Source organism: Rutidosis leptorrhynchoides, chromosome 3 (assembly GCF_046630445.1).
Source record: "Rutidosis leptorrhynchoides isolate AG116_Rl617_1_P2 chromosome 3, CSIRO_AGI_Rlap_v1, whole genome shotgun sequence".
Lineage (NCBI taxonomy): Eukaryota > Viridiplantae > Streptophyta > Magnoliopsida > Asterales > Asteraceae > Rutidosis > Rutidosis leptorrhynchoides.
Genome location: NC_092335.1, coordinates 224,449,740 through 224,521,828, shown reverse-complemented (window position 1 = coordinate 224,521,828; position 72,089 = coordinate 224,449,740).

Below are 72,089 nucleotides of genomic sequence, written 5' to 3'. Positions count from 1 at the left end.
TGATCTTCATGCTCCCAGGTAAACTCGGGTCCTCTACGAGCATTCCATCGAACCTTAACAATTGGTATCTTGTTTTGCTTAAGTCTTTTAACCTCACGATCCATTATTTCGACGGGTTCTTCGATGAATTGAAGTTTTTCGTTGATTTGGATTTCATCTAACGGAATAGTGAGATCTTCTTTAGCAAAACATTTCTTCAAATTCGAGATGTGGAAAGTGTTATGTACAGCCGCGAGTTGTTGAGGTAACTCAAGTTGGTAAGCTACTGGTCCGACACGATCAATAATCTTGAATGGTCCAATATACCTTGGATTTAATTTCTCTCGTTTACCAAATCAAACAACGCCTTTCCAAGGTGCAACTTTAAGCATGACCTTCTCTCCAATTTCAAATTCTATATCTTTTCTTTTAATGTCAGCGTAGCTCTTTTGTCGACTTTGGGCGGTTTTCAACCGTTGTTAAATTTGGATGATCTTCTCGGTAGTTTCTTGTAAAATCTCCGGACCCGTAATCTGTCTATCCCCCACTTCACTCCAACAAATCGGAGACCTGCACTTTCTACCATAAAGTGCTTCAAACGGCGCCATCTCAATGCTTGAATGGTAGCTGTTGTTGTAGGAAAATTCTGCTAACGGTAGATGTCGATCCCAACTGTTTCCGAAATCAATAACACATGCTCATAGCATATCTTCAAGCGTTTGTATCGTCCTTTCGCTCTGCCCATCAGTTTGTGGATGATAGGCAGTACTCATGTCTAGACGAGTTCCTAATGCTTGCTGTAATGTCTGCCAGAATCTTGAAATAAATCTGCCATCCCTATCAGAGATAATAGAGATTGGTATTCCATGTCTGGAGACGACTTCCTTCAAATACAGTCGTGCTAACTTCTCCATCTTGTCATCTTCTCTTATTGGCAGGAAGTGTGCTGATTTGGTGAGACGATCAACTATTACCCAAATAGTATCAAAACCACTTGCAGTCCTTGGAAATTTAGTGATAAAATCCATGGTAATGTTTTCCCATTTCCATTCTGGGATTTCGGGTTGTTGAAGTAGACGTGATGGTTTCTGATGCTCAGCTTTGACCTTAGAACACGTCAAACATTCTCCTACGTATTTAGCAACATCGGATTTCATACCCGGCCACCAAAAATGTTTCTTGAGATCCTTGTACATCTTCCCCGTTCCAGGATGTATTGAGTATCTGGTTTTATGAGCTTCTCTAAGTACCATTTCTCTCATATCTCCAAATTTTGGTACCCAAATCCTTTCAGCCCTATACCGGGTTCCGTCTTCCCGAATATTAAGATGCTTCTCCGATCCTTTGGGTATTTCATCCTTTAAATTTCCCTCTTTTAAAACTCCTTGTTGCGCCTCCTTTATTTGAGTAGTAAGGTTATTATGAATCATTATATTCATAGATTTTACTCGAATGGGTTCTCTGTCCTTCCTGCTCAAGGCATCGGCTACCACATTTGCCTTCCCCGGGTGGTAACGAATCTCAAAGTCGTAATCATTCAACAATTCAATCCACCTACGTTGCCTCATATTCAGTTGTTTCTGATTAAATATGTGTTGAAGACTTTTGTGGTCGGTATATATAATACTTTTGACCCCATATAAGTAGTGCCTCCAAGTCTTTAATGCAAAAACAACCGCGCCTAATTCCAAATCATGCGTCGTATAATTTTGCTCGTGAATCTTCAATTGTCTAGAGGCATAAGCAATCACCTTCGTTCGTTGCATTAATACACAACCGAGACCTTGCTTTGATGCGTCACAATAAATCACAAAATCATCATTCCCTTCAGGCAATGACAATATAGGTGCCGTAGTTAGCTTTTTCTTCAATAACTGAAACGCTTTCTCTTGTTCATCCTTCCATTCAAATTTCTTCCCTTTATGCGTTAATGCAGTCAAGGATTTTGCTATTCTGGAAAAGTCTTGGATGAACCTTCTGTAGTAACCAGCTAGTCCTAAAAACTGGCGTATGTGTTTCGGAGTTTTCGGGGTTTCCCGCTTTTCAACAGTTTCTATCTTTGCCGGATCCACCTTAATACCTTCTTTGTTCACTATGTGACCGAGGAATTGAACTTCTTCCAACCAAAATGCACACTTTGAAAACTTAGCGTACAATTCTTCCTTCCTTAATACTTCTAACACCTTTCTCAAATGTTCACCGTGTTCTTGGTCATTCTTTGAGTAAATAAGTATGTCATCAATGAAAACAATGACAAACTTGTCAAGGTATGGTCCACACACTCGGTTCTTAAGGTCCATGAACACAGCTGGTGCATTAGTTAAACCAAACGGCATGACCATAAACTCGTAATGACCGTAACGTGTTCTGAAAGCAGTCTTTGGAATATCATCTTCTTTCACCCGCATTTGATGATACCCGGAACGTAAGTCAATCTTTGAATAAACAGACGAGCCTTGTAGTTGATCAAATAAGTCATCGATTCTCGGTAGTGGGTAGCGGTTCTTGATGGTAAGTTTGTTCAACTCTCGGTAGTCGATACACAACCTGAATGTACCATCTTTCTTCTTGACAAACAAAACAGGAGCTCCCCACGGTGATGTGCTTGGTCGAATGAAACCACGCTCTAAAAGTTCTTGTAATTGGCTTTGCAGTTCTTTCATCTCGCTGGGTGAGAGTCTGTAAGGAGCACGAGCTATTGGTGCAGCTCCTGGTACAAGATCTATTTGAAATTCAACGGATCGATGTGGGGGTAATCCCGGTAATTCTTTCGGAAATACATCGGGAAATTCTTTTGCAATGGGAACATCATTGATGCTCTTTTCTTCAGTTTGTACTTTCTTGACGTGTGCTAGAACAGCATAGCAACCTTTTCTTATTAGTTTTTGTGCCTTCAAATTACTAATAAGATGTAGCTTCGTGTTGCCCTTTTCTCGGTACACCATTAAGGGTTTTCCTTTTTCTCGTATAATGCGAATTGCATTTTTGTAACAGACGATCTCTGCTTTCACTTCTTTCAACCAGTCCATACCGATTATCACATCAAAACTCCCTAACTCTACTGGTATCAAATCAATCTTAAATGTTTCGCTAACCAGTTTAATTTCTCGATTCTGACATATATTATCTGCTGAAATTAGTTTACCATTTGCTAATTCGAGTAAAAATTTACTATCCAAAGGCGTCAATGGACAACTTAATTTAGCAAAAAAATATCTACTCATATAGCTTCTATCCGCACCCGAATCAAATAAAACGTAAGCAGATTTATTGTCAATAAGAAACGTACCCATAACAAGCTCCGGGTCTTCCTGTGCCTCTGCCGCATTAATATTGAAAACTCTTCCGCGGCCTTGTCCATTCGTGTTCTCCTGGTTCGGGCAATTTCTAATAATGTGGCCCAGTTTTCCACATTTATAACAAACTACATTGGCATAACTTGCTCCGACACTACTTGCTCCGCCATTACTCGTTCCAACACCATTTGTTCCTTTCGTTCTATTAACCCCTGGTCCGTAGACCTCACACTTCGCCGCGCTATGACCATTTCTTTTACCCTTGTTGCAAAATTTGGTGCAGAATCCCGAGTGATACTTTTCACACCTTTGGCATAGCTGCTTCTGATTGTTGTTGTTGTTGCGGTTATTATTGTTGTTGGGATGATTGTTGTAGTTGTTGTTGTTGTTGTTGTTGTTGTTGTTGTTGTTGTTGTTGTTGTTGTTGTTGTTGTTGTTGTTGTTGTTGTTGTTGTTGTTGGGCCGTTTGTTGTAGTTGCGATTGATGTTGCGATTGTTGGGATAATTGTTGCGATTATTGTTGTAATTGCTGTTGTTGTTGTATTGGTGATTCTTATCACCGTTTTCCTCCCACTTTCTTTTGACTTGCTTCACATTGGCCTCTTCAGTAGTCTGTTCTTTAATTCTTTCTTCAATCTGGTTCACTAGTTTGTGAGCCATTCTACATGCCTGTTGTATAGAGGCGGGCTCGTGTGAACTTATATCTTCTTGGATTCTTTCCGGTAATCCTTTCACAAATGCGTCGATCTTCTCTTCCTCATCTTCGAATGCTCCCGGACACAATAGGCACAATTCTGTGAATCGTCTTTCGTACGTGGTAATATCAAATCCTTGGGTTCGTAACCATCTAAGTTCTGTCTTGAGCTTATTGACCTCAGTTCTGGGACGGTACTTCTCGTTCATCAAGTGCTTGAATGCTGACCACGGTAGTGCGTACGCATCGTCTTGTCCCACTTGCTCTAGATAGGTATTCCACCATGTTAACGCAGAACCTGTGAAGGTATGTGTAGCGTACTTCACTTTGTCCTCTTCAGTACACTTACTTATGGCAAACACCGATTCAACCTTCTCGGTCCACCATTTCAATCCGATCGGTCCTTCGGTTCCATCAAATTCCAAAGGTTTGCAGGCAGTGAATTCTTTGTAGGTGCATCCTACACGATTTCCTGTACTGCTAGATCCAAGGTTATTGTTGGTATGTAGCGCAGCCTGTACTGCGGCTATGTTTGAAGCTAGAAAAGTACGGAATTCCTCTTCATTCATATTTACGGTGTGTCGAGTAGTCGGTGCCATTTCCTTCAAAATAGTCAAATGGAACAAGTTAATCATACAGAATATTAAGAGTAGTTAATAGTATTTCGTAGCATAATATGAACTCATTTATAAAAGCTTTTTCTTCATATTAGCGTTTTATAAGTTTAAATTCGGGTAGTACCTACCCGTTAAGTTCATACTTAGTAGCTAATATACAATTCAACTACTACAATTCTATATGAAAAACTGATTATAATAATATTTCGCGTTCAAACTTTTATACAATATTTTACAAACTTACAATACCGCTTATTTTACATAAAGCATAAAATATAGCACACAATAACTTTGATACAAGATAGTTGTGAAGATAATTCTAGCTAGTACACAAGTCGTTCAGCAAAGGCAATAAAGACACGTAATTCATACGTCCAGAAACAAGTCATGCATTCTGGTTTTACTAGGACTACTTCCCATCCTTGGTCTTGTGGAACATAACCGTTATGGCCGTTGATAGGACAACGTGTTGTAACGTCGTCAAAGGGACGAGGGTTACGTAATGTCCAACAGTCCCGTAATAATCTAAAAACCTCATTTCTTACCCCAATTACCGACTCCGTCACTTGTGGAAACGTTTTGTTTAATAGTTGTAGCCCGATGTTCTTGTTCTCACTTTGGTGAGAAGCGAACATTACTAATCCGTAAGCATAACATGCTTCTTTATGTTGCATGTTAGCCGCTTTTTCTAAATCACGAAGTCCAATATTCGGATATTTTGAGTCAAAATAATTTCTTAACCCATTGCGTAAAATAGCATTTGGGTTCCCCGCAATATATGCGTCAAAGTAAACACATCGTAACTTATGGATTTCCCAATGTGATATCCCCCATCTTTCAAACGAAAGCCTTTTATAAACCAAGGCATTCTTGGAACGTTCTTCGAATGTCTTACAAACTGATCTCGCCTAAAATAGTTGTGCCGAGGAATTCTGACCGACTCTAGACAAGATTTCATCAATCATGTCTCCGGGTAGGTCTCTTAAAATATTGGGTTGTCTATCCATTTTGTGTTTTTATACTGTAAAATAGACAAGAGTTAGATTCATAAAAAAAATACTTATTAATACAAGCAATTTTAACATATATCATAAAGCATAACCACACTATATTACATATATTACACCACACGAATACAACTATCTTATTCCGACTCGCTCGTTTCTTCTTGTTCGGTTTTGGTTCATTTTTCCAAGTTTCTAGGGATATATGATGTTCCCCTAATACGAGTCGTCGTTGTCCACATTGGTTTAGAAAAACCTGGTGGTTTAGAGGTTCCCGGGTCATTGTTACAACTTAAGGACTTCGGGGGTTGACGATACATATAAAGTTCATCGGGGTTGGAATTAGATTTCTCTATTTTTATCCCCTTTCCCTTATTATTTTCTTTTGCCTTTTTAAATTCAGTTGGGGTAATTTCTATAACATCATCGGAATTCTCGTCGGAATCCGATTCATAGGAGAATTGGTAATCCTCCCAATATTTTGCTTCCTTGGCGGAAACACCATTGACCATAATTAACCTTGGTCGGTTGGTTGAGGATTTTCTTTTACTTAACCGTTTTATTATTTCCCCCACCGGTTCTATTTCTTCATCCAGTTCCGATTCTTCTTCCGGTTCCGATTCTTCTTCCGGTTCCTACTCTTCTTCCGGTTCCTCTTCGGGAACTTGTGAATCAGTCCACGAATCATTCCAATTTACATTTGACTCTTCATTATTATTAGGTGAGTCAATGGGACTTGTTCTAGAGGTAGACATCTATCACATCATATCAAACGCGTTAAGAGATTAATATATCACATAATATTCACATGTTAAAAATATATAGTTTCCAACAAAATTTGTTAAGCAATCATTTTTTTTCAAGTAAACACGGTCGAAGTCCAGACTCACTAATGCATCCTAACAAACTCGATAAGACACACTAATGCAAAATTCTAGTTCTCTAAGACCAACGCTCGGATACCAACTGAAATGTCCCGTTCTTATTGATTAAAAACGTTCCATATTAATTGATTTCGTTGCGAGGTTTTGACCTCTATATGAGACGTTTTTCAAAGACTGCATTCATTTTTAAAACAACCCATAACCTTTATTTCATAAATAAAGGTTTAAAAAGCTTTATGTAGATTATCAAATAATGATAATCTAAAATATCCTGTTTACACACGACCATTACATAATGGTTTACAATACAAATATGTTACATCGAAATCAGTTTCTGGAATGCAGTTTTTACACAATATCATACAAACATGGACTCCAAATCTTGTCCTTATTTTAGTATGCAACAGCGGAAGCTCTTATTATTCACCTGAGAATAAACATGCTTTAAACGTCAACAAAAATGTTGGTGAGTTATAGGTTTAACCTATATATATCAAATCGTAACAATAGACCACAAGATTTCATATTTCAATACACATCCCATACATAGAGATAAAAATCATTCATATGGTGAACACCTGGTAACCGACATTAACAAGATGCATATATATAAGAATATCCCCATCATTCCGGGACACCCTTCGGATATGATATAAATTTCGAAGTACTAAAGCATCCGGTACTTTGGATGGGGTTTGTTAGGCCCAATAGATCTATCTTTAGGATTCGCGTCAATTAGGGTGTCTGTTCCCTAATTCTTAGATTACCAGACTTAATAAAAAGGGGCATATTCGATTTTGATAATTCAACCATAGAATGTTGTTTCACGTACTTGTGTCTATTTTGTAAATCATTTATAAAACCTGCATGTATTCTCATCCCAAAAATATTAGATTTTAAAAGTGGGACTATAACTCACTTTCACAGATTTTTACTTCGTCGGGAAGTAAGACTTGGCCACTAGTTGATTCACGAACCTATAACAATATATACATATATATCAAAGTATGTTCAAAATATATTTACAACACTTTTAATATATTTTGATGTTTTAAGTTTATTAAGTCAGCTGTCCTCGTTAGTAACCTACAACTAGTTGTCCACAGTTAGATGTACAGAAATAAATCGATAAATATTATCTTGAATCAATCCACGACCCAGTGTATACGTATCTCAGTATTGATCACAACTCAAACTATATATATTTTGGAATCAACCTCAACCCTGTATAGCTAACTCCAACATTCACATATAGAGTGTCTATGGTTGTTCCGAAATATATATAGATGTGTCGACATGATAGGTCGAAACATTGTATACGTGTCTATGGTATCTCAAGATTACATAATATACAATACAAGTTGATTAAGTTATGGTTGGAATAGATTTGTTACCAATTTTCACGTAGCTAAAATGAGAAAAATTATCCAATCTTGTTTTACCCATAACTTCTTCATTTTAAATCCGTTTTGAGTGAATCAAATTGCTATGGTTTCATATTGAACTCTATTTTATGAATCTAAACAGAAAAGTATAGGTTTATAGTTGGAAAAATAAGTTACAAGTCGTTTTTGTAAAGGTAGTCATTTCAGTCGAAAGAACGACGTCTAGATGATCATTTTAGAAAACATACTTCCACTTTGAGTTTAACCATAATTTTTGGATATAGTTTCATGTTCATAATAAAAATCATTTTCTCAGAATAACAACTTTTAAATCAAATTTTATCATAGTTTTTAATTAACTAACCCAAAACAGCCCGCGGTGTTACTACGGCGGCGTAAATCCGGTTTTACGGTGTTTTTCGTGTTTCCAGGTTTTAAATCATTAAGTTAGCATATCATATAGATATAGAACATGTGTTTAGTTGATTTTAAAATTCAAGTTAGAAGGATTAACTTTTGTTTGCGAACAAGTTTAGAATTAACTAAACTATGTTCTAGTGATTACAAGTTTAAACCTTCGAATAAGATAGCTTTATATGTATGAATCGAATGATGTTATGAACATCATTACTACCTTAAGTTCCTTGGATAAACCTACTGGAAAAGCGAAAAATGGATCTAGCTTCAACGGATCCTTGGATGGCTCGAAGTTCTTGAAGCAGAATCATGACACGAAAACAAGTTCAAGTAAGATCATCACTTGAAATAAGATTGTTATAGTTATAGAAATTGAACCAAAGTTTGAATATGATTATTACCTTGTATTAGAATGATAATCTACTGTAAGAAACAAAGATTTCTTGAGGTTGGATGATCACCTTACAAGATTGGAAGTGAGCTAGCAAACTTGAAAGTATTCTTGATTTTATGTAACTAGAACTTGTAAAATATATGAAGAACACTTAGAACTTGAAGATAGAACTTGAGAGAGATCAATTAGATGAAGAAAATTGAAGAATGAAAGTGTTTGTAGGTGTTTTTGGTCGTTGGTGTATGGATTAGATATAAAGGATATGTAATTTTGTTTTCATGTAAATAAGTCATGAATGATTACTCATATTTTTGTAATTTTATGAGATATTTCATGCTAGTTGCCAAATGATGGTTCCCACATGTGTTAGGTGACTCACATGGGCTGCTAAGAGCTTATCATTGGAGTGTATATACCAATAGTACATACATCTAAAAGCTGTGTATTGTACGAGTACGAATACAGGTGCATACGAGTAGAATTGTTGATGAAACTGAACGAGGATGTAATTGTAAGCATTTTTGTTAAGTAGAAGTATTTTGATAAGTGTCTTGAAGTCTTTCAAAAGTGTATGAATACATATTAAAACACTACATGTATATACATTTTAACTGAGTCGTTAAGTCATCGTTAGTCGTTACATGTAAATGTTGTTTTGAAACCTTTAGGTTAACGATCTTGTTAAATGTTGTTAACCCATTGTTTATTATAACAAATGAGATATTAAATTGTTATATTATCATGATATTATGATATATAATATATCTCAGTATGATGTATATACAGTTAAATGTCGTTACAACGATAATCGTTACATATATGTCTCGTTTCGAAATCATTAAGTTAGTAGTCTTATTTTTACATATGTATTTCATTGTTAATACACTTAATAATATATTTAATTATCATTTAACCTAATTAACCAAGTGTATCAATATCTTAATATGATTCATATGTACCTAGTAAGACGTTGTTATAACGATAATCGTTATATATATCGTTTTCGAGTTTCTTAAATTAATAGTCTCATTTTTATGTATATAACTCATTGTTAAAATACCTAATGAGATACATACTTATAATAAAAACATGTTAACTATATATATAACCATATATATGTCATCGTATAGTTTTTACAAGTTTTAACGTTCGTGAATCACCGGTCAACTTGGGTGGTCAATTGTCTATATGAAACATATTTCAATTAATCAAGTCTTAACAAGTTTGATTGCTTAACATGTTGGAAACATTTAATCATGTAAATATCAATCTCAATTAATATATATAAACATGGAAAAGTTCGGGTCACTACATCGAAGGATGGTGAAGAAAATTTGTCCGCAAAAGTTTGGAGTCAGAAGCAAGGTATTCGCTAAAGATTTCAGCAGGCATTGAATCATTTGGATTCTTTGAAGTCAAACTTATTCTTTGTGATTTGTCCACGGCTTCCTTCATAATTTCGCATAATCCGCTTTTCGGTACTAAATTTTCTATTGAGTGTTTCCAATACTCCATTCTTTATCATTAAACTTTCGACGGTTAAGGTCGATTACGATTATCTATAGTTTCTGCTGCTTCATTCAGTTTTTTTTTTCAAAGTTCAATGTATTAATTCGTAGGCTGGGTGCTTTTCAAAATTTCAGAATGGAAGATCATTATTTTAAGAGATAAATGTTATACATATAACTGTTGATGTAGATATGCTGTGAGTTTTCAAAGTACTGATTGCCGATTCCTCTACATTTACTGCTACCATATCTGGATCATTGGTTATCGATCCGAGGTGATTTCAAGAGAATTTTGTTTTTAGATGATTAAACACTGATGGTAAAATGGTGGAATATAAAAGGTTCCCCGTTAATAATAAAAGAGCATACATATAAATCAAGGTGATAATAAGGTTGTTTCGAACGAAAAGTCGAAGTTGAGTTGCTGAAGCTGTGACAAAATCTACTACTTTGAAAAGGGATCGCAAAGTTATTTTTGCTAATAAATGCCAAAGGATCTGACGCGGCTACGTGTTAAACTTTTACTCAGTTGCCGAGAGTTTCTCAGGTGCATAACTATATGCATAAATCTTTCCTTCCGTAGATGAAGTGCGGTTGATTCATCCTATCGATTGGGGTGTTTTCAAGAATCATGAAAGGTTTGAACGCAGATTGTAATTATCAAGATACAATTGTGGTTTAAGATGAAATCAAGTGGCAAACTTGAAGAAATATTTAGTTTCATATGTTATAATCAATATTTTAATTCATTTTAATTGTCCAATGTTATTAGTCCTCAGTCGATAGTCCACAGTTGACAGTCCAATAATTCATAAATAGTTTAATATATAATATTCGAATTAATTAATATGTATCGTGACCCGTGTACATGTCTCAGACTCGATCACAACTCAAAGTATATATATTATTTGAGAATCAACCTCAACCCTGTATAGAGAACTCGATCATTACTGCATATCGAGTGTCTATGGTGATTCCAAATAATATATATAGATGTGTCGATATGATATGTCAAAACCTTGTATACATGTCCCGATATTTAAAGTGCGTGAAATAAATACAGAAATTAAATGACAATAAATAAAATTGCGAGAATGTAAATTATGATAATTAAATTGCGATAAATAAAATATAATCAGTTAGCTAGGAACAATTAGCTAGGAACAGTTAGCGTGAATTCTTAACACAATTTCTCATAGTTAATTAGTCTGTTTCTAATAAATTTTAATTTGTCATATGTTTTCTTCATTATGCCACTTGTTGGATTCTGATAAATCAAAATCTAAATATGAAATTGGATGAATATGGATATTCTGTGGTGAACGGATACGTATATCGATAGTTGTAAATAGATTAGTAAATGACCGTTGAATCAGATTCGAAGAATGTACAGTATAACTTATTAATGTGAAATCTAAATATTCCTCGGGTATTACCTACCCGTTAAAATATTTTCACCATTAATAGTTTGTACAAAAGAAATTTTTTATTTTTTTTATTACAATCTTTATGAAAATATATATACATATATATTTTCTTCAGATGTAATCATGGATTTGATGAGTAGATAAAATATTAAGCTCATTTGATTTACCGTTAGATCTAGAATATATAATCTCTAGAACATTAGAGATTACATAATCACCATGTCAAACGAAGATAAATGATGTAGAACATCATGTAAAACGATGATTATACTCGAGGTACAGAATGAGATGTTGAGGTGTGTGATGTTGAACTTGGGTTGTTGGTGGTACTGGTATTGATGTTGGTGCTGGTGATGTTGCTGAAGCTGGTAAATTTTGCACCATACTCTCCAAATTGATTATTCGAGCGCGAAGTTCGTTGACTTCTTATATTATTCCGGGATGATTGTCAGTCGAAACGAGCAGATGAATAAGGTTTAGAATCTGAGTTGTGATATAGTCGTTGAGAGAGAAAATGGTGTTTTAAACAGGTTCACCGGTAAGTGCTTCAGGTTCTTCATCAAGAGGGCAATTTGGTTGGTGGAAAGGATCGGCTTCTTCGCGTCTCCATTGATTAAGTCGACTACGAACAGATCAGATGAATTAGGGATGGCTGATTGATTGATTCATTCTGGTGACGCTGCTTACGGAGCTTAGGTGAATATCCGTATCGGAATAACTGTCGGAATCCGAGGAATTCGAACTGGTTGAGGGATTTATCTCGTACAATCAGATGAAGGATTTTCGATAAGAAATATATTATAGGATGTAGATTAGTACCCTGCAATACATTGTTTACATATGCATATATAATACTACAATCCCATAAGTTACAGAGGAATCTACGGAAGCTGTCAGGCAAAGGTAACAATAACAGATATGATAAGATATGAATTTATCTATACATTGTCTATGCAATAGAGGCAGTAAGACGTGTCTAGACTTTAAGGATGATAAGCAAATAATTTTATTTTTTTGACACTAAATGATAAGCAAAACTTTTGACATGCAGAGACAGTCGAAGTCCAGACCCACTAATGCATCCTAACGACTATCAGATAGACACACTAATGCATGACCTGGTTCACTAAGACCACCGCTTTGATACCAACTTTCATGACCCGTCCTAATCCATCCGGACGAAGTCCATATCGATTACAAACGATTTACAATAGGTGATTACATCGTGAGGTACTTGACCTCTATGTGGTACATTTTACAAACATTGCATTCGTTTTTAAAAAGACAATCTTTCATTTCATCGAAAGTTGACGGCAGACATATGTTCAACTATAATTGACTTAATAATAATCTTGATGAACTCAACGACTCGAATGCAACGTCTTTTGAAACATGCCATGAATGACTTCAAGTAATATTTCTAAAATGAGCAAATGCACAGCGGAAGATTTCTTTCGTACCTGAGAATAAACATGCTTTAAAGTGTCAACCAAAAGGTTGGTGAGTTCATTAGTTTATCATAACAATCATTTCAATATTTTAATAGACCACAAGATTTCATATTTCAATACACATCCCATACATAGAGATAAAAATCATTCATATGGTGAACACCTGGTAACCGACATTAACAAGATGCATATATAAGAATATCCCCATCATTCCAGGATCCTCCATCGGACATGATATAAATTTCGATGTACTAAAGCATCCGGTACTTTGGATGGGTTTTGTTAGGTCCAATAGATCTATCTTTAGGATTCGCATCAATTAGGGTGTCTGTTCCCTAATTCTTAGATTACCAGACTTAATAAAAAGGGGCATTTTCGATTTCGATAATTCAACCATATAATGTAGTTTCGTTTACTTGTGTCTATTTCGTAAAACATTTATAAAAGCAGCGCATGTATTCTCAGTCCCAAAAATATATATTGCAAAAGCATTTAAAAAGGGAGCAAATGAAACTCACGCATATAAATATTGCAAAAATAGTTATTTAAACATTGCATGTATTCTCAGCCCAAAAACTTAAAGGGTAAAAAGGGAGCATATGAAACTCACTCATATAAATATTGTAAAAATAGTTAACAAAGCATTTGCATGTATTCTCAGCCCAAAAATGTAATGAGTAAAAAGGGAGCAAATGAAACTCACAGTACTGTATTTTGTAGTAAAAATACATATGACGACATTGAACAACTGAACAATGCAGGGTTGGCCTCGGATTCACGAACCTATATCATTCATATATATATTAATACATATACCTATTTTTGAACTATTATATATATTATTTATTATTGATATAATGTTTTATATTATTAATTTATATATTTTATTGTTACTATATAAAGATATAACTTTAGTTATGTTATATGTATCAAATATTTTATATGTATATAATACATCTGTTTGTTAAATAGTAATTATAATAATACTAAAATAACATTAGTAGTGATTAAATTAGTGATGATGATAATACTAATATTAATAATAATGATAATAGTATTAATGATTTTATTAATAATAATATTAATGATAGTTTTAATAATAAATCTTATGATAATAACAGTAGTTTTTAGTAAAATGAAAAGTTTAATAATAATCATAGTGAAAATAATAGTTGTATTTGATAGTAATGATAATATAACAAAAATAACATTACATATAGTTATTATAATAAGAATCATAGTAATAATAATAATAGAGATATTAGCAGTAAAAATGATAATAATAATAATAATAATAATAATAATAATTATTATTTGGTTGTAGTGAGAGCAAAATAATAATTTTGTAAAAGTGATAATAAGTTTTTAATAATAACAATACTAATAATGATAATAATATATATATACTTGCATTTTATAGTTTTACTAACAATTAACTTAACCATAATAATTATAATAACCCTATTGATATTGCTAATCATTTTAGAAATAATAATTATAATATTAATAATAACATTATATTAATAACAATGATAGTAATGAAAAATATAATGACAATACTAATTGTTAATAATAATAATACTCATTTTAACAATAATAATAATAATATTTGGTTGTGTAATTAAAAATCATAACAATAATAATATTTTCTATTTGTTTAGTAATAATAATAACAATAACACTAAGGTAATGATAATGTTATTAGTAATAATAACAATTATACATTAATAATTATAATAGCAATAATAATAGCAATATCAATAATAACAATAAAAATAATAATGATAATAATAATGAAGATAATAAAGTCACTACCTCATTAATATAGACTTCTAAAAAAAAGTAGCTGTCATCAGCCGGGTTTGAACTCGTGACCTCTCAAATATTGCAAACGCCCTTAACCACTCGACTAACCAATCTTTTCTAGAATAACACCCAATTCGAATTTACTTAACCCAAAACTTCTGTTATTTTCTTCTACACACAATTCCCATCGATCCAGGGTTCAACCCTTCCAATAACAAATTTCACTTATTGTTGGATTAATTATTCAACATAGAAAACAAGTACCAGTGATTTATTGTATATAAAAAAAAATACAAAAAGAAGAACAGATTATAAAACCTACTTCTACTCGTCGTCGAAATAATAAAAAAATAAAATCGATTTTTGATTTTGAGAAAGTTTTAGACAATTGTTACAACACGAATTAAGTTTAAAATCGTTCCTAGAATCTATCTCAATACCTAATTTCACTTAAAACATAACAAAGATTTCAAATTTTATCATGAACACGAACTTTGACTTTTGTTTCTAAAACCTTGACTTTGAAAATTTACAATGAATATGATGATTTAAAACTTATAAATTTGCAAGTAGTTTGAGTGGAGGGTTCCTTACAACACCACAATAACAGATTTTTGAAATTCAACTCGAAAATAAGAACTTGATTTAAGCAGGTACAAGCAGGGTGTCGATTGAAAAGAAAAACAAAAAAAAATACTCTGATAAAACAAATAGATAATCGATATCTGCGAATAAGAAGGATAATATAAAGATAAAATTGGTGATGGTAATTGATATGATTTATTGTAGTGGATATGATGCTGTCCATGGAAAGTCACAAGCATAACAGAAAAAAAAATAAAGTGAGGAAGACAGATATGTCTGATATGTGTGTATATATCAAGTAGTACAATAAGAATTATAAATAATAATTAACAATTAAGAATTTGGATAATATTAATATTAATAATAATATTATTAATATTAGTAATACTTATAATATATTAATAAAAATAATAATACAGCTAATATTAATAATAATTATCATAAATACTATTAATAATAATGATATTAATAATTGTTAATAATAATGTTAATAACAATATTATTAATGATAATATTTATAAGTTACATATTATTATGATAATGATAATCTATATTACTAATAATGATTCTAAATGATAATGCCTAATAATAATACCAGTAATATCAAGTTACATGTTTCAATTATATATATATATATATATATATATATATATATATATATATATATATATATATATATATATATGTATATATATATATATATATATATATATATATGTATATCAATATATATATTATATAGTATTGATAATACAGATGATAATATTAATATCAATAATAAAAGTAATACTAAACAAATTGATATAACAAATTGTGCTTATCAAATCTTTCATATATATATATATATATACATATATATATATATATATATATATATATATATATATATATATATATATTAAATTAATAATACTAGTATCAATATTAATAATAAAAGTAATATAATAACTATATTTTAACTTGTAATTAAGTTTAATATAAAATTTTACATTTTATTGATTATGTAATACTTATACTATATAATATCATATGTGAATATTTAATTTTTTTATGTACTATATTTATTTTACTATATTCATATAATATTAATTATGTACCTAATTCATATATATTTATTTATTTATTTATTTACAGATAGTGGTTCGTGAATCGTCGGGATTAGTCAAAGGTCAAATGTACACATGAACACAGTTCAATGTTTTTGAGATTCAGTTTAACAGACTTTGCTTATCGTATTGAAATCAAATAAGATTCAAGTTTAAATTTGGTCGGAAATTCCTGGGTCATCACAGTACCTACCCGTTAAAGAAATTTCGTCCCGAAATTTGAGTGAGGTCGTCATGACTAACAATAAATATGTTTTCCTGACAAATATGTGATGATAAATAGAATTTTATCATTATTGACTAATACAGATAAAATAATTCGATTATTCGAAGAGCACGAATGAAGTTATCATAAAAGAGTGAAATGAATATATATATTATATAGTATTGATAATGCAGATGATATATATATATATATATATATATATATATATATGTGTGTGTGTATATATATATATATGTATTGATAATACAGTTGATAATGTTAATTAATATTAATATTAATATCAATAATAAAAGTAATACTAAACAAATTGATATAACAAATTGTGCTTATCAAATCTTTCATATATATATATATATATATATATATATATATATATATATATATATATATATATATATATATATATATATATATATATATATATATATATTAAATTAATAATACTAGTATCAATATTAATAATAAAAGAAATATAATAACTATATTTTAACTTGTAATTAAGTTTAATATAAAATTTTACATTTTATTAATTATGTAATACTTATACTATATAATATCATATGTGAATATTTAATTTTTTATGTACTATATTTATTTTACTATATTCATATAATATTAATTATGTACCTAATTCATATATATATATATATATATATATATATATATATAAATATATATATATATATATATATATATATATATATATATATATATATATATATATATATATATATATATATATATATATTTATTTATTTATTTACAGATAGTGGTTCGTGAATCGTCGGGATTAGTCAAAGGTCAAATGTACACATGAACACAGTTCAATGTTTTTGAGATTCAGTTTAACAGACTTTGTTTATCGTATTGAAATCAAATAAGATTCAAGTTTAAATTTGGTCGGATATTTCCGGGTCATCACAAGGTGGAGCTGCGCGCCGCGCACCCCATCTGGTCAGCTTTGTTTAAATTTTTTTTTTATACTGCGTTTTTGGTTGGTTAACGGGTTGGGTTGTTACAAGTGATATCAGAGCATGGTCTAAGGGATTTAGGTGACTTGAGATAGGTGCCTAGACTTAGACTTTTATGCGTGCTTAATTTTGTGCGGGACTTGTAGGAGTACGGGTCGGAATGGGTTATAGTTAGTGCCTTGTTTGTAGGTGGACTAACGTTTATATTAATATGCGGATATTATTAATAAGTGATTGCGTTGTATTTGGTTTATGTTTGCTGTTGCATATATCATCTAGCGAAGTGGTCATTGTACTAACGAGTTGATATGGCATGTGTGTGTAATAAGGACTTGCAAACCTTATTACGGGTGCAAATCGTGTCTAGCAAGTGATGTACGACGAGTGTTTAGCAAGATGGGGCGGTATTGTGTGTGTGCTTTATACGTCTGTGATCTAATCGCTTTGCATTCCTTAGAATGGCGACGAGAAATAGGAGCGAGACAAATGACGTGGAGTTTAACGATAGAGTTGCGGCCGCCGTTGCAGAGCAAATGAGTGTGTTTCGAGAATAAATGGATAGGAAGTATTCCGAACTTCAAAGTCGTGGCGAAATGGAGCGTTGTCTTAAGAGCTTCATGAGGACTAAACCCCCGATGTATGACGGGAAACCGGATCTGTTGGTGAGCACAACTTGGATCTCGGATGTCGAAGGGTGTTTTTGTACTATTGAATGCCCTCCCGAGAAAAAGACGAGACTCGCTACTAGTTTGTTGCGGAGTAGGGCGAAGGATTGGTTGGATGGTAAGATTGATCTTGTCGGTGGTGAAACGTTTATGGCATTATCGTGGGACGATTTTAAGAAATAATTCTTTGAGGAGTTCCGAACTTCAGCCGATTTTTCGGAAATGCGTAATGAGTTGCGAAATTTGCAACAGGGTTCTATGGATTTGAATACTCTCAAGACAACCTTTATGGTGAAGGCTCGTTTAGTATTTGGAGAATGACCATTTGTTGATGCAAGATTTCTATCGAACTTTGAATGATGACTTGAAGAATAAGATTAGCCGGGGTTACGCGAAATCGTTTTCGGAATTATTCACCGTCGCTAGAGGTTTCGAGTCGTATTCGCGATCAAAGATGGGTGAACCTTCAAGTGAGAGAAGGGTTGTTTCTTATGGTGCTCCAAGTAAGAGGACTAAGAGTCCGAGTGTGAGCACGGGTGGTACGCGGACGAGTATATCGGATTATAGGGCTTCTAGATGTTACAATTGTGGCGTGAGGGGTCACAAGTCTTGGGAATGTTCGGTGCCAAAGGGTGATGGCATGGTGTGCTTCATTTACCAAGAAGAAGGACATCGTAAGTTGGAATGTCCCAAGTTAGCGGGGACGGGTGTGGCAAGGAGACGTTAAGGTACGTTTCATTTTAATAAATATGTCCTTTGATTATTTATTATGCGCCATTGAGTTTGAGTTTATTAGATGCATTATTTGTGCATGTTATTGATATGGGTGACGTTCCTAATAGAAGTACCCTATGGTGGCATTTGATTGTCGGGCGAAGGGCGTAAGACTTGGTGCAACCAAGCATTCCTTAGTATTTGGGAAATGTTTCTACCAAGCCATGGAAATGGATTTTGGTATTCAGTTGTTAAGCGCGTGTTCGCTTTTGTGTTGGAGTTGATGAACCATGAGGTTCGACGGGTGGGATGAAACCCGAGAAATCTAGTGTTGATCTCGATGTATGTTGGTAAAAGAGTCTGCATGACGCGACATTAGGTGCCTCTTTCATACCTACTAGTTTGTTGTTCGACTCCGATTGTGTTGTGGTTACATTGTACTTAGGGTGCCGGAGAGAAACCCTTCGGTACATGAGTGACTAGGTGAAATTTGACAAGCTAAAGCAATTGGATGATTGCGAGAGTATAGTTTGTGTAATTTGTGGTACACTTTTCGTTCGAAGTGTTTAAGGATAGGTTAAGATCCTTAGTATGCTCAAGGATTGGAGCAAGATATGGTGATGGGTCGTGTGAACCCAATAGTTGGTAAAGTCTACCTTTGGTAGCATTGTACGGTTGTACAAGATACGGTTATGGAACGTAGTTCCAAGTGGGGGAGTTACACTCCCGCACGAGGAAGTTCTAGTGTGAGATTTCGAATGATGTTTTAGTAGATCCGAAATTTTTGTCGGGACCTAGATTTGGTCGATTGTGGTAGTATACAATTTCGGTTAAATTGTACCTATGATTTTGGATTTGAATTATCACCGAGGTGGTAATGTGGTAAATCTCGTTGAGAGATAATGGACGTGTTTGACGAGCAAGGTGAAATCCCTCGATTAAGGGATGTGAGTATCGGATTATCTTCTAGAGAATTATTGTTTTGTGCCTATGTTTGATATAGGTGGTTCTTGCTTGATTGTGTGAATGGTTAGTGGTATCCGTTAGGATTCACTATGGTGTAGCAGAGCGCGATGTTACATTACTCGTTGTATGAGGCCAAAAGAGCGTCGATTGGTGAAGCATGACCGTTGATGGGGCCCGCTGACTTCATCATGGGAGCAGTGTTATATCGGTACGGTATAGCGTTATCGGGAAATTCGAATACCGATGGGGAATGGGATTACCATTCCTGTGTTGAGATTGGGAAGTGGATCGTGTGTGTTTGCGGATTCACGATGACGCGTGTAGTTCGGTCATCTTATTGCGGAAGTGAGTCGCGTGTAGTTCGGATTCACAAATGACTCGTATGGTTACGGTCATTGTATTGAGGAGTGAGTCGCGTGTAGTTCGGATTCACAAATGACTGTGGTTGCGGTCATTCTATTGGGATAGTGACTCTCGTGTAGTTCGGATTCACTAAGGCGCGTGTAGTTCGACCAATCCCGATTGTTGTGTGGTGGAGGTAGTGAGTCAAATGTGGTTGCGGATTCACTAAGGCGCATGTAGTTTTCGGCCAGCCTTCATGTTGATGGATGTGTGATCCATTGGTTGTTTTATACACCAATGGTGGGGTCGTAAGGACCATGTCGTGTGATCTATTGGTTGTTTTATACACCGATGGTGGGGTCATGAGTACCATGTTGTATGATTAGTGATGCGATAGCCGTGTTTCGCTCACATGATGTCACGGGTGTGACGATAGTCGATTTTGTACACATTGGAATTAGCGTCGCCATAGTCGTTGGGCGCTATCGGTTTTAGCCGTTGGATTATGATGTTACGGTAGTTGCGTATTGGTCGTGTTGCGCACTACAAAGGATGTTAAGTGGGGAGTGTTATCCGTAAGGATTCGCTTCTATTTCGGTCTTCGTCGGTTTAGATGGTTGACTTTATTTTGATGAGCGGTTTTTACTAGCGATGTACTTGGTATGGTATGCTAGGGTTTGATATCTCGGTTCGAGATTTGGTTGAGTTTTCCCGATGTGAGGGAATGAGTAAGGTTTTAGTGCTCAGATTGTGGTTTGATAAATCGCGGGTGACGATTTCGTTGTTAAGGGTGATTCATTGGGAAGAATTGTCTAGAAAAGTCGTATTGGGACTTATGTTGAGGACCGTGGAGTGTAGGTCTGTTGGTTAAATGACGAGGATCACAAGGACGTGATCGATTCTAAGTAGGGGAGAGTTGTAAGACCCCAATGTTTATGGCACATAGAGTTTAAACGATGTACGTATAGTGGGCAAAGCGTAGTATAAAATTAAAAGCTCAGAATATGCCCAGACGGGTGCGCGCCGCGCACCATAAGGTGAGCGCGCCGCGCACGTGGCCTGCGATAGATTCCTGACTTTTTCCAAATTAGATTTAAATGAGGGGCTTTTTGGTCATTTCACTTGAGGCCAGATCTGTGGACTTATCAGCTGGTTTGGATCCATTGTTAGATCATTTTCACATCCACAAATACACTCTCAACTATCTAGAGAGAGAGGGAGATTTCTAGAGTGAGAATTGGGGTTTTGGAGAAGAAGAAGCTTGGTTTGATCAAAAGCTCAAGTGTTAAAGTTGTTCACCTCTTTCCTAGCTACATTTTGGTTGTTGTGGTAAGTTCTAACTCCGAATTTCATTGTTTAATTTGATATTCAAGTTAGGGTTTGAACTTGATTTGTAGATAAACCCATTTAAACTCTTGAAGTGAGTTTATTGATGCTAGTAATTGGGTTATTGGTTGTTGTTGGCGGGTTTTGGGTTGGTGAACAAATTGGCCATGATTAGAACTTGTAATTGGGTTTAATCACTAGGTTTAGTGATTATGGAAGTGTTGGAACCCTTTTATATTGTTGAACGACTAATTTTGAAATAAGTCAAAATTAGGGTTTATGGGTGATTTTGAGAATTATAAGTGTTTTACACTTATGATTGGGTTAAATTGGCATATTAGGACCATTGTCACTAGTGTTAGTGATTATTATTTAGTTTGGGTGCGTTTTGTGTTTGTAAGTGCAATTGGTCGAATTTGCACTAAGTGTCGAATTGAGTTGGTTTGTAAATTCACTCTAAGTGTGTTGTTGTATTTGTGATAATGGAATAGGTACTTTCCATTGACGAGTTGCGGATTTTTTCGGTGGCATTCATCAAGGCGACAAAGTGAGTGTTAATATCCTATGTGCATATGTATGTGTAGGATGGGTGCGGGTCGGGTGAAGTGGTTCTTGGTTATTGAGCTCACTTCACATATAGGTGGATTTGATAGACTTGTGTATAGGTCCAATTGGCATGGTTGTGCGTTTTGGTTGACCACCTTTGGCGAGGTGCACATTTTGTGTGTACGTTATCACACGTGGTTGTGATGTGGACGATATAACCCCAATGGCGAAGGGTTTTGATTTGAGAAGTGAGTCACGTGTGGATGCGGATTCACGATGACGCGTGTAGTTTTCGGTCATCTTATTGAGTTGTGAAGTGGATCACGTGTGGATGCGGATTCACGATGACTCGTGTAGTTCGGTCATCTTATTGAGGTAGTGATCTCATGTGGTTGCGGATTCACTAAGGCTCGTGTAGTTCGGCCAACCTCGATGTTGTTGTGCTAGTGAAGATAGTAGTCTCGTGTGTATGTAGATTACTAAGGCTCGTGTAGTTCGGCCAATCTTCGTTGTGGTATTCGATTTTCGGTATTTAGGTTAAGGGGTAACCTTGGACGTTTATATATAGTTATATATATATATATATATATATATATATATATATATATATATATATATATATATATATATATATATATATATATATATATATATGTCGTATTGTTGTTATGTAGCTAACCCTCACGGTGTAGCTTATTGGAGTTGTTCACATCGTCGTTGGTGAACTTATGTTTGTTGATGTATCCTTAACTTGTTGCTTATTGATCGTACGGTATGCTTAGCTTAGCTTGCTTTTATGCTTGGATGCTCCGGTATGGAGTATTTGATTATTTGTGTGGCGTGTCCATTTTATGCATATATATGTATGTAGTATATTCTCACTCACTAAGCGTTAGCTTACCCTCTCGTTGTTTACATTTTTATAGATTTGCTTGGAGACGGTGGCTCGGGTAAGCGTGGGGACTATTGGACTTGCGTAGGTTGCTTTAGAAGATCTTGCTTTTTGGATTTGATTAGGATTGGGTAGCATATTCCCAATCACCATGCTCGGTCTTTATTTTGTATCAAAAGTCATGTGGTCGAAACTTGTACTTTGTACTTAAAGGGTAATTTGGGCATATGTGGGCCCGGTGTCGTAAAAATCGTTTTATTATTGAATCATGTTAGTTTTACTTATATTAATGTATTGTGAAAAACGTTTGGTCTAAAAGTGTCAGGAAGCAAGAGATCTTTTTACGAAAATTGGAAAAAGTGGACAGCGGGCTGCCAGGCCCTGTACGCGCCGCGCACAGGTGGGGCTGCGCGCCGTGCACCCCATCTGGTCAGCTCTGTTTAAATTTTTTTTTTATGTTGTGTTTTTGGTTGGTTAATGGGTCGGGTTGTTACATTGTATCAATTTCACCTTCTCCTGTGGCGTGAGGTCTTTCGAGATGATTATAGGGAGTAGCGATTCTCCTTCTAAGAATGCATACTCCAGATGTTCTAATGACTTTTTTAATTCTATTTCCGGAGGTTCCTCGATAGATGGCTTCATTCTAGCTATTTCTGCTCTATCTAACAAGTCATACCACTCTTGGAATTCTGATTCTTCATCCTTAATAGCGGTCACTGATGCTATCTGTTCTTTTGTTCTGGAAATTGTTCTTCTTAAAGCTTCTTCTTCCGAAACGTCTTCTTTAGTTTTGAAGATAGGATTTTCCACACAGTCTTCTTCTGACTGGGGTTCCTGAAATACCGGAATGAAATCTGTTTGTTCATTCGGTCTTCTCCTTAACAGAGGTAGGGGAATGCCTTGACCTAGTGGTGCTATTTGGATAGTTTTGCCAAGAAAATTACTTTCAGAGAGGGGAGATTTATTTTGACCAAGATCTATGGCTAGATGGGTGTCAGGATTTTCTTCAGGAGGTGTAAAGAACAGATCCTTAAAAATTTGATCTCGACTGCATACAGTCATGGTTTCTTCCAGGTATTCATTGACGAGTTCTTGAAAAGAATCAGAGAGATTGATATCTTCTTCGCGGGGGTGGCTCATGAGTCGGTCGACATTAAATGTGACTTCTTCACTTCCAACTCTTAACTTCAACGATTTGTCGTGAACATCGATTACGGCCTTGGCAGTATTTAGGAATGGTCTGCCAAGTATGAGTGGGACCTTCGTGTCTTCCTCAATATCCATAATGACGAAATCGACGGGGAATGCAAATTTATCCACTCTAAAAAGGACATCCTCAGCTATTCCTCGAGGAATCTTAACTGATCTGTTCTCGAGTTGGATAGTCATTCTGGTTGGTCATAAGTCTTTTAATCCTAGCTTTTTGAATAACAAATAGGGCATTAGGTTTACACTAGCTCCTAAATCTGCTAAATCTTTGCTAATCTGGACATCTTGCAGGTAGCAAAGTACCGTAAATCTTCCTGTATCTCCTAAGTTAGGGGGAATACCATGTTGTAACACTAATGATCATTCTTCACTTAAGGGTAAGCTAACTATCTCTCTTAATCTCTTTTTGTTCGAAAGCAGTTCTTTGAAAAATTTAGCGCAGTTTGGCATTTCTACTAAAGCATCTACTAGTCATACATTCAAATGTAAATTCTTAATAACATCCCAATACTTAGCGAATTGCGCTTCTTGTTTTTCCTTCCTAAGCATACCGTACCTGGGAAAGGTATGCAGGCGCGCAGAATGATTTCCAGGGCCTTAGGAGAGATAGGTTCCGGTGGATTGACAACTGGGCCAATTGACACATGTTACTTATCGAAAAAATCTTGTATGGGTATGTTAACATTTGTTTCCTGCCCACCTCTAGTTATTACTAGGGCATCAAACTCACTACTCTCTAATTCAACTTTAGCGGTTACCTGTTTAAGCGTAAGCTGAAAATTGATGATTAACTCTTCAAAAGTCTTTATTAAATTATCAAATTTGTTCTGGCCTTCTATGACTTGAAGGTTTATCTTGTATTGCTTTTTAATAAATTCAACTAAAGCTTCTTTAGAGAGGGTAGCAGGTTGGTGTAGTGGGAAAAGTATATTAAAGACCGAGCTGTTATGCTGTTTATATGCCCATCTAGGGTAAGGATACCTTAGATATGTTCTAGTAGCATCGGTACTTTTAGGAATTGATAAACTTTGAAGAGTGAGGGTGAGATCTTGTAACCTGGTTTCCAGCATTTGTATCGTATGAGCAAAGATGTCATCCTTCTCAGCAGCTTCATTGTTCCAATCCTCCTGCTGTGCAGCTATTGTGTCTAAAAGATCTCATGCTTCATCTGCTGTTCGTGACATGAAATTGCCTTGTGAGGCCACGTCTAGGAGAGACTTATCATCCTTGGTCAAACCATTGTAAAGAGTGCAGATTATGTCTGCCTGACTTAACGAATTATTCGGACATCTTTTAAGCATCACTTTTATTCTATTCCATGCTAAACACAATAACTCGTTTTCTTTTTGAGAAAAGTTGGTGATGTCATTTCTTAAACAGGTTTGCAGGGAAGGTGGATAAAATTTGTTTAAAAACTTAGTGGATAATTCTTCCCATGAATATATTGAATTCGGGTTAAGACCATCAAACCATGTTAAAGCATGTGAAGATAGAGAATATTGGAAAAGATGAAGTTTTAAAAAGTTTTTCTCGTTTCTTCCTTCTTAAAAGAGTCAACCAGACTGATAAACTTGTTTAAGTGAAAGTTTGGATCGTCAGTCGGTAATCCTTGGAATTTACAGATCATACTGACCAGTTTGATCATATGTGAACTGATTTTAGGAGTTCCTTCGGTTCCTAAGGTGATTGGTCCTCCTCTTTCTTCTAAGCATGATTTTTGCATAGAAGCAAGGGTGTTTTGTTGTTCCATTTTTATGATTTTCTATTTAAAAAGGTTTAAAAGTAACTTTTAGAAAATATTAATTGACTAAAAGGATCCATAATTTAATAAAAACAATTATACTTGAAATTCAGTCGCTAAACTTATCGATATTCTAATTGATAGAATTTCTTACAGATTACTGGGTATCTAGGTGGCCAGGCCGACTACGGAGAGGCAGGATCCTTTTGGTTCCAATATAATTGGAGACTGTTCGAAAAATCCAACTACCAAGTTTGTGTCTAAATGTCTTTCTTGGACACCACCAAACAATACTTTTGTCTGCTTAAAATTTTTCTCAATCAAAATATTCGATCCCCGACATCGGCGCTAAAAGATACTCCTCCTTATGATATAGCCAAAATGGATGGTTTTGTTTGTGCGGTGTCGTTAGGTCACAGAGCATCAGATTCGGTACATCACTCAGAGGTTCTCGTTTAATTTATATTGTGCGAGGCCTAAATTTACTTTAACTTTCTAATGTAGAAGGTGTAAGTTAACCTAGGGTCGTGCTTTTGAACGGTTTAATGAATTGAAGATCAAGTGGATAATTGTCTTTTTTTAAATTACCTGGATAAAAGATAGTAGTTGATTTAAGCTAAAGTCCTAATTGCGGAAAAGTAAATAAAGTGGGAGGATGTACGAAGTATGCAGATCAAGGCAATGTTGACCAAGATATTATTTTAGGCAAGGAAAAGGTAATTATGTTGTTATTAAAGCTTGTGATTGAAATGGTGTAGATCTGGTTGGATGAGCCAATTACACATACCTACTTATCTCTAGACTCTCACAGTTCTCGTTGAGTATTGAGAAGTATGTCACGTGGTTGTATAACTGAAATGTGACTATACCTCGGAGGTTATCCTTAGTAAAGCACTAGGTTTATTCGTGAGTTGAGTTCTAATCCTAACCCTCATTATCAGTTTGGTTAACTGAACGTGCCGTGTTGATTGAACACTGATCACAAACGGAAGGAGTCCATCGGGTTAAGTTAACAAAACCTTAAATGAAAACTAGCAACCATTTCATCATACTAATGAGATCAAACCAAGACAAACATTATACAGAATTAAAGTTAATATACTGATAGTAAAGCAGATAGAAACCTAACATGTACCTAAACAGTTGATATGATTTAATCCTAGGGCAACAATCAAACAAGAACATGCAATAGGTTTGGGTCATACAGTCAGGGCACTAGCTAGATCTTAACAGCTCCTAAGAGGTCTCTTTGGAACAGTTAATAGGCATACTAGGTAATTAATGTCTCAATTCCTAAGTTCCATATCCTAAAAGCGCATTAAATGCCTCTCGGGAACTCCGGCCATACCGAGTTCATAGAATCTTCAGATACAGTATAACCAAGGGTCTTAGTCCTATGAAGTAGCTAAATTCATATAGGTGCACAAGTCCTGATCACAACCTAGGTTAGTCAATCCTTAAGATGCTAGCATACAAATCTATTAGACTTCCTAGTTCAGCATAATAACGATAACCGTACTAATTTAACATAATTACGCTAACCCAAACTTCTATCATGACAACATACAGATTAATTAAGCTATCATGGTAATATCGGAACGCATTATTAAACATAAAAGGTAAGAATACATGTTTAATACAAAAGACAAGCGTTTCGGATAAAAACCTGAAAAGGCCGAAGAAATCTGCCCGAGATCGCAGGGACTCGCCGGGATATCCTCCGGAAAATAAAAGCAAAGCTAGCTACTACTAAAAACTAACCTTAAACTTGAAAATATAAAATGAATTGTAAATTGAGTATGTGTTGAAATGGATGGAGAAGGCCCTTTAAATAGACTTGGATTTCTGCCTGCAAACGGCTTGCAGGCCGTTTGCCAACCTAGCCCGTTTACAGGGGCCATTTACTGAGCCCATTTGGCAGGCCGTTTCTGAGCAAGGCAAGCCGTTTGGCAGGCCGTTTGGCTTGCCTGGTCATCCTGATTTCCTAGATCGTAACTTGTTTTCTTGTCTTTCACCTTTTTCTCTCTAGATTCTTCGTTTTAGCTTCGTTTTACTTGATTCTTTTTGCATCGCCTTTGTAATTACTTAATCTACAAAATCAACCGACAAAGCGATTATTTTTGCGATAAAGTTTGGAAATTTATGGGTTTTAGGGCCTAATATCGGGGGTAAGAACGTGACTTTTTGGCCGATATCAGGCATACGACCCTAGCTGATCAGGCTAGAATCTACCGATAGTCTTTACTACTGAATCCCCAGTATAGTCATCCACACGCAGGTGATGCGTCATTTAGCACTATACTCAACAAACAGTAGCCAACTGGACCCAACCACAACTAGGTTGACCTCTCCGAGCTGAACCTAACAGATCAAGGTTTCAACGACAACAACAACTTGTGCACATACAACCAGTCTACTACTACTACTACTACTACTACTACTACTACTGCTACTGCTACTGCTACTACTACTACTACTACTACTACTACTACTACTACTACTACTACTACTACTACTACTACTACTACATGCAACTAATACTACTAAAAGCATGGAAACCTTAACTACGATCAACCGTACAACGTATCTACTAATCATGGCAACTATCTACAATAGCAACATAGTAGCGCAACTTACTACTCTATACTACACCAAGAGATAATCCCACTCACTGAATACTAGCAACTAGCTCATATAATCTATCACTGAGCTTCTTCCTTATCCTTATCACCTGAACATAGTGCAAATCAAGTTAGTCTCTGTCCATTAGCACAAGACAGCACAATACATAAATCAGTATCAAAAGCGCCACAAAATGGTCCACTTAACACTTATGCATTTTCACAATTTACATTCTGATCATTATAAGTCAAGCGGGTAACATAGAAAACGACCATTAAACAACATAAGTCTGCACTGATATACATCCGTATGGTTGCTGATCTACATCTGTACGGTTGCACATGCATACGTACAGTTGCAAGTCCATCTGTACGGTTGCATCGTGCACTCATACGGTTGCACACCCACTGCCCGGTTGCACCAACACCCCTGCATCCGTACGGTTGCACATGCACCCGTACGGTTGCACAATGTACCCGTGCAGTTGCAAGCTGCAACCGTACAGTTGTATTCATCGAGCAACATCAGCAGAAACTTACGGGTTTTGAACCTCTTGATTTCTAAATGTTTTGACGCAGAACGAAGCTTAGAAAACGTTTATAACAACCAAAAGAACATAAACCATAACGTTTTACACCAAACCAACATCAAAATCAACCAATTTGACATCAAAACTTACTTTGTCAAAAACCTAACTTTAAAACCCATTTAAACTCAGATTACAATACGAAAATGAATGATTCTTACCTTGTTATTACCATGAAATCAGTAGCAACTGATTACACAACACAATTTAGACTCTAAATCAAGATTCAAGAGATTAGGGTTTCAAGGGAGTGAAATTTAGGTACGGAGTGATATTTCTAATTTTGGGAAAATGAAGGAATAATTCAGATTCAAACTATTTATATTGAATTATAAACCCATACCCCATAACACACGGGTATTTACCAGTTATCTGATAACTTTCATACTTAATTTTACTGCCCTAACTAATAGATCAGATCATGTTGAGATTAGAAGAAAAGACAAGTTAGAATGAGATTCGGTAGGTGTGAAGGAGATTCGATATGAGAGAGAATCAATAAGATTTACATTCCACAGCTTATAGAACTCGTTTACAATGCAGTGGCTATCTAATTGGGACTACTTAGGTTCTTTATATAGCCCTCTTCTAAGTAACCATCATTTAAGCATATTTCACATTAACACTATACAACTTCGGGGTCTTAACAATCTCCCCCTTAGTGTTAAATGTGAACTTGTTACAATATAATCCTATTAAAAACATCTAAAGGAACTTTGTTCCTCTGAAGTGAATTTTGGATTTGAATCCCTTTAGATTCTCATATCTTCGTATGTTCACTCTTGTCTTTAGACGACTTTTCAATCTCGTGATAATGTATTTGACAATCTCATTATCTTCAGTTGAATAACATTTATTGATCAATCTCCTACTCAAGTATTTGAAAGCATACATCAACGTTCCGTCTAAGTATCTTCTGAAATCTGAGACTCTGATGAAGACCTTTGTATAGTGAGAATTGACAAATGCAAACCCATACGGACAGTCACTTATTTCAAGTAAGGACATATATCTTAGCTCTTCAATCACTTGATTTGGTAGTTTGATTCCGAGCTCTTTGTGTCCAGATTCTAACCCCATCTGAAAATTGTGAACTGACATCCATGTCATCGAGTCAAGAATAAATATGTAGACTGCCTTCATCGCGGTAGCATGATAAGTTATTGCAGATTCATTCAAGTTAATCAAGTAATTGTAGATGAAAATAATGTCGTCCATCTTCAGTTTATCAAAATCTGCTTCAGAGAACTGATAATCCTCGTCATCCATTCTCGTTACTTGAAATATTGGCATCTTAACAGCATACTTGTTAATCATCAAAACCTTATTTATGCTTTTGATCTCTGAATTCCGCTATACTTGAAGTTTTTCTTCATTCTTCAATTTGTATTTGTCGCGAACACTCAAATAAGCTTTGAGATATTCCGGTTTCTTATGATATTTCCATGCAGTTGGAAATAAGAATCACCATAGATTCTATAAGCTTGTTGTTCAATGAATGGTGAACGAAGAATCATCTTCTCTTCATCCTCACTCAGTTGGAAATCAGCATCACGCTCAAGAACAATCTCTGCAATTTGAAATGGAACATTCAGATCAGGAGGAGTCATAGTATCTTCCTTGCCATTAGATAAAATCTCCTTTTCAAAGTGTATCCCAAATTCATCGGTTGGAGATGTCAGGTTGACAAATTGATGTTCATTGAATTCATTGGCGACACTCGACGACCCCTTCAAAATATCTTCAATATTATCAAAATTTTGATTGTCCTCTGGAGCTGACTTATTCTCTGATTGTTCAGCTGAATCCATAATCATTAGCATCCCTGAGTCACCCTCTCTCTGACCTTCTGATTCATCTAGAAAACTCTCATATTGAATTTCCTTAATTTCTTCACTTGCAGAATCAGATATATCAACAACATCATGATCCTTATGTTGACTAGACGAACCAGCTTCATGAGTTAATCTTTGAAAACCATTGGACCAATAACCACCTTGTCTATTCTCCCCCTCATGAAGATTGTCGGGATCGAAATCATCATGATCAGGCATGTGAATTGGTCCCAGTGACTTACATGGAGATAAAGGATATACTACTCTTGCTTGCTCAAGATAAATCATCATAGTCTCGCGAACTTCATCAAGATCAGTTCGGTTAGTAAACATAGCAAGATATAGTTCCTCCACCTCATTGTCAGAGAGATATCTTAATCTATATCTATTCGAAATCCAAGAAGGTGACCCAGTTGGTGAAACAACGGTGTAACCATGAACAGTATCAGCATCAGCAGTAACAGTTGAAGGCGATGTTGGTGGAAGTGATTGATTTGCTGTGAGGGAAGGTTAGGATATAAGTGCAATATTATTCTTATATGTAGTGCTGTACATACTACTAGTCAGATTCGTGATATCCCCTTTCGATGGAGGTTGGGCAACAACCAGAGTTGTTGCCGGCGAAGTTTCTTTCGAATTATCCGCCTCCATGACTTTAGTCGCATGGGACTCTGACAAAGTAGTAGAACTACCATCGGTTTAGTTCTCGCAGAGATGTTGCTATCTCTGACTCCTGAAATCATTGATATACCATGAGGTGGCACATCTCTCTCAGTTAAAGACCCTTCCTCCAGACACTGAGATTCAGAATCTGGAAGAGAAGTGGTTTGAACCAATGGATAACTTGCATGAACTAAGGGATCATTCTGCTGGAAGTCTGATAAATATCCCGAAGGATTGTCATGTTGACTCATTTCCATGGGACGCGGCAGATCTCCCTCATCAAGATAAGCCGGACCTCGAGACCCTGTTGTACGTTGAGGCACAGGAGGATTTCCAGCCGATATGCACGGTGCCTTTTCAAGACTTTTCGGCTCCCCTTCGGCCGTTCTGGACTTCAATGATTGAGTTTCCTCAATCGATTGAGTCAACACAGACGTTACTGCAAAGGAAGACTTCCTTAGATGCCGAAGCATCTTGCTGGGTAGGATTTATTATTAAGTCCTGTTTAGATTGGATGGGCTGATTGGTCTTTTTACCATCCGTGCATTTAGCTCTCTTGCCTACCGAAGCTTGCACTTCATTTAGTGTAGGGCTTACCGTGATGCCCCGTACAAAATTAACGTGTACGGATCACCAACAACAGGTCCATTACACAGTTACAATAATATATGCTGTTTTAAAACAAGTTTGCATTCATGAAAAGATAACGTTTTACAAAAGATAGCGTGCTTCTACGAATAGAAAGCGTTAACATAAGTACGTGACACAAAGGTCATTACATAGCCATTGTCCAAATGTAACATAAGTTATGAATGCAGAGTAAAAGTCTCGTAATTGAGACATCTCTAAGCAAAGCAGCGGAAGTCTAACACAGAGAGTTTAATACAGCGGAAGCAACATATGTCTAAGCACCTACGAAATAACATGCTTAAAAAGTCAACACGAATGTTGGTGAGCTATAGTTTAATTGTAACAGTAATGTAATGTAGGCCACGAGATTTCGTGTTCAAAATAGTATGAAAAGTATATGCTTAACCGTGGGCACTTGGTAACTAACTTAACGTGAATATCACCCCCTAAAATTACACTTGGCGAGTGTTTAAGTTTACGAAGTATTAAACATCCGTTAAATGCTAGCGCGACTAGCCCGAGTGGGGATTCCAAACCCTATAGATCCATATCTAAGATTCTCGTTCACCGGTTCAAAAACCAATGACTAAAAGTTACCGAGCTAAAAGGAAAGTTTATGCCATTATATCACCCACACATATATAAAGTTTAAGTACTCGTGCCTAGTAAGTAAAACATAAAAAGCGCATGTATTCTCAGTCCCAAAAATAATTGAAGTAAAAAGGGAAGCTATAACTCACAGTGAAAGTGGGGTAAAAGTCGATACGAGGTAAGTAAGCAAGTAAGTCGGTCCGAAAGGTCCTCAACCTAAGTCAAAAGTTACTAAGTCAGTAAATCGTCCCAAAAGGGTTTAAAAGTAAGTAAGTTAAATCTTAAGTATCATCATCATCGTCATCATACGTAAAAAGTAAGGTAAGTTCTCAATCAAGAATAGAGATCGAAACAAAGGCTGACTTTGTTCAGCTGCTACGACCTCTATACAAACTGAAATGACGTGAGACTAGTGGCCAAGGATCCATAGATGGGTCTTCTAATCGCTGACCAATTTTCAGAACATAACTCGTCTTCGTTTGACCGTGGTGACGGTTTAAGTGCGAGTAGGTCAAAAATTTCAGCACAAAGTTACAAAGGCGTAGTGACTTTCGGAAGGCTATAAATCCTAAACCGTATATCAGATTTAGGCGAGGCCTAAACGAAAAGTTATCTACTCGAACCGAATTATCTGGAAATCAACTTTTCCAGAAGCTCAGGAGCCTGATCAGACACTGAAATGCAGAAAGAAAGTGCTCTGGTGGGTTTCTTGGTGTTTGATGCTCATCACGGTTCTCATCCTTGATGCGTATAAGCCTCAAGTGTACAAATCTTGATGTTTTAACATCACTTTAACTAAGGTTTAACCATCAACACCCAAAGTAAAGACTAAGAAATAAAAGACAACTCATGTGAGAGTTTGAGCAAGGTGATGAACCAAAGTTACATCAATTTCTTAGTTTCAACACAAGTACAAGATCTATTAAGCTGTAAACATAGAATCAAACTAAATAAGCAAGATCTTAAGTCATGGAACTTAGATCAACACAAAAATGAAACTCTAAGCTAAAGAGCTTGGATTCCTAACAATACTTATGAGATCTCAAGCTAGTAAGCTTGTATCCTTTGTTTAATGAAAACACAAGTTACAAATCTAAAGTACAACAAACTAAAGAAGATCATAAGTTAGTTAACTTTTGATCTTAACTAACTTTTTTTAGAAACTTCAAGCTAGTAAGCTTGTATTTCAAACTTTCTTGAAGATCCATAAAGTAAAGTGTTGGATCTACAAGGTACATGAAGATCATAAACAAAAGTTTTGATCTTTAAACATAAATAAAGAGATCTTAAATTAATAAACTTAGATCTAACAAGATTATGAAGATTTAAAGCTAAAAAACTTGAATCCTTCGTGTTCTTGAAGATTCTTCAAAATAAAGTTGAATCTTCCAAGAGTTATGAAGATTCAAGTTACAAAACTTGAATCTTTGTTCATGATGATGATGATTCATGAATTAAAGTAAGAAAAGAAAGAAAAAAAGAAATTAAGAACTTACAAGTTCTTCAAGTATTTGAGAGAAAATTTTAGAGTGAAAAAGTAGAGATAAGTGTGTGTGTTTGAATGAAATGAAATGAGAGAATGAAATGAGCTTAAAAAAATAAAGTGGTGGTGAGGTGGTGATGGTTGGCCGACGGTTGGGGAGGGGATGGGGGGACCATCTTGGCCTCATGTGGTGTGGCTTGGTGTGGTCCATGGTGGTGGTACTAGGTGATGTTGACATGTTGGGTGGTTTGAGACATAATGCAAGCCTTAGTACATAAGCATGCATGATACTTGTCTCATTATTTACATAGACTTAATTATGATTACATGGGCTAATTAACCCATTAAGTGGTCCACTAAGTTGAGTAGGTTGGGTCATGGAAGTCCATTAAGGTGTTAAGTCCATTAAGGTAACTAGTAAGCATTAGTAAACACTAAGCATAATTAAGGAACCATAAAGCCAAGTAATTGTCATAAATAAATAACAATTATGTTTACGTAGTCATAATATTCCAATTATGACAAAATTTTAACGTGTACCAAGTACATAGCTCGTTTTAAATAATAAGTGACACTAACGGTCGTAAACGCATTCAAGGATCATGTTAAGTAACCTAGTACTTAAAAACACGTTGTAAGGCATTAACAAAAGTAATTAACATAATTAATGATCCCAGAATAAAATCTAAATCAGTACGTACAAATATGCAGTTTCGTGAAAGTAATAAATATAAATAAAAGTTGAAAAAGTCGGGTCGTTACATTACCTACCTGTTAAAGAAAATTTCGTCCCAAAATTTAAGCTGAGGTAGATGGTGGAGTCGGGAAAAGATGAGGATACTTCTGCATCATTTGATCCTCTCGTTCCCAAGTAAACTCAGGTCCTCGTTTAGCAATCCATCGGACTCGGACGATCAGAATCTTGTAGCATTTCAAGGTCTTGACCTCACGGTCCATAATTTCAATGGGTTCTTCCATGAAGTGGAGTTTGTTATCAATTGTAAGCTCATCAAGAGGGATGACAAGTTCTGGTTCACCACGTGAAAAGTAGGATGAACGGAGCTCAATTGTGTCAGAAGATCCAACCGGTAAGCAACGGGTCCAATACGCTCCAAGATTTCAAAAGGACCAATGTATCGCGGATTTAACTTTCCATGCTTTCCAAAACGGATTACACCTTTCCAAGGTGCGACTTTCAACATCACGCGGTCACCCACTTGAAATTCAAAATCTTTACGTTTAAGGTCGGTATATCTCTTTTAGCGATCGCGGGCAGTCTTGAGCCTCGCTTGAATTTGGACAATCTTCTCGGTTGTTTCATGAACGAGTTCGGGTCGGGTGATTTGCTTTTCACCCACTTCGGCCCAACAAATAGGAGAACGGCATTGCGACCATACAACGCTTCGAAAGGTGTGGCATTAATACTCGAATGATAGTTGTTGTTGTAAGAAAATTCGGCTAGCGGTAAATGCTTCTCCCAAGCTTTTTCAAAATCAATAACACAAGCACGCAACATGTCCTCTAAAGTTTGAATCGTGCGTTCGCTTTGTCCGTCGGTCTGCGGGTGATATGCGGTACTCATGTCGAGACGTGTTCCCAAGGCTTCTTGTAAGGAACACCAAAAATCTAGAAGCGAAACGGGCATCTCGGTCTGAAATAATCGATAAGGGCACTCCATGACGAGATACAATTTCCTTTATGTATAATTGAGTGAGTTTGTCCATTGTATCAGTTTCTTTCATGGCTAAGAACTGTACAGATTTGGTAAGACGGTCAATGATAACCCAGATGGTATCGTATCCGCCCATCGTCCTTTGTAGTTTCGTGATAAAGTCCATCGTTATCCTTTCCCACTTCTATTGCGGGATTTCTGGTTGCTGAAGTAACCAAGATGGCCTTTGATGTTGGCCTTAACCTTTGAACAAGTCAAACACTTCCCAACGTAAGTAGTAACATCCTTCTTAAGATTAGGCCACCAATACTGTTCCTTGAGATCGTGGTACATCTTACCGGCTCCTGGATGAATCGAATATCTTGACTTATGGGCTTCGTATAGGATAAGGCTTCGTAAATCCCCATAACTAGGCACCCAAATCCTCCCGGCGAAATATCGGAGTCCAGTCTCCTTGACTTCGAATCGAGAGACGAGAATGTTCAAGTGTTCATGAGATATATTCTCCTCTTTGAGAGCCTCATCATGGGCTACTCGGATTTGGCTATTGAGATTCGAATGGATGGTGATGTTCAAGGCTCAGACACGAAGAGGTACCATTCTTTCCTTTCGGCTCAAAGCATCGGATACAACATTTTCCTTTCCAGGATGGTAACAAAGTTCACAATCATAATCGTTCAACGTCCCTATCCACCGTCGCTGTCTCATGTTTAGTTGCTTCTGATCGAATATGTGTTGGAGCCTTTTGTGGTCAGTGAAAATAGTGCTCTTAGTCCCATAAAGATAGTGTCTCCACAGTTTTATTGCGAAGACAACAGTTCCAAGCTCGAGATCGTGTGTCGTGTAATTTTGCACGTGAATCTTCAGTTGACGAGAAGCGTAAGTAATAACCTTTGTTCATTGCATCAATACACAACCAAAACCATGTTTTGAGGCATCGCAGTACACAACGAAGTCATCATTGCTTTCGGGAAGGGATAAGATAGGTACGGTGGTTAACTTCTACTTCAGGGTTTGGAATGCCGACTCTTGCTCGGCCGTCCAAACGAATTTCTTCCTTTTATGAGTCAATGCGGTTAATGGTCGTGCAATCAGAGCGAAACCTTCAATGAAATTTCGATAGTAACCGACGAGGCCTAAAAATTGGCGAATATGAGTAGGAGTAGTGGGGGTTTCCCACTTGCTGATGGCTTCAATCTTTGCGGGGTCGACTTTGATACCTTGATCACTTACAACATGACCGAGAATTTGAACTTCCTTCAACCAAAATTCACACTTGGAGAATTTGGCGTACAGTTGCTCTTGTCTTAAGAGTTCAAGCATAAGTCGAAGATGTTGCTCATGTTCTTCTTCGCTTTTAGAATAGATAAGGATATCATCTATGAAGACGGTAACGAACTTGTCTAGGTACGGCTTGCATACGCGGTTGATGAGATCCATAAACACGGCAGGTGTGTTTGTTAAATCGAATGGCATCACAAGAAACTCATAATGACCATAACGAGTTCGGAATGCAGTTTTAAGTACATTGCTCTCCTTCACCCTCAACTGTTGATAACCTGATCGCAAATCGATCTTGGAGTAAATGCTTGATCCTTGCAGCTGATCGAAAAGATTGTCAATCCTGGGAAGGGGATACCGGTTCTTGATCGTCAACTTGTTCAGTTGACGATAATCGATACACATGCAGAAAGATCCATCCTTCTTCTTCACGAACAAAACAGGTGCGCCCCAAGGCGAAGAGCTTGGTTGGATGAATCCATGGTCTAGCAGTTCTTCTAGTTGACTCTGCAACTCTTACATTTCGAAAGGTGCGAGTAGATAAGGCACGCGAGCTACACGTGCTGCTCCTGGTACTAGATCAATCTGAAACTCTACTGATCTCGGTGGGGGTAATCCTGGCAATTCTTCTGGAAAAACGTCAGGAAATTCGTTCACAATTCGTACATTACCTACGCTCTTCTCCTCTGTTTCTAGCTTCTTCACATGTGCTAAAACAGCAAATCGCCCTTTTCTCATGAGCTTTTGTGCCTTCATGAAACTAATAAGGTTTAGCTTTGGGCTACATCTCTCTCCATAAACAATCAATGGCACACCGTCTTCGCGAGGTATACGAATAATCTTCTCTCCACAGATAACTTCAGCTTTTACTTTGGACAACTAGTCCATACCAACTATCACATCAAAGCTTTCCAACTTAATAGGTATTAAGTCAATCTCAAAATCCACACCAGCTAGGTTTATAATACCTCCTTGGCCAATTTGGTCAACTTTCTCAAGTTTCCCATTGGCTACCTCAACAAGAATACCCACGTCTAACGAAACTAAAGACCAGTCTATCTTAGAACAAAAATGTCTACATACATAACTCCTATCGGCACCGGTATCAAACAAGACAGAAGCTAATAGTTTATTAATAGTGAATGTACCTGTGACCAAGTCAGGATCCTCACGGGCATCCCTGGCGTTCATGTTGAAGACTCTTCCACGTGCTGTGCTGACATTCATTCTTGAAGTAACCCTGCTGGCCACATTCAAAGCATTTCTTTGGCCCATTCGGATTTGTCCTCACAGCTGGGGTGGTGATCTTACAATCTTTGCCGATGTGTCCAGTCCTCTTACACTTTTCACAAACTACGTTGCAGTACCCAGTGTGATGCTTGTAGCATCTCTTGCACTGCGGAAGGCTACCTTTGTAGTTAGGGTTCGAGCTAGGATTCGAGTTAGGGTTCCTCCAGTCGTTGTTTCCCTTAAAATTTTCATACCTCTTAGCTGGGTTATGATCAAAAACTTTCCCTTGTTTCTGTCCCACTTACGTTTCCCATTACTATCTCCCAATTCCAATTTCGTCTTTTCTGGCTCTTGTTGGGTAATTTGATTCATCAGGGTGTGCGCCATGCGCATAGCTTCCTGGACATTTGCTGGTTTCGAAGATGTGACATTTCCCAGAATGGTCTTGGGAAGTCCCCACAAATACCGTTCCATTTGATTAAATTCAGGAGTGACCATCGTGGGGCATATCAAAGCTAACTCCAAGTACCTTCGGTTATAGCCATCAAGATCAGTCCCTACAACCTTCAGTTCCAAAAACTCCGCTTCCATCTTCTGAATTTCGGTTCTGGGGCAGTATTCCTCGATCATAGCACTCTTAAACTCCCCCATGGTGTAGTATAAGCCTTGTCAATTCCCTGAGCCTGGGCGAGTGTGTTCCACCAGGTTAAAGCGCCATCCGACAGCGTGCAGGAGGCGTACTTAGTTTTGTTCACTTTGGAGCAGTTACTCACACGGAATACAGATTCCAACTTCTCAAACCATCTCGTCAGCCCAACTGGCCCTTCAGTACCAATGAAATTGTGGGGCTTGCTGCTCTGGAATTCCTTATAAGTGCACCCGTTATGATTGTACTGGTTAGCCGGTGGTGCTTGGCGGTTGGCATCCGCCATACCTGCGGCTACTCGAGCAGCTATCATCTCCTCAATCTGTGCTGCTGTGGGCATTTCCCTTGGAATTCTCCCGTTTGCCATTGATCTTCTAAACAAAAATTTTGACTTAAGTCAAAATCTCTCATTCAATAATTCATAATGTTATAATTGCGTCTAACCCAATGTCCACGCTCGTTACGGAAAGGACCGTCCCCATTTCCCCCAGGGATTACAGTACCACCGGAATGGTGCTGTGGCCCAGGGAGTCTAGGGCTGGGTGGAGCTGGAATCTCCTCTGGATCCTAGTCTCCATCTGAGATGACCGTCAGGTCAGGTACGTGGATACTGTCCCCAGAGGACAAATCGCCAGAGTGGTCGGAGGCTAGCGATGACGGGATCTGTGAGTCAGTAACAATCGTAAGCGAGGTAGCAGATGTATCTGAGTCGCTCTCCAAATCAATGATAATGGGAAGTATGTCCGACATCTGATAAAGGAAAAATAACGTTTTCCATGTCAGTAAGACATATAGCAAGCACGTAATAAGGCAAAATATCTACAGCAGCCTAGATCATCTACAGCAGTATATAGCATGGCAATAATAACAATATCATACTGAAGTAACATGAAATCAAAAAAGATAGTAGCGTGCAGTAGCGAGAATAAACAGTAGCATACAGCAAGTCCATATAGCAGTAAAAGTAAGCAGTAGCATGCAGCAAGTTCCGCAGAAACAAGTAAACAAGCAAGTTGTAGATTAGTCCTATTAGCGAATCCTACTCAGCTCGGTCAAGACTCACTAATGCAACCTAATTCCCTACAACCAATGCTCTGATACCAAATGTGATGCCCCATAAAAAACTAACGTGTACGGATCACCAACAACAGGTCCATTACACGGTTACAATACTATATGCTGATTTAAAACAAGTTTGCTTTCATGAAAAGATAACGTTTTAAAAAAGATAGCGTGCTTCTACGAATAGAAAGCGTTAACATAAGTACGTGACACAAAGGTCATTAAATAGCCATTGTCCAAATGTAACATAAGTTATGAATGCAGAGTAAAAGTTTCGTAATTGAGACATCTCTAAGCATAGCATCGGAAGTCTAATACCGAGAGTCTAATACAGCAGAAGCAACATACGTCTAAGCACCTGAGAAATAACATGCTTAAAAAGTCAACATGAATGTTGGTGAGCTATAATTTAATTGTAACACTAATGTAATGTAGGCCACGAGATTTTGTGTTCAAAACAGTATGAAAAGTATATGCTTAACCGTGGGCACTTGGTAACTAACTTAACGTGAATATCACCCCCTAAAAGTACACTTGGCGAGTGCGTAAGTTTACGAAGTATTAAACACCCGTTAAATGCTAGCGCGACTAGCCCGAGTGGGGATGTCAAACCCTATAGATCCATTTCTAATATTCGCGTTCACCGATTCAAAAACCAATGACTAAACGTTACCGAGCTAAGAGGAAAGTTTATGCCGTTATATCACCCACACATATATAAAGTTTAAGTACTCGTGCCTAGTAAGTAAAACATAAAAAGCGCATGTATTCTCATTCCCAAAAATAATTGAAGTAAAAAGCGAAGCTATAACTCACAGTGAAAGTGTGGTAATAGTCGATACGAGGTAAGTAAGCAAGTAAGTCGGTCCGAAAGGTCCTCAACCTAAGTCAAAAGTTACTAAGTCAGTAAATCATCCCAAAAGGTTTTAAAAGTACATAAGTTAAATCTTAAGTATCATCATCATCGTCATCGTACGTAAAAAGTAAGGTAAGTTCTCAATCAAGAATAGAGATCGAAATAAAGGCTGAATTTGTTCAGCTGCTACGCCTCTATACAAACAAAATAACATGAGACCAGAGGCCAAGGCTCCGTATATGAGTCCTCTAACCGCTGACCAATTTTCAGAACCTAACTCGTCTTCGTTTGACCGTGGCGACGGTTTAAGTGCGAGTATGTCAAAAATTTCAGCACAACGTTACAAAGGCGTAGTGACTTTCGGAAGGCTATAAATCCTAAATCGTATATCGGATTTAGGCGAGGCCTAAACTAAAAGTCATCTAGTCGAACCGAACTATCTGTAAATCAACTTTTCCAAAAGCCCAGGAGCCTGATCAGGCCCTGAAAAGAAGAAAGCAAGTGCGCCGGTGGGTTTCTTGGTGTTTGATGCTCATCACGGTTCTCATCGTTGATGCGTATAAGCCTCAAGTGTACAACTCTTGATATTTTAGCATCACTTTAACCAAGGTTTAACCATCAATGCACAAAGTTAAGACTAAGAAATAAAAGACAACTCATGTGAGAGTTTGAGCAAGGTGATGAACCAAAGTTACATCAATTTCTTTGTTTCAACACAAGTACAAGATCTATTAAGCTATAAACTTAGAATCAAACTAAATAAGTAAGATCTTAAGTCATGGAACTTAGATCAACACAAAAATGATACCCTAAGCTAAAGAGCTTGGGTTCCTAACAATACTTATGAGATCTCAAGCTAGTAAGCTTGTATCCTTTGTTTAATGAAAACACAAGTTACAAATCTAAAGTACAACAAACTAAAGAAGATCATAAGTTAGTAAACTTTTGATCTTAACTAACTTTTTGTAGAAACTACAAGCTAATAAGCATGTATTTCAAACTTTCTTGAAGATCCATAAAGTAAAGTGTTGGATCTACAAGTTACATGAAGATCATAAACATAGGTTTTGATCTTTAAACATAAATAAAGAGATCTTAAGTTAATAAACTTAGATCTAACAAGATTATGAAGATTCAAATCTAAAAAAGCTTAAATCCTTCATGTTCTTGAAGATTCTTCAAAATAAAGTTGAATCTTACAAGAGTTATGAAGATTCAAGTTACAAAACTTGAGTCTTTGTTCATGATGATAATGATTCATGAATTAAAGTAAGAAAAAAAAGAAAAAAAGAAAGTAAGAACTTACAAGTTCTTCAAGTATTTGAGAGAAAATTTTAGAGTGAGAAAGTAGAGACAAGTGTGTGTGTTTGAATGAAATGAAATGAAATGAGAGAATGAAATGAGCTTTAAAAAAATAAAGTGGTGGTGAGGTGGGGATGGTTGGCCGACGGTTGGGGAGGGGATAGGGGGACCATCTTGGCCTCATGTGATGTGGCTTGGTGTGGTCCATGGTGGTGGTACTAGGTAATGTTGACATGTTGGGTGGTTTGAGACATAATGCAAGCCTTAGTGCATAAGCATGCATGATACTTATCTCATTATTTACATGGACTTACTTATGATTACATGGGCTAATTAACCCATTAAGTGGTCCACTAAGTTGAGTAGGTTGGGCCATGGAAGTCCATTAAGGTGTTAAGTCCATTAAGGTAACTAGTAAGCATTAGTAAACACTAAGCATAATTAAGGAACCCTAAAGCCAAGTAATTGTCATAAATAAATAACAATTATGTTTACGTAGTCATAATATTCCAATTATGACAAAAGTTTAACGAGTACCAAGTACGTAGCTCATTTTAAATAATAAGTGACACTAACGGTCGTAAACGCATTCAAGGATCATGTTAAGTAACCTAGTACTTAAAAACACGTTGTAAGGCATTAACGAAAGTAATTAACATAATTAATGATCCCAGAATAAAATCTAAATCAGTACGCACAAATACGCAGTTTCGTGAAAGTAATAAATATAAATAAAAGTCGAAAAAGTCGGGTCGTTACACTTACTGTTATTGTTGGATGTTATACGGAGATGGGTGAGGGTGACCTAATAGGCTCTAGGTCTTGCTCTGTATCACCAACGATTGGAGTAACTATTTGGCGGACGATAGGTGTCAAAGTCCTAGATCTAGTTACTCGTTGGGTTGGCGGAGTCTGAATCATCTCATCAGGCATAAATTGATTTCTCTTAGGAGAATGTTTAGGAGATGATTCAGTTGCTGAAGAATTATTGTCACTACTCACCTCAGGTGTTGTGGAAAGGGTTGGTTCAATCCTAGGTGACCTAGGTTCCCTGATCCTCACGATTTGAGCTCTGTGTGCTACCCTAGAACGTTTGAGGTTTACCCTAAGTGGAGGATTAGCTGGCCTGAGTGGTTATACTACAGGTTCCTCTACAACCTCTGGGGCTGGAACCGCGGCAGGTTCAAATTGTACTTGTTGTACCGGGTTCGGAAGAGGTATTCCTATAGCCTCAAAATATGAACGCATTCGAGCGTCTTTGGGTGCAGCTAGCCCTACTAGCCAATTTGGAATTGGCGCAGTGAACTGGTTGTCAGATATCACCGGGGTATTCATCTTCAGCTCCCTAAATCTTTTCATCTGAAATCCATGTGTACCTGGTACAAATATATTTGCATTTCTGCAAGCATTTATAATATCATGGATAAAGATACAGAAAAATCTTTCACAAGGGATGTATGAACCCCTTGGCTTATCAACTTGGGCCTGAACCAAATCCCATAGAACTTCTGCATAATCAGGAGTTTCTACGCTTGTGAAAGAGTAGAACAATCACAGCATTGGCACAGTTAGGCTGTCGGATCCACTCCGTGTCATCAGCAAGCATCTGTTGATGATCAAGAAGATCACATACCACCTTGAGTGCATGTATTTCTTCTGAAACTTAGTCGATGGAACATTGGTAGCTCCAACATAACCAAGATCAAAGATTGAAGTCATCATCTGCTGAGTAGCAGGGAAAGCATGAGCATTCTGTACAAGAGGAAGTCTAAAGATCCTCCTGAAGTCAGCCTTTGTGATACTCCTCATCCCTTGTACTCCTCTTAGCTCAAATTCAAATCGAGCTTGTGTACCCTCTGGATTTTCAGCAGTAGGTTGTGTAGCTTCCACAAACCTAATTGTTCTATTCAGTAGCTCTAGATCTGTCACAGCCACACTGGGAGTAGAGCTTAGAGCAGGCTATAATGTATGCCTCTCTAGAATTGCAGTCCAGTAGTTGCAGGGAATGTTGGTTTCAGAGTTGATGAAGTGATTATTCGCCATTTAGATGTATAAATAAGAAATAGAAGACCACAAGATGTTTATATTAAAGCACATGTCTCTATTCTTATTTTCCTTTGAAATCCTTTGTATTTTTCAGATTTTATAATTTTTATGATTTTTCTAAGTTATAAAGATCATTTATTCCAAACATTTGACAAATATGACATTCATATGATATTCATCACATTACACAATCATCATGTAAAATCAATTATTTATTACAAAGAATAAGAGCAACACTTAGTCAATTTTAAGCACAAATCAAGCAGATTCGGTCGTCATGAAACCTTCAGATTCTGTAACCAAATAAGCTTGAGTTTTCATACCAAAGACTTAGATTAAGCATGTTAAATGTTTTAAGTTGAAAAACACATTATTTTAAAGTACCAAATGACAGACTCGGTATCATGCCAAGAACAGATTCGGTATCCTCAAAAATCACACATAATCACCCAAACACGCATATTCAGTCTTATATCATGCAAAAACATAGTCATAATCAATTAACAACTCAAACAAATCAGAAAAACATATTAATCAGTTGAACAGACTTGGTACTGTAGCAAGAACACATTCGGTATGTACAGAATTTAACGACCAGTCCTAATCCACCTGGACAGATACATTACAATTGGTTACATCGCGAGATACTAGACCTCTAAATGATACATTTTACAAACATTGCATTCGTTTTTAAAAAGACAAACTTTCATTACATCGAAAGTTGACGGCATGCATATCACTTCATAATATATCCAACTATAAATGACTTAATAATATTCTTGATGAACTCAATGACTCGAATGCAACGTCTTTTGAAATATGCCATGAATGACTCCAAGTAATATTTCTAAAATGAGCAAATGCACAGCGGAAGGTTTCTTTCATACCTGAGAATAAACATGCTTTAAAGTGTCAATCAAAAGGTTGGTGAGTTCATAGGTTTATCATAAGCAATAAAATTCATCATTTTGATAGACCACAAGATTTAAATGCAGTACACCTATCTCGTGTACGAAACCATTTTTTTCATAATGCTTAGCAGAGTAGGTTCGTATCCTTTTCTCCCCCGTAGGTTGCCTCGCGGTTTTTAATAACCGTACACATATCTCTTGCACAAAAATAATACACATAACCTGTGTATAAAAATCATTCCCTCGATACATAACATTCACTTTGTTTTCATAGCTTGGCTTGGTAACCAACCTTAACATATAATGCGCATCAATAATATCCCCAAAAACAGAACATCTCGTCTGTATAATATATAAACTTCGAAGTACTAAACACCACGCCCACTAGCTCTTCCGTCTAGTGAACATTCTGGGTGGGGGTGTTAAACCCGGTAGCTACCTTTAGGATTTGCTTGAATTATGGCCATACCCGTTTCTAATTATTAGATTACCAAGCAATAATAATTAGGAGAAATATTCACATCAATTAGTGGCAATTATCATGTCCAATTAATTCAATCATAATCAACAGAACTTCTGTCTGCATAATAATTCATTCGAGAAATGTTTTGCTTGTGTCATATCGCGTCAAACATTTATAAAAGCATTTCATGTATTCTCAGTTCAAAATATATTTCAAAAGAATTTAATAAGGCAGTGGTAAAAGCAGCGCATGCATTCTCAGTCCCAAAAATATAAAGAGTAAAAAGGGAGCAAATGAACTCACTTAATGTATTTTGTAGTAAAAATACATATGACGACATTGAACAATACAGGGTAGACCTTGGATTCACGAACCTAAATTATTTGTATATATATATATATATATATATATATATATATATATATATATATACATATTAAAACATATAATCGTAACTGAACAAATTTATTTATTATATCTTTAATTTATATATTATGTATGTTTAATTTGTGTATATATCCATAGTGGTTAATATTTTTATAGTTATATTAATATATCCATATTTATATACATAATTGTTTAATGTTATATTTAAAAATCGATAGTTTGTTATTTATATGTATTTATATAAATAATATTAATAGGTTTGATATATATAGTTATGTGAAATTTTAATATAATTATAGTATATCTATAACAAATATATTTTATATACAAAATATTTATCTGTTTAAAAGGTAGTTTTTGATATTAATAATGATAATATTAATAATCATATTACTTAATAATAATACTTATAGTGATAATAATATTAGTAATAACAATAATAATAATAATAATAATAATAATAATAATAATAATAATAATAATAATAATAATAATAATAATAATAATAATAATAATAAAAATAATAATAATTGTAATTAGGTTTATGATAACAATAATAATAATTGGTAACTAATACTTATAATAGTAATAATAGCAGTAATAACTAATATTCATAATACTGACAAATAATAATAATAATAATAATAATAATAATAATAATAATAATAATAATAAGAATAATAATAATAATAATAATAATAATAATAATAATAATAATAATAATAATAATAATAATAATAATATTAATAATAATAATAATAATAATACTTAATGATAATAATACTTAATGATAATAATAATAATAATAATAATAACAATGATGATAAGTGTAATAATAACAATAATAATAATAATAATAATAATAATAATAATAATAATAATAATAATAATAATCATAATAATAATCATAATAATAATAATAATAATAATAATAATAATACTTAAATGATAAAATTAATAATAATAAATATATTAATAATACTTATCAGACTAATATGATAATACTAATAATAATACTAATAATAGTAACAATAATAATAATAACACTAATAACAATATCAATAATAATTTATAATAATAATAATAATAATAATAATAATAATAATAATAATAATAATAATAATAATAATAATAATAATAATAATAATAATAATAATAATAATAATAATAATAATAATAATAATAATAATAATAATAATAATAATCATAATAATAAATATAATAAATAAAACTACCTTTAAATGGTTTTCCAAAAATAATGCACACGGCCGGGCTCGAACCCGTGACCTCTCGGTTACACACACAAGCTCCCAACCATCTGTATGTTTGGGATTTTTTGATTTAATAGCCCGCTAAAATTTATATATCTTATACTATCTACCTTTCTACTTCTTCTTCTTCATTACCCAAACTCAGACTGCCCGAATTAATCAATCAACATAACCATTTTAAAATTTGGATTTTTTTAGGATTCTTAAAGACACAGAAGATGAATAGTAATTGATTACATGATTTATAATAGAATTAAAATAAAAAAAAAATACTGAAACAGTCCCTGTAGGATGTTTATAAACTTGAAATCAATCTCAAGTTTTTAGAATATTTTAGATAACAACTTCTACATGAAAAAGGTGCTAAATACTAATTAAAAACTTTCTGTAACCTTAATTTAATTGGAAACCTTAAAACAAGTTTGAATTTTAATGAAGAACAAAGTTAGACTTTTTTAATTTGAAGCTTTGACTTAGAAATTCGAACGTGAGAAGAAAAAATGGACCTTGAAACTTTTCAGCTAGTTTATTTGGAAGACTACTAACAACATTGCATTAACACTTTTTGAGGTTTAGTTAGTATTTGAGGTTTTAGAAAAATGGAACAAGAACAGGGCATAAAGCCTGTGTTCTTCCTCTTTTCCGATTTAATTCAACAAGATGAAAACAATAAATGAAATGTATAAATTTTGATGGATGATTTACGATCGTATAGATTTAATACCACTGATAATTATCAATTATATAGAGAATTTAAGGTCGACGTGAATTATTGATCAGGACATAAAAAAATAAAAAAAATATAAAATATAAAAGGTGAAGTAGATTGCTAACTGAAAATCGAATATGTCTGTGGTTGGATTCCTGATTGGTACAATTTAGGAGGCATTAAACAAATTCCCTACAGCATGAAAATGATTGAAAACATAATAAGAAATCTATTTGTATCTATCACAGTATTTATATATATGATTAATCGTATTTATGTTTTTATATATATAATCTGTATATGTATTTCTTTATATATATATATATATATATATATATATATATATATATATATATATATATATATATATATATATATATATATATATATATATATATATATATATATATATATCTATTTATATATTTGATTATATAAATATATATAAATTCATAAGTTTTAATATTAATAATGTTATTAATAATCAAATATTAATACTAATAATAAAACTAATAAAATTATTACTAATAATATCGAATTCTAATAATAATACCGAATAATTATATTAGTAATAATAATAATAACATCAAAATAGATAACAATAATAATACAGATATGGTAATATTAGTAAATTTAATAATAACTAATACTAATGATAAGTAAAATAATACTAATCTTATTAATGATACTAATAATAATATTAATATTAATTATAATAATTATAATTTTTCTATTAATTATAATAATAATGACATTAATAATGATAATAATATTACTAATGATATAACAAATCAAATGTATTAAATTTCATATAGATATAATATTATTAATAATACTGATATTAATATTAATAATACTATTTATAATGGTAATAAAAGTAATAATATTAATATAACAACTATATGTTAACTTGTATTATGTAATAATTAATAATCATAAATAATATGATAATCTTCATTGAATATTTGTTAGTTATAAATTATATATATATATATATATATATATATATATATATATATATATATATATATATATATATATATATATATATATATATATATATATATATATATATATATATATATATATTACAATATACAAATAATAATTATTCATAGAAGTCTTATATATAGATTCATTTTAAATTTACACTTAATTATTTTATATATTATTTTACATATTTAATACCAAGGATTTAATTGTATTTTTATTATTTCAATTTATTATACAAACTTATACTTATACATATTTATTAACAACAATTGTTCGTGAATCATCGAAAACAGCCGCGGGTAATTGCATTATATGAATATAGTTTCAAAATTTCCAAGACTCAACATTACAGACTTTGCTTATCGTGTTGAAAACATATACATATTAAGTTTAAATTTGGTCAGAAATCTTCGAGTCGTCACAGTACCTACCCGTTAAAGAAATTTCGTCCCGAAATTTGATCGAGGTCGTCATGGCTAACCATAAGAATGTTTTTATGATGAATATGAATTGATAACTAAAGTTTTATCATTATTAAGTAATATAGATAAAACAATTCGATTATGTGAAGAGTATGAATGAAGTTATCACAAATGAGTGAAATGAATAAATGCAGATTCGTCATATCTTTTGACGTAGACAGGATTGATTTCCAGAGTTCATGGGATTTAGAGAAAATCTTTATAATAAGATTTGATTCTCTGTCTGATATCTCACTATAAAACCATCCTCTTCGTTTCCTTATTTTCACAGCTCACACCATTTATTCTTTCTCCCTAAATTTCCTATTTTAAAGCATTCATCAATATGCTACATCCAGTTCTGATTCTTGATATACTTCTAATTTTTATATCTGTCATTCTTCTTTTTCATCTGTCGCCGGAGGAATCTATTTACTTCTATTATACTCTTGGGTTTATAATGTTTCTGGTTCTCCCGTGTCTTTATATTTCTATATGTATTGATATATACAGTTTGTAATTTCAGAGTTGTTGTTGAGATTTATTTATCCCCTTATATTTCGGAGTCCCATCCTTTTGTTTTCTCTTCCCGACTTTAAGTCAAGCGAATAATGGTCCAGAATTCATAGATCGGAATGAACATAGTTAATGTTCTAAGAAAGAAATGATAATAGCACAATCTGACTTGTCAAATTATCAGAATTCAAGATAAAAGATAGAACTATCAGGGAGATTTGTTCTCGATATGTTTGGAGGTTAAGTAAAATGTAAGAGTCGTGTAACATGGCACATGATGACGTTATAGTCTGTGAATCATCATGTTCCATTAGAAACTCAGCATGACTTATTGTAATATAATCACGTTGATCAAGTGTCATTATATTATACTAACTCATGCTTCAGTTCCCAACACTACTTCAATAACATTCATATTTTAAATTCGAATTTTTCAGAGTTTAAAAACTAAAGCAGTTTCCTTTCTGATGTAACACTGATATCGCGAAGAGATGAATGATTTCAGATAAGAATAGTTATGAAATTATCTTTAGAAAGATCAAGGATATTTATAATGAAAGATACGATGATATCTTAGAATTTTTAATATCAAGGATGATAAGGAAAAATTTGTCCGTAAAGGTTTAGAGTCAGGAGCAAGGTATTCATTAATGACTTCAGCAGACACTGAATCTGTTGGATTCTTTGAAGGCATGTTTATTCTTTGTGATTTGTCCACAACCTCCTTCATGGTTTGCTCAATTCGTTTTCCAGTTCTAACTTTTTTGATCTTTGCTAACATACTATTCTTTATCATCAACTTCTGACTGTTAAAGTCGTTTACAGTTTTTGTTGCTTCTTTCAGCTTTTTCAACATTTCGAGTATTGATTCGTAGACCGTGTGCTTTTCAGAATTTCAGAATGGAGGATCATAATTCTAAGAGATAAATGTTATATGTATACTTATAACTATTGATGTAGGTATGCTGTGAGATTTCAAAATACTGATTGCTGATCCTCGGTAATTGGTATGAAAATTCTTGTTACATGATGCAAATGAGTATATGATAGGGTTTTAATAAACAAATATAATGGTTCTTCAGAGGGATTTAAGTCAATGAGTAATGAAGTTGCTGGTAAGTTTCTGCTAACGTGGTGAGATATAAACGGTTCTCCGGTAACGTTGACGAAAGGCAAACTTTTATATTAGTGTTATAATAAGGCTAATCCGAATGAAAGTCGAAGTTGATTTGATGAAGCTGTGACAAAATTGGCTAATTTTGAGAGGGATTGCAAAGTTATTTTTGGTAATAACAATGCCAAAGGAGTTAGCACAGATACTTGTTAAACGTTTACTCAGGTTCTGAGTGTTTTCAGGTGCATAACTATATGCATCAATCTTTTATTCCGTAGATGAAGTAAGGTTGGTTCATCCTCCCGATTGAGGTGTTTTCAAGAATCATGAAAGGTTTGAACGCAGTGGCAAACTTGAAGAAATGTTTAGTTTCATATGTTATAATCAATATTTTAATTCATTTTAATTGTCCAATTGTGACGACCCGGAAATTTCCGACCAAATTTAAACTTGATCTTTATAAGATTCCGACACGATAAGCAAAGTCTATTTAATTGAGTCTCAAAAATTTTTGAACTGTTTATATAGATTCAGTTAACCTCGGCCATTTCCAACGATTCACGACCCATTAAATAATATATATATATATATATATATATATATATATATATATATATATATATATATATATATATATATAACTATACATGTAAATAATTATATAATATATATATATATATATATATATATATATATATATATAACTATACATGTAAATAATTATATATTATAAATTAAGTATACTAATAAACTATCATATGATTTAGTTTATTATGAAATCAAACTGAAACTTGTTATTTAAAATTACTTATTTAAATATGGAGAGTAGATTGAATATACATAATTGGTCAATGCTAACAAAGTATTTAAGGATATACTCTGAGATTAATTGTTTCAATATATTTAATTAATACATTTATTTACTTGATATTTAAAACATAATTAAATATATTATGGTTGAAGTATATATATATATATATATATATATATATATATATATATATATATATATATATATATATATATATATATATATATATATATATATATATATATATATATATGAGATACATAATTATTGATTGCAAGTTGAATATAATTGTTATCATTAATTTTATTATTATTAATATTGATATTAATATCTGTATTATTATTTCTAAAATATATATATAAAATTTGATATGTATAAGTTACAATATTATTATTATTAATAGTATTATTATCATTAATAATATTAATATTATTATAACTAATAAGATTTTTTTTTTATGGTAAGTAATAATATTATTATTTATTATTACTAGTCTCTTTACTAATAATATTATATTAATAAAATTATTATTAGTATTATTAATAATATTAATATAATTATACTAGTTAATTATCAAAATTAAGAATTTGATATTTAAATATAAAAATATAAACAAGATATATAAATTCATATATATATATATATATATATATATATATATATATATATATATATATATATATATATATATATATAATACAATTAAATAAATATAATTACATATACAGATAAATATATATATATATAAATACTGATATATACATATATTAATACATATCATTGATCATAGGATCCTAACTCAGTCTCAAATTCTTGTCAACTATATATAATTTCGTTTACAACTGTATATGATTTTTTCTATATCACTAAAATTCATTACATAATTGTATCAGAGGTACAAATCAGTTGAAATTAGCTACCTACTTATTTTTTTTACTTGTCTGATTGAATTATATGCTTCAAAATTGTTACCAGTCCTAATCAATGTACATTGTAGACAAAATTGATCAAAATATCTTTATTTAACTTCAATTATACGATATCTATCATTATATAAATCTATAACCTTCTGTAAATCGAAATGGAGATCCAAAATTCAGAAAAATAACCCATTTATCCTCTGTTATTGAATATTATAGCTAAATTTCGAATTCGTGTTTTATTTTAAAATCTAGAATTGCAGATTTGTTTGAAATCTTCTTCTCAAACTATCTGAAAATATTCATAGTCCAATTCATCCTATCGAGGAGCAATTTTCGAGTCAAAGTTGTTGAATTAAAAAGTCAAACGAATGTTCTTGATTAAATTTGAGTTAGCTGTTGCATTTGAGGTTAAATTGGCAATTGATAAAGTTTATACGAGTAAATTTAAACACAATTCGTGTTATAATGTTTGTCTAAAACATTCACAATTATGAAATCAATATTTTTTTTATTTAAACTACGACGAGCAACAGCTCTTTTTTTATTTTTATTTTTTTTATTTTTTTTCTTGTTGACTCTAGTAATTCACAATTTCAAAATCGTTTTTTTCTCTTTCTGTTTCAATTATAGAACCAAGTTGTTTGTTTTGATTGTTAAACGAGCCTCTAGTCGATTAGATTAGAGGTAAGGGGAAGAAGAAACAGGAAATAGAAAAGTTGGGTTATATAAATTTAAACCTGGCATAAATTAGATAAACAAGTACAGCTGAGTGGTTTGGATGAGTGTTGATTGTGCGAGAGGTCATGGGTTCGAGCCTGGCTCCGGGCATATTCTTTTTAGAAGGCTTTTCAAGGTAGTTTCAATACCAAAAATTATTTTATTATTATTATTGCTATAATGATTATTATTAGAATCTTTAACATTATTATTAATATGTTTTTTATTACTATTACTATTATTATTATTATTATTATAATTATTATTATTATTATTATTATTATTATTATTATTATTATTATTATTATTATTATTATTATTATTATTATTATTATTATTATTATTAGTATTATTATTATTAAGATTATAATTATTATTATTATAAATAAATATTAGTAAGTAATATCATTATTTATAATATTATGATTATTAAGTAATTACAATGTGTTTATCATTAATAATATTATCATTTAAGTATTGTTATTATTATTATTATTATTAATATTATTATTATGAAATATTATAATTTATTATTTTACTTCATTAATATTAGTATTATACATAAAAATTAGTATTATTAAATTACTTGTAATTAAAAATTATCATCATTTAAATTATAATCTTTATAGCTCTATTACTAAAATAAGTATTAATATTATTATCATAATTATTATCATTAGTATGAATTTATAATTATTAGTATTATTATTAAAAGTTATTATCATTAATGTTATTTTTACAAAAAGTATCATTTTGTAATCCTTAAAAACAATCATTATTGTTATCTGTAATATCTTTATTATTAAGATAATTATAATTATGAAAATAAAAATTTTAAAAGATATGGTTAAGATTATAAGTATAAATATTGAAGGTTATACATATAAAGATATATTTAATATATACAACTTAATTATATTAATATTATTATGTACAAAAATGAAAATATTTAAATAAATAAATAAATAATGAAACCTATAAATTAACAAATATAACAATTGCAACATTAATAATAATATATAGATTTATACGAGTACAAGAATATGTTTTAATATATATACAAATGATATAGGTTTCGTGAATTCGAGGCCAACCCTGCATTGTTCAGTATCGTCGTATGAATATTTTTACTACAAAATATTGGATAGTGAGTTTCATTTGCTCCCTTTTTAAATGCTTTTGCAGTATATATTTTTGGGCTGAGAATACATGCACTGCTTTTATAAATGTTTGATGAAATAGACACAAGTACTTGAAACTACATTGTATGGTTAGATTACTATACCGAATATTTCCCCTTCAAGTCTGGTAACCTAAGAATTAGAGAAATGGCCCCTAATTGACGCGAATCCTAAAGATAGATCTATGGGCCTAACAAACCCCATTCTGGAATTTAGAATGCTTTAGTGCTTCGATTTAAATGGTGATTGTGATTGCCAATATTTATGGCATACTTGCGAGTATGCGGGGGATATTCTATATGCATTATGTTAACGTCGGTTACCAGGTGTTCATCATACGAATGATTTTTATACACTTGCGAGTGTAATGTTATTTATGAAAAATGAAATCTTGTGGTCTATTAAAATTATGGAAATAATTGATTATGATAAACTAATGAACTCACCAACTTTTTTAGTTGACACTTGAAAGCATGTTTATTCTCAGGTACGAAAGAAATCTTGCGCTATGCATTTGCTCATTTTTAGAGATATTACTTGGAGTCATTCATGGCATATTTCAAAAAGACGTTGCATTCGAGTCATTGAATTCATCAAGATTATTATTAAGTCAATTATAGTTGGATATATTATGAAATGGTATGCATGCCGTCAACTTTCGATGAAATGAAAGTTTGTCTTTTAAAAACGAATGCAATGTTTGTAAAATGTATCATATAGAGGTCAAATACCTCGCAATGAAATCAACTATTGTGAATCATTTATAATGTATACGAACGGGTCCTTTCAGTTGGTATCAGAGCGGTGGTCTTAGCGAACCAGGTCTTGCATTAGTGTGTCTAACTAATAGTTGTTTAGATGCATTAGTGGGTCTGGACTTTGACCGTGTCTGCATGTCAAAAGTTTTTCTTATCATTTTGTGTCGAAAATTACTTACTTATCATCCTTAAAGTCTAGACACATCTTACTGCCTTTATTGCCTAGATAGTGCATAGACAAAACTCATATCTTAGCATATCTGCTAATTCATATCTTAGCGTATCTGTTACTGTTACCTTTGTCTGACAGCTTTCGAAATTTTCTCCGTAATTTGTGAAATCTTTATGCTATGTATAGGTATTCTATGTAGTTAGAATATCGTCTAATATTCAAAAATCTTTTCATATCGAAAACCCTTTATCTAGACGTACAAGACGGAACTCGCAACTAGTTCTAATTCCTTATATTCCGACAACTATTCCGATATGGATTTCGACTCAAGCTCCAAAGACAGTGTAACCGGAATAGATCAACCAATCAGTTATCACCAATTCTGGCTGAATTGGGGATGGGTTCGAAGTCGACTTAATCAATGGAGACGGGAAGAAGGCGATCCTTTCCGTCAACCGAATTCACCTCTTGACGAAGAACCTGAAGCGCTTACCAGCGAACCTGTCCATAATACCATTTTCTCTCTCATTTACAGAGTATCTCGTCATGATTATATACTATCTCGAATCCTAGATCTTATTCATCCGCTCGTCCGAACTGACAATCATCCCGGTGTAATAGAAGAAGTCAACGAGCTTCGCGCTCGGGTAGTGGCTTTGGAGAATATGGTGCAAAGGTTACAAACACCAGCAGCAGCACCAGCAACATAACCAGTACCACCATCATCAATGCCAACAGTACCATTACCACCACCAACAACAACCGCATCGCAAACCTCAACTTCAGAATCTGTCACACGAACATCAACGTCATACGCACCATAGATACCTAGGAGTACCAACAACAATGAACGATGAAGTATTAATTCATAACTTCATTGAAGAAATATTCTGCGAAGAATATGTGGTTTCTAAAAGTTTTAGAGATTATTTATTCTAGCTCAAACCGAAAATCAAATTAGTTTTATATTGACTCATTAAATCCATAATTACATCTGAAGAAAATATATATGTATATATATTTTCATAAAGATTGTAATCGAAAATTCTTTCGTACAAACTGTTAATGATGAAAATATTTTAATACCCAAGGAATATTTAGATTTCACATTAATAAGTTACACTGTACATTCTTCGAATCTGATTCAGCAGTCATTTACTATCCTACTTAAATCCACAGATATACGTATCCGTTCACCGCAGAATAACCATTTTCACTCAATTTCATATTGGATTTTGACTTATTAGAATCCAACAAGTGGCATAATAAAGAAAACACTGGACAAAATAAAATTTGTTAGAAACAAACAAATTAACTACGAGAAAATTTTTGTTAAGAATCCATGCTAACTGTTCCTAGCTAATTGTTCCTAGCTAGATTACATTTTATTTATCGCAATTTATTTATCGCAATTTTAATTCTCGCAATTTTATTTATCGTCATTTAATTTCTGTTATTTATTTTATGCACTTTATTTATCGTCATTTAAATACTGTTATTTACGCATTTTAAATATCGGGAAACGTATACAAAGTTTTGACATATCATATCGACGCATCTATATATATTATTTGGAATAACCGTAGACACTCTATACGAGGTAATGATTGAGTTAGCTATACAGGGTTGAGGTTGATTCTAAAATAATATATATACTTTGAGTTATGATCGAGTCTGAGAAATGTATACGGGTCACGATATGTATTAATTAATTCGAATATTATATATTAAACTGTATATGAATTATTGAATTACTAACTGTGGACTACAAACTGTGGACTACCAACATTGGACAATTAAAATGAATTAAAATATTGATTTTAACATATGAAACTAAACAATTCTTCAAGTTTGCCACTTGATCTCATCTTAAACCTCATTTGTAACTTGACGATTAGAATCTGCGTTCAAACTTTTCATGATTCTTGAAAACACCTCAATAGAGAGAATGAACCAACCGCACTTCATCTACGGAAGAAAAGATTAATACATATAGTTATGCACCTGAAACACTCGGAACCTGAGTAAACATTTAACACGTATCTATGCTAGCTCCTTTGGTATTGTTATTACCGAAAATATCATTTCAATTCTTTTTCAAATTAGCCAATTTTGTCACAGCTTCAGCAAGTCAACTTCAACTTTTCATTCGGATTAACTTTATTATAACCTTGATATATAAGTTTTCCTTTCATCATCCCTACTGGAGAACCGTTTATATTCCACCACATTAGCAGTAAACCTACCAGTAACTTAAGTCTCTTTTAAAAACCATTATATTCATTGAAATCCTATCATATACTCATCCGTATCTTGTAACAAGAATTGCCACACCAATTACCGAGAATTGGCAATCAGTATTTTGAAATCTCACAGCATGCCTACATCAACAGTTATAAGTATACACATAATCTTTATTTCTTAGAATTATGATCTTTCATTCTAAAATTCTGAAAAGCACCCAGTCTGAGAATCATTACTCGGAATATTGAAAAAGCTGAATGAAGCAGCAAAAACTGTAAACGACTTTAACAGTCAAAGGTATGATGATAAAGAATGGAGTGTTGGAAACGCTCAATAGAAAATTTAGTGCCGAAAAGCGGATTATGCGAAACTATGAAGGAGACTGTGGACAAATCACAAAAAAAAAAAAAAAAAAAAAAAAACTAAACCTGCCTCCAAAGAATTCAAATGACTCAGTGTCTGCTAAAGTTATTAACAAATACCTTACTCCTGACTCTACATTATTACGGACAAATCTTCATCATCATTCATCGATATTAGAAATTCTAAGATATCATCGAATCTTTTATTATAAATATCCTCAATATTTCTGAAGATATTTTCATAACTATTCTTATCTGAAATCATTTATCTCTTAGCAATATCAGTGTTACATCAGAAAGGAAACTGTTTTAGTTTCTAAATTCTGAAAAATTCGAATTTAAAATATGAATGATATTTAAGTAGTGTTGGGAACTGAAGCATGAGTTAGTATAATATAATAACACTTGATCAACGTGATTATATTATAGTAAGTTATGCTGAGTTTCTAAAAGGAACATGATGATTCACAGATCATAACGTCATCATGTGCCATGTTACACGACTCTTACATTCTATCTAATCTATAAATATATCAAGAACATATTCTCTTGATAAGTCTTATCTTTTCTCTTGAATTCTGGTTATTTAACCAATCCAGATCGTGCTATCACAATCTCTCTTAGAACGTTAGTCATGTTCATTCGAAATTTCATACCTACAAATTATGGACCATTACTTGCTTAATTTAAAGTAGGGAAGATAAAATAAAAGTATGGAGCTCCGAAATATAAGGGAGGATATAAAGCCGGATAACAACACATAAATTACAAATCGTGTATGTCAATGTTTATCGCAACATAAAGACACGGGAGAATTAAAAACACTATAACCTCAAGGGCGAAGTAGAAGAAAACAGATTCCTCCGGTGGAAGTTGGAAAAGGAGAATGATTGTTGCGACAGTCAGGATAAGGACAAGGATCAGAACTGGATTAAGCATTTTCACAATCTTTTGAATTTGAAAATTGGGTATAGGAATGGTAAAAGTAATGGAACGGAAGAAGTTAATTTATAGTGAAATATCTGATAAAGAAATCAAGGCAGATCTTCGCATTTAATTAGAGAGATCCTAATTTCCTGAATCACCGAAGAATCAAATCTTATAGATTTCGAAGATTTTCTTTTAAATCCCTTGAATTCCGAAATTCAATCAAGACGTCAAAAGTTAAGACAAATCTTTAAAATTTCTTCATTTCACTATTTAGTGATAGCTACATTCGTACTATTCGAGTAATTGAATTATCTTATCTATATTACTCAGCAGTAATAAAACTTTATTTATCAGCTCATATTCGTCATGAAAACATTTTTTATTGTTAGCCATGATGACCACACTCAAATTTTGGGACGAAATTTCTTTGGCGGGTAGGTACTGTGACGACCTCGGAAATTTCCGACCAAATTTAAACTTGATCTTTATAAGATTCCGACACGATAAGCAAAGTCTATTTAATTGAGTCTCAAAAATTTTTGAACTGTTTATATAGATTCAGTTAACCTCAACCATTTCCAACGATTCACTAACCATTAAATAATAAATATATATATATATATATATATATATATATATATATATATATATATATATATATATATATATATATATATATATATATATATATATATATATATATATATATATATATATATATATATATATATATATATATATATATATATATATAACTATACATGTAAATAATTATATATTATAAATTAAGTATACTAATAAACTATCATATGATTTAGTTTATTATGAAATCAAACTGAAACTTGTTATTTAAAATTACTTATTTAAATATAGAGAGTAGATTGAATATACATAATTTGTCAATGCTAACAAAGTATTTAAGGATATACTCTGAGATTAATTGTTTCAATATATTTAATTAATACATTTATTTACTTGATATTTAAAACATAATTAAATATATAGTGGTTGAAGTATATATATATATATATATATATATATATATATATATATATATATATATATTGAATATACATAATTTGTCAATGCTAACAAAGTATTTAAGGATATACTCTGAGATTAATTGTTTCAATATATTTAATTAATACATTTATTTACTTGATATTTAAAACATAATTAAATATATAGTAGTTGAAGTATATATATATATATATATATATATATATATATATATATATATATATATATAAATGAGATACATAATTATTGATTGCAAGTTGAATATAATTGTTATCATTACTTTTATTATTATTAATATTGATATTAATATCTGTATTATTATTTCTAAAATATATATATAAAATTTGATATGTATAAGTTAGAATATTATTATTAATATTATTATTATTATTATCATTAATAATATTTATATTATTATAACTAATAAGATTATTATTTTTATGGTAAGTAATAATATTATTATTTATTATTACGAGTCTCTTTACTAATAATATTATTATTAATAAAATTATTATTAGTATTATTAATAATATTAATATAATTATACTAGTTAATTATCAAAATTAAGAATTTGATATTTAAATACAAATATATAAACAAGATATAAAAATTCAGATATATATAAATATGTATATATATATATATATAATACAATTAAATAAATATAATTACATATACAGATAAATATATATAATATATATATATATATATATATATATATATATATATATATATATATATATATATATATATATATATATATATATATATATATATATAAATACTGATATATACATATATTAATAAATATCATTGATCATAGGATCCTAACTCAGTCTCAAATTCTTGTCAACTGTATATAATTTCATTTACAACTGTATATGATTTTGTCTATATCACTAAAATTCATTACATGATTGTATCAGAGGTACAAATCAGTTGAAATTAGCGACCTGTTTATTTTTTTTACTTGTCTGATTGAATTATATGCTTCAAAATCGTTACCAGTCCTAAAAAATGTACATTGCAGACAAAATTGATCAAAATATATTTATTTAACTTCAATTATATGATATCTATTATTATATAAATCTATAACCTTCTGTAAATCAAAATGGAGATCCAAAATTCAGAAAAATAACCCATTTATCCTCTGTTCTTGAATATTATAGCTAAATTTCGAATTCGTGTTTTATTTTAAAATTTAGAATTGTAGATTTGTTTGAAATCTTCTTCTCAAACTATCTGAAAAGTTTCATAGTCCAATTCATCCTATCGAGGAGCAATTTTCGAGTCAAAGTTGTTGAATTAAAAAGTCAAACGAATGTTCTTGATTAAATTCGAGTTAGATGTTGCATTTGAGGTTAAATTGGCGATTGATAAAGTTTTTACGTGTAAATTTAAACACAATTCATGTTATAATGTTTGTCTAAAACATTCACAATTATGAAATCAATATTTTTTTTATTTAAACTACGACGAGCAGCAGCTTTTTTTTTTCTTTCTTGTTGACTCTAGTAATTCACAATTTCAAAATCATTTTTTTTTCTTTCTGTTTCAATTATAGAACCAAGTTGTTTGTTTTGATTGTTAAACGAGCCTCTGGTCGATTAGATTAGAGGGAAGGGGAAGAAGAAACAGGAAATAGAAAAGATGGGTTATATAAATTTAAACTTGGCATAAATCAGATAAACAAGTACAGCTGAGTGGTTTGAATGAGTGTTGATTGTGCGAGAGGTCATATTCTTTTTAGAAGGCTTTTCAAGGTAGTTTCAATACCAAAAATTATTTTTATTTTTATTATTGTTATAATGATTATTATTAAAATCTTTAACATTATTATTAATATGTTTTTGATTATTATTATTAGTATTAGTCTTATTATTATTATTATAAATAAATAAATATTAGTAAGTAATATCATTATTTATAATATTATGATTATTAAGTAATTACAATGTGTTTATCATTAATAATATTATCATTTAAGTATTGTTATTATTATTATTATTATTATTATTATTATTATTATTATTATTATTATTATTATTATTATTATGATTAATATTATTATTATGAAATATTAGAATTTATTATTTTACTTCATTAATATTAGTATCATACATAAAAATTTGTATTATTAAATTACTTGTAATTAAAAATTATCATCATTTAAATTATAATCTTTATAGCTCTATTACTAAAATAAGTATTAATATTATTATCATTAATATGAATTTTCAATTATTAGTATTATTATTAAAAGTTATTATCATTAATGTTATTTTTACAAAAAGTATCCTTTTGTAATCCTTAAAAACAATCATTATTTTTATCTGTAATATCTTTATTATTAAGATAATTATAATTATGAAAATAAAAGGTTTAAAAGATATGGTTAAGATTATAATTATAAATATTGAAGGTTATACATATAAAGATATATTTAATATATACAACTTAATTATATTAATATTATTATGTACAAAAATGAAAAGATATAAATAAATAATGAAACCTATAAATTAACAAATATAACAATTGCAGCATTAATAATAATATATAGATTTATACGGGTACAAGAATATGTTTTAATATATATACAAATGATATAGGTTCGTGAATCCGATGCCAACCCTGCATTGTTCAGTATCGTCGTATGAATATTTTTACTACAAAATATTAGATAGTGAGTTTCATTTGCTCCATTTTTAAATGCTTTTGCGATATATATTTTTCGGCTGAGAATATATGCACTGCTTTTATAAATGTTTGACGAAATAGACACAAGTACTTAAAACTACATTGTATGGTTGGATTACTATACCTAATATTGCCCCTTCAAGTCTGGCAACCTAAGAATTAGGAAAATGGCCCCTAATTGACGCGAATCCTAAAGATAGATCTATGGGCCTAACAAACCCCACTCTGAAATTTGGAATGCTTTAGTAGTTCGATTCAAATGGTGATTGCGATTGCCAATATTTATGGCATAATTGCGAGTATGCGGGGGATATTCTATATGCATTATGTTAACGTCGGTTACCAGGTGTTCATCATACGAATGATTTTTATACACTTGCGAGTGTAATGTTATTTATGAAAAATGAAATCTTGTGGTCTATTAAAATTATGGAAATAATTGATTATGATAAACTAATAAACTCACCAACCTTTTGGTTGACACTTGAAAGCATGTTTATTCTCAGGTATGAAAGAAATCTTCCGCTGTGCATTTGCTCATTTTTAGAGATATTACTTGGAGTCATTCATGGCATATTTCAAAAAGACGTTGCATTCGAGTCGTTGAGTTCATCAAGATTATTATTAAGTCAATTATAGTTGGATATATTATGAAATGGTATGCATGCAGTCAACTTTCGATGAAATGAAAGTTTGTCTTTTAAAAACGAATGCAATGTTTGTAAAATGTATCATATAGAAGTCGAATACCTCGCAATGAAATCAACTATTGTGAATCATTTATAATGTATATGAACGGGTCCTTTCACCAATGTTGGTAGTCCACAGTTAGCAATTCAATAATTCATATCTAGTTTAATATATAATATTCGAATTAATTAATACGTATTGTGACCCATTGTATACATGTCTCAGACTCGATCACAACTCAAAGTATATATATTATTGTAGAATCAACCTCCACCATGTATAGCTAACTCGAGCATTACCGCATATAGAGTGTCTATGGTTATTCCAAGTAATATATATATGATATGTCAAAACCTTGTATACGTGTCCCGATTTATATGACGATATTTAAAGTGCATAAAATAAATAACAAACATTAAATGACGATAAATAAAATTGCGATAAATAAATTGCGATAAATAAAATGTAATTAGTTAGCTAGGAATAGTTAGCTAGAAACAGTTAGCATGGATTCTTAACAAAAATTTTCTCATAGTTAATTTGTTTGTTTCTAACAAATTTTATTTTTGTCCAATGTTTTCTTCATTATGCCACTTGTTGGATTCTGTTAGGTTAAAATTCAAATATGAAATTGAATGAAAATAGTTATTCTGTGGTGAACAGATACGTATATCTGTGGATGTAAGTAGGATAGTAAATGACTGTTGAATCAGATTGGAAGAATGTACTGTGTAACTTATTAATGTGAAATCTAAATATTTCTCGGGTATTACCTACCCGTTAAAATATTCTCATCATTAACAGTTTTGTACAAAAGAATTTATAATTACAAATCTTATGAAAATATATATACACATATATTTTCTTCAGATGTAATCAAGGATTTAATGAGTAGATATAATATTTAACTCATTTGATTTACCGTTAGAACTAGAATACATAATCTCTAAAATATTAGAGATTACATAATCATCATGAAGAACGAAGATAACCGATGTAGAACAATATGTAAAACGAAGATTATGCTCGAGGTATGGATTGTGATGTTGAGGTGTGGGATGTGGATGTTGCTTTTAGTGGTGGTACTGTTGTTGCCGGTGCTGCTGCTGGTGCTTGTAACCTTTGCACAATATTCTCCAAAGCCACTACCCGAGCGCGAAGCTCGTTGACCTCTTCTATTACACCGAGATGATTGTCGGTTTGGATGAGCGAATGAATAAGATCTAGAATTGTAGATATTATGTAATCGTTGCTAGATATTCTGGAAATGAGAGTGAAAATGGTGTTTCGAATTGGTTCGCCAGTGAGTGCTTCAGGTTCATCGCCAAGAGGTGAATTCGGTTGGTGGAAAGGATCACCTTCTTCTTGTCTCCACTGATTAAGTCTCCCAAGAACCCATTCCCAATTCATCCAGAATTGATGATGGCTGATTGGTTGATCTATTCCGGTTACATTGTTTTCGGAGCTCGAGTGGAAATCCATATTAGAATGGTTGTTGGAATCTAATTAATTTGAACTAGTTGCGAGTTCCATCTTGTACGATTAAATAAAGGGTTTTCGATATGAAATGGTTTTCGGATATCGGATGATATTCTAAATATATAGAATACCTATATATGGTACAGAAAATCCCGTAGATTGCGGAGGGAAATAAGGAAACGTGTTAGACAAGGTTTAATGTGATGGGATATGAATTTGTCTGTACACCATCTATGCAATAATTGCAAGAAGACATGTCGAGATAGACAATGATAGGTAGATATTTTTCGACAAAGAACGGTAAGTAAAACTTTTGACATGCAGACCAGGTTCAAGTCCAGACTTATTAATATATCCTAACAACTACTAGGTCGAAGTCTGTAATGACCCGCACTTTTTCGATCGTTCTATACTTATAAGATTAATATTTATATAAATTAAACCTTACCAACATGATAAGCAATCCAAATTGTTGAGATTTATGTTTCCGAAAAGAATTTTACACAACGTTTGACCGTCTAGTTTGACCGATGATATCACGAACTATACAATATATGATAATTATACGTTTGTGTATATATATGTATATATACATATTTAACATGATTAATGAATGTTTTAATACCTCATTTTGTATTAATAACAATAAGTTATAAGTATGTTTTGAAACTACTAACTTAAGTTTTCAAAACGATAACCATACGTAACGTTATTTGACATAAATACTTATAATCTATAATGTTTATACATATATCGTATAAGTAATGTATTTAATCACTTTTAAGGACTTAAATACATAAAACCATATAAGTGTATTCACAAAAGATAGCTATATTTGAATCCTCATTCCATTTTTCACAAAATTTCTATACGTATATCTAGAGTATAAGTACTCGTATCATACCTAGCTCCTATACGTATTTACTATTGGTATATACACATCAAATCACCACCTAACTATCCCTTGTTACTGCCCTAAGGTAGAGGTAATTGCTTTTGTATGATTGTTTGACAAATACACAAGATTACAAGCTAAAAATTTTGTCCTTGCCCCCCCCCCCCCCCATATCACGTTTTTAAGGGGACTCATGGATCATCATTTTGATTCATTTTAACTTCCAATTTCTAGCTAAAAACACACACTCTTTCAAGAACCTTAAACTCCATAACAATCCAGTAAGTTACCAAGAAGATCTAGCCATAAAAACCTTACTTAATCACCATAAGAAAACTCTTACAACAACACTTCAAGAAATCCTTCCAAGAACACAAACTTACTTCCAATCTTTCATCCAATTCCATCACCCTTTTGGTTCTAGCTTTTTACTCCTCTTTTACAGCAACCTTGTCCAAGGAACTTGAGGTAGTAACTATGTTCATAACCTTATTCGATTCATATATATATAGCTATCTTATTTTGTGGTATAAAATTTTAACAACAAGAACATAGTTTGAATGTTTTCAAACTTGTTTGCAAACTAAATAGATCCTTCTAACTTAACTTTTAAAATACTTCAAGACCTGTAATATATCATAAATATATGCTAATTTAACAAGGTATAACTTGGTTTTTCAAAGAACACCTTAAAAACTGAATTTACGACGTCGGAGTGTAACCGGGGGCTGTTTTGGGTTGGATAATTAAAAACCATCTTGAACTTTGAATTGGAGGTTTATATTCTGGAAAAATGATATTTCTTATGAATATGTTAACACATAAAAATTTCATGATTTAATTCAAAGTATAAGTATTTTTAGAAAAATGGTCATTAAATGATATTTTTGTAACAAAAATGATTAACTTCATAACTTTCACTAAAGTTTGACCTATGACCTGTGATTTCGAATACAAACTAAGGTATTTACAGTTCATATTCTTAAAGAGGGACTCGATCCAAGGAAGTGGCAAGTTGAATCAACGAAAACGGAGTTGTAACGAAGAAACTATGACCAAAACGAGATCGGATATCTAAGACTAGTTTAGCTACGAAAATAATTGGAGAAAATTAAATAAATCACATATTTTTAAAATAACATGATATTTCATATATATGTACTCATAATAAAATTTTATGTGGTTCAGGATCACCCGTAAACAATACGAGAAGATTAATCATAAGATTTCCATGATTGTACGCAACACGTCATCTGACAACACCGGTACTTTATGTACGCAACACGTCATTTGACAACACCGGTACCATGGGTCAAGATTAATCTCGACCAATACATATACGATGGGGGTTTTATTTATTTCGTTGGGGGTTTATTAAACACCTAAAAATGAACCATTTAAAATTGAATTACTAACATCGGACTGCTAACTACGGACTAAGGAATTATTAAAAGTATTAAAAGTATTATAAGTATATATATGTGACGATTGTTTAAAAAGAAAAGGTATTGATATATTATATATGGATAGGTTCGTGATATCAACCGGAGACCAAGTCAAAATATATATATCTTCAAGGCAAAAGTGAGTATATAGTCCCACTTTTAAACTCTAAATATTTCGGGATGAGAATACATGTATTTTATGTTTTACGTTATGGACACAAGTAACTGAAAAATATATTCTACGTTGAGTTGTACCACTGGCATACTTCCCTGTAGCTTGGTAACTAATATTTACAGCGGTATTGTAAACGCAAATCCTGTTGATAGATCTATCGGGCCTGACAACCCCAACCGGACTGGACGACCAGTATTCAACGGTTGCACAGTACTTCGTTTCGTGACTACACTTGGTACGGTGTAGTAAGATTTCATAATAAAGGGAATATGCGACGTGATTAAATGTTAAGTATGGTTATCAAGTGCTCAACCACTTAGAATATTTTTATTAGAATGTTTATATATGAAATCTTGTGGTCTATATTTATATCGCTGCCGGCATTAAACCTATATCTCACCAACTTTATGTTGACGTTTTAAACATGTTTATTCTCAGGTAATAATTAGAAGCTTCCGCTGCAACATGTTGAATTTAAACAAGATCTTGAGTATGCATATTTGTGTCAAAAATAAAACTGCATATCGGAGGATTTGTAATGTAGAATATGCTAGAAATCGTATTGTTATCATCACATGTAAAGTTTGTAAGTCTAAGATTATCGCTAAACGATAATCATCTTTTTATTGTCTAAAGCTTGTATTAAAATAAGAGTTATGGTTTGTAATGTAAAATAAATGCAGTTGTTCTTTTAAAAATGTCGCATATAGAGGTCAATACCTCGCAATGAAATCATACGTTATCTAACTCGTTCTTATGGTTAAGGACGGGTTATGACATGTGGTATCAGAGCGGTGGTCTTAGCGAACCAGGTTTGCATTAGTGTGTCTAACTGATAAGTCGTTAGGATACATTAGTAAGTCTGGACTTTGACCGGGTCTGATTTAAAAACCATTGCTTATCATTGTTGGTTAAAATTTATATGTAAATATTATGTAGTACTAATGGGTTAGTTGTTGTGTGATAGATGTCGGGCTCAAAACTTGTTATCACATTCAGCGACTCCAAATCAGAATCTTCAGATGGCGTTTCAGTCATTAACCTATCCGATGACGAAAATAATATCTTTGGGGAAGACTCACAAATTCCGGATGAACCGACTATAGAGAACCCGGAAAGTGAACCCGAGGAGGAAAGTGAACCCGAGGAGGAAAGTGAACCCGAGGAGGAAAGTGAACCCGAGAAAGAAATACAGGAAATTACAAAAGACGAGTTCGAACTAGGAAAGAAACGAAAGGCTAATGAATTAGAAAATTCAAATCCTGAGTTTAGTAAGGATGATGTGGCACCAACTCCACTAGACACTACCACCCCTATTCCCGCTATTCCTATTCGTTCTATCCCGGCATCCAGTTCTTCAGCCCCACAGCCAAAATATAGGCAGACAACCAGGATAAGCGTTAAGCGATTCTTTGAACCTAAACGTCCTAGAAAATAGACCAAACGATGCGCTGCCGTATTAAACCATGGGATCATATAATGTTTTGTATAATATTGTTAGTGTGGTTTGCTTAATGTTCGATGTAAGATAAGCATATGTAAAATAGTGAAGTGTGAAATGCAATAATTTTCCATGGTTAAGTATTATTTAGATGGTAGTAATTGATTCTGTACTAAGCTATTAAGTATGGACATTAACGGGTAGGTACTACCCTAGATATAATTATAAAACGCTAATAAGAAGAAAAGGCTTTTATAATAATACCTGGTTCATATTATTAATAAGCTATAATGTACTGTAAATATACACTACATCTATAATATTCCATGTGAATAATTATTTTCTTTTCATTCTTATAGAAGAATATGGCGCGATTGAACCGAATGACGGAACAAGAAATCCAGGAACTCATCAATCAGCGAGTGAACGACAGAATGTTATGGGTCGAGGCTGCAAGAGGTGCTGCAGTTAACCCAAATCCTCGTGTGGGGTGCACTTACAAAACTTTTCAAGCTTGCAAGCCCTCATCATTCAGTGGAACAGAAGGACCGATCGGTTTAACCCGGTGGATAGAAAAGATGGAGACTGTGTTTAAAATAAGTGGTTGTGTTGAAAAGGACATGACCAAGTATGCATCGTGCACTTTACAAGATAGTGTACTCACGTGGTGGAAAAATTATGTGAAGGATGTAGGAGGAGATGTAGCTTATGATACTCCTTGGGAAGAATTCAAAACAATGTTAATCAACGAGTATTGTCCAAGGAACGAGGTTAGGAAGTTGGAAGATGAATTACGAAGTCTGAAGGTTATTGGTACTGAAATCACCAACTACAATCAGCGATTCATGGAATTAGTTTTGCTATGTCCTGAATTGGTTCCAACCGAAGAACGAAAAATTGAAATGTACAAAGATGGTTTGCCCAAAAAGGTTAAGGCAAATGTTACAGCATCGAAACCTAAGACAATTCATGAAGCTATAACCATGGCAAACGAGCTAATGGATCAGGTCATCATGGATAAGAAAGTATCCAATACTGATGTGAAGGTATCAGGTAACAAAAGAAAGTGGAATGGAAATTATGATCGAGGTAACCAACAACAATCTTTTAAGAAACAAGAAATCACGCAAGGTGCGGGTAGTGGTTTAAGCTTTGGTTATAAAGGACAAAATCCTTTATGCAACCGATGCCACAAACATCACTTTGGTTACTGTAATGTGGTATGCAACAAATGTAATCGAAAGGGTCATCTTGCTGAAGATTGTAGGGTTCTCGTTACAAATACAAATGGTACCAAGACTCCTGCCACCAATGCAAATAGAACTGCTTTGGCTACCATTACTTGTTATGGGTGTGGAAAACAAGGTCACTATAAGAGCCAGTGTCCGAATCCAGAGAAGAATAATGGATCTGCACGTGGAAGAGCATTTGTTATTAATGCTAGAGAGGCGTGTGAAGACCCGAAGCTTGTTACGGGTACGTTTACCATTAATAACTTATCCGCATCTATTATATTTGATACTGGTGCTGATAGAAGTTACGTGTGTAGAGACTTTCACGCTAAATTGAATTGTTCATCATTACCTCTAGATGCTAAGTACATGATTGAGTTAGCTAATGGTAAACTAATTAAAGCCGATAAAATTTGCCGTGATTGTAAAATAAATTTAGCCGGAGAAACATTTAAGATTGATTTGATACCCGTAGAATTAGGAAGTTTTGATGTAATAATCGGCATGGACTGGATGTCCAAAATAGGAGCTGAAGTTGTGTGCGCCAAGAAGGCAATTCGCATTCCTCGTAAGGATAAAACGCCAGTAATGATTTATGGAGAGAAGGGTAACTCAAAGCTAAAACTCATTAGTTATTTGAAAGCTCAAAAGTGCTTGAAGAAAGGGTGCTATGCTATCTTAGCACATGTTAATAAAGTCGAAAAGAAAGAAAAAGAGAAGTGCATCAATGACGTGCCTGTGGCAAGAGATTTTCCTGAAGTATTTCCGGAAGAGTTGCCGGGATTACCTCCATTTAGATCTGTAGAATTTCAAATAGATCTTGTACCAGGAGCTGCACCGGTTGCCCGTGCTCCATATAGACTTGGACCATCCGAGTTAAAAGAACTTCAGAGTCAGTTAAAAGAATTACTGGATCGTGGATTCATACGACCAAGTACTTCACCGTGGGGAGCTCCAATTTTATTCGTCAAGAAGAAAGACGGATCTTTCCGAATGTGTATAGATTATCGTGAATTAAATAAGTTAACTATCAAGAATCGGTATCCACTACCGAGAATTGACGACTTATTTGATCAACTCCAAGGATCATGTGTGTACTCGAAAATTGACCTAAGATCGGGCTATCATCAATTACGTGTCAAAGAAGAAGATATACCGAAAACTGCTTTTCGGACACGCTACGGTCATTACGAATTTTTGGTCATGCCGTTTGGATTGACGAATGCGCCAGCTGTATTCATGGACCTCATGAATCGAGTTTGTAGTCCATATTTAGATAAGTTTGTTATCGTTTTCATTGATGATATTCTTATCTATTCCAAGAGTGAGCAAGAGCATGAGCAGCATTTAAGGTTGATATTAGAGTTGTTAAGAAAAGAACAGCTATATGCTAAATTTTCTAAATGTGCTTTCTGGTTGAAAGAAGTGCA